The 72,089-nt window shown below is 37.7% G+C and overlaps 1 protein-coding gene across 2 annotated transcripts; it reads left to right on the plus strand.

The window, feature by feature from the left end:
* Window positions 1-22,298: 22,298 nt before the first annotated feature.
* Window positions 22,299-39,175, plus strand: LOC116463094 (F-box only protein 30). 2 transcript variants are annotated; one of them, XM_032146059.2, is made up of 3 exons: window positions 22,299-22,491; window positions 30,666-32,715; window positions 37,062-39,175. In XM_032146059.2, exons 2-3 carry the CDS (start codon window positions 30,682-30,684, stop codon window positions 37,263-37,265), a joined length of 2,238 nt encoding a protein of 745 aa, XP_032001950.1. In that variant the 5' UTR covers window positions 22,299-22,491; window positions 30,666-30,681; the 3' UTR covers window positions 37,266-39,175. The 2 variants fall into 2 exon arrangements, with proteins under 2 accessions (XP_032001950.1, XP_058290460.1); XM_058434477.1 differs by lacking the exon at window positions 22,299-22,491 and adding an exon at window positions 29,132-29,224.
* The last annotated feature ends 32,914 nt before the right edge of the window (window positions 39,176-72,089 follow it).

The raw sequence follows: 72,089 nt of genomic DNA on the forward strand, positions 1-72,089 counted from the left end.
TTTCCCTAACAATGTTGGGAGGTACATATTACTGTTCTTCTAGAAGTTTCCTAGGGGAACTGTGAGAGATTGAGGATCTTGGTCATGTAAAGCTGAGACATGAATCTGGGTCTTCATGGTCTAAAGTCACATTCCTTCCATTCTACTCATCCAGGCATGTAGATTTCTATTGATTTGGTATGGAGATAGAGTAAAACAATGTGGAAAATGCTAGTTATCATGTTCCTGTATCTCCAAAAACCACTATCCAAGTCCAATTTTTGACACAATCAAGAGAGCAAAAAACTTGAGTTTGAGTTAACTGAAAAATGCTTGCAATATTAGTATTTTCCCAAACAAAATTCAGATGTTTTATATACCATATCATTAAGAGGAAAAACTGGTTTTCTTTCAAATGAAAATTAGAGCCAGATACAGACTTTCCAAGTTGGCGAGTAAATTATATCCTTGCACAAAAGTAGACCAGGGCTGATGAGCATTAGGGCCAAAACTTTTCACAATAAAGCTTGAAAGCAGCATCTATCATTAAGGACTCCTGCTTGAAAGTGATAGAAACCCAATTTGAACCCATATTGAAAAAGATGAATTTGTTATCTCCCAAAATCTAAAGAAGTAGTGAATATCCAAACCATGTGAAAGAAAGCACTGAGTTGGGTCTCAGGAACTGAATGTGTCAGGAACTTGAACGATGCCAGGTTTCTCTTTCATGTACTTTCTCTCTCTCACTTCCATTCTTTCTCTCTCTCTTCCCCACCTCCCCTCTGTGCCAACTTTGTCTCACACTGAGTCAGTCTTTCTCTTTGTGGCAGGAAATATGATCACTGACAGTTCCTAAGTTTTACACCTCAATTCCATCACAGGACAAGATTGCCTAACACACACCACACCAACTCCCCAACAAACAACAAAAACAACCCAATGAATGCCCCTGATTTGAATGGCTTGGTTTAGTTACCCATCCTTAGAGTCCTCAACATTTCTAGGAGGCAGAGTTGCAGTGGAAGGAGGAGAAGTTTCCAGAAGAATGAGTTGCTTTTTTTTCAGAAGGAGGCAGGGGTGGTTAGTAGACAAATAATAAATATTCTTTCCAAGATTGTCTTGTCTCAGTGGCTTTTAAAAGTGCAACTAACAACTGTCAGATTCTTCTATACAATAGAATATATTTTGTTTAATTGATGGATTAAACTTTTTATTTATCAATACTTTATCCTATTTCAAAAGAGATTTAAGATCTTTAAGGGGCAACATAACATATAGCAATAAGCTACAAATAAAATATGCCAATAAATAATAAACTACAAATTCTATGAGAATAAATAAGGAAAAACAAACATGGGGGCAAAAACTAGAAGTGGAAATGAGTTAAATGAAAGATGCAATCATACTGTCATTTTGAGCTACAAATTTTGATCTATGACAGTGAATCGGAAAAGGGAAATCTGATTGGTGACCCAATTCATAATATCCATAAAATAAAAACAAATCCATTTCTCAAGATAAGCCTGGCTTATCTTCCTCACATTAGCACCAGAAAAGAAATGTTGAGGTAGTTTATAGAGAGTGAGATATGTAATAACATGAGTTCCATAGGAGGCTGCAAAGAGAAATTATCAGTGCAAGTCCAGAGCATCACACCAAATAGAATTCAGGAACAACAATTCACTAGGGGGCCAAAAAATATATTCTGGAGTTACATGTTTCAGCTTTTAAGAGATTTAATTCAATGAAAGATTTTATTCATGCATTCAATCAACAATTTTTGTGGGGTACCTACTACTTGACAAAGTGAGAAAAAAGATGAAATAATAGGTAAAATGTGTATTTTCCCAAAGGCATCCATGGACATTGTTTCCCACGGTTGAGTTTTTAACAGATACTTGAGTGACAAGGAATTCAAGAGTATATTCTCTAGGAAGTAGCTAGCAATTCTTCTATGTTACCAATTAAGCACACAATTATATAGCTTCCTGCAGGGAAGAGCTGGTGTTGCAATAAATAACTTGTGAAAAATAAAATCACTTAAAGACATTTTCGGAAGCCATCCCCCTTCCTCTTGCAGATGAGTGAGGGAATTTCAATAGGCAGAACCAAGATCATCCTTAGAAAAATAAATTGTCATAATGTCCCAGATTTCATTTCGGGAGAGACAAGAAATAATGTAACCAATTTCCTGTTAAACATCCTACACTGTGATTGTATCATGCATGCATATAAAAGTACTTATGAAAAATCTATGGTGCCTGTAGAATAGTTCTTTTTTGAGCAGCCTGTATCCGGATGGGCCTGCCTGAATAAGGTAGCCATGAAAGAATTATTCCAGAGAACTTACCATGTTGCTAATGTTAAATAATTTATTCATCACAGTGGGGTTATAAAGCATCAACTGGACACCAAATGACAGTTTGGGTTGGCGTATCATTGGTAATCATCAGGGAACATTATTATACATTATATTTCATTATATAATATTAAGTAATAATTATAATTACTATTAAATAGTACTATACATTATTATTATTTTACTGTCACTAGTTAGTAGATTAAGCTATTAGCCACCTGTCATTCCTATAAGAATGTGTCCTTTACTGTTTGCTATGGCAAGAAAACATGCATTTTATCAATACAATCATTGTGACAATTTACTAATTGCAATTAGGAGTGGAAATTAATCTATCAGCTCCTACCCACTCTATGTTTCCAAGTAGCTTTGTGATAAAGTCTCTGAATCCACATTGAAAGCCTGCTATTTATATTGAAATCATAAAGCTTGGCCCATGCATCCTTATTAAATCAATAGATTACAATAGATCAGAAATGATGCAAAAATTCAGAACTTGTTTCTAACATCTTTTTTTGTCATTTATGTGAAAGAGAATATAGCGGTGAAACAGTAAACCAGTTTTACCTCGTACTTTCTTATTCCTCATAAAGGAATAGTCATAGCCTGGCAAATAGTAATTACTCAGTAAATGTGTGTTGAATGAACTACACTGAGCAGATCACTCTTAAATAGGAAGTCAAAGGATTTTAGTCTTGTAAATGGATAAACTACATTTTGAGCCAATGCTGAAGAAATAGAGGTGAGTTAATAAAGATTATTTTGGCCAGGTGCGGTGACTCACACCTGTAATCCCAGCACTTTGGAAGGCCAAGGTGGGGAGATCAGTTGAGGCTAGGAGTTCGAGACCAGCCTGGCCAACTGGAGAAACCCCGTCTCTGCTGAAAAATACAAAAATTAGCCGGGTGTGGTGGCACACGCCTGTAGTCCCAGCTACTCCGGAGGCTGAGGCAGGAGAATTGCTCGAAGCCAGGTGGTGGAGGTTGCACTGAGCTGAGGTCATGCCACTGCACTCCAGCCTGGGCTACAGCGTGAGACTCCATCTCAAAAAAAACAAAAAAAAAAAAACAAAAAACGATGATTTTTGACTTTGAATTGAGAGTGTCCTTGAGGATCTGTGTCAATACAAGTTGATTAACCAGAGCGCTAAGAATGACTGGTTTCATTTAGAAATGATTCTAACATAAGTTTCCAATGAAAACTTGACTCTGAAAATTAAATCTAAAAAGCCAAGTAATGTAGGTAACTAAGGGTTACTCTTTTAGCTTTAAAATGGTTTGGCTGTGTTTTCTGTTTTAACCATTTTAAATAGTAATTTTAATAAATATGCATGCTTCTATTTTTTTAAACAGAATTCATTGGACAAGTCAACTTTTTCTGATGTGCTACAGAATGTTATTATAAACATCAGTTGCAGCACTGCCCTCAGGACTGATAGAAATGTGTAGTCACAAGACAGATGTGTGGCTTTTTAAGAAGATTTTCTGTTTAAATTTTTCTACCTTCTCCTCTTCCCCCAGATTCTCAGGCAATTCTTTCTTTTTGCTTTTAGTATATGTGCTTATTTCAATCCTATTATCATATTTCAATTTGTGGCCTCTACTCTGTGGTAGGTTAAGATACTAAAAAGCCAAACTCAAAACTACTGTGTGCAAAAAATTCTCATATTTTTAAGAGAATTTAGGTTTTAAATGGTTAAATGGAATCCCTCTATGAAAAAAAAGTATGCATTTTGTTTCAGAGTATTTTTACATATTTTGATTGTTCTTTGTATATCTATTTTAGTCCTTTTTGGCTTCTGGGATATTGGCTGCTTTCCTGATTAGGCAAATTTTAAAGACAATTAAGTTCTGTAGAAATGAAGTACTAATATATACATAAGACTAGTCAAATAACTGGTTAACCAATAAATATATATTTCATGAGATTCTACTACTTTCTCAGTGTTGAATAGAGGTCATATGTGTGGTAGGGAAGGTATTTTCCTTCCATTTCAAAGAGCAGGAAAACATTCATTTCAGTAATAGTGTAAGCCTTCTGAAATGGTGATAGGGAGTTGAAGAATCAGGCTAAATAACAATTTAAAAATATTTCATAAAATAGCTGTTTTAAAATATCTATAAAACAAACATGAGATCATTTATCACAGGAGGTGATAATTGGGTATTTATGTATGTTATTATTTATTTAATCCCCATCTCTCCAACTACACTGTAAACACTATGCAGGTAGGGACAATGTCAGTTTTACTAACCACTTTGACTTTTAGTGTTTTAAGAGATAACAGGTACTCAATGAAAATTTTCAAATGATTCAATGACATATAATTGATAAGGAGATAATATTTTCTGACGTAAAGAACGTGGGATCCAGGTTTATAAAATTCCCTTTCTTCTGGCTGCATGTGACTTCAGAAAAGTTATTTATTGTCTCAGAACTGCAGTAACTTCATGGGAAAAACTGAGATAAGAGTAAAGTCTATTAAATAAATTGTTGGTAGGGCCAATCAAAATACTATATGAAGAGTATTTCTTACACTATAAGATGTTATAGCAGTTTTTTGTCAAATTATAGTAAGAGATGAATAAAATTCTCAAGAAGAAACAGAATTTGATTACAGCTGTTGTTGCTTGACAGAAATATATAAATAGCCATAATCCTTAATGGCTGCTAATGTTCCCAAAAGTCATCAGACACATGAGCTTCCTGGCTGAAGTATACCTATGCGGTATTCTTACTACAAAATTGAATTTCATTCTTATCAAGCCTTTGGATCTAACTCTCAGTTTTCAGGAAATATGGGAGTGGTGGGAATCAGTAAACTTCAGACTAAGAGAAATTCTACTAGACAAATGACCTGGTTTCTTTAATGAATAAATTTCAAGGGATTAAAAAAGAGAGAGAGTGAGAAAGATGGAAGAAGAAGGGTTAAGGAGACTTAAGAGATACATCAACTAATTGCAGTGTGTGGCCCACGACTTGGTTGTGTCAACAAATACATTTTTAGGTATTATAAAAGAGAAAGGGAGAACCTAGAGATTAAAATGGATTTCATCGAAATGAAAACATTTATTCTTAAAAGACATTGTTAAGGGAATGAAAATACAAGCCACAGACAAAGTAAATATTTGTAAAACACACCTACTAGTGGGCTTTTGTCCAGGCTATATGAAGAATTTTCAAAAGAATATTAAGAAAAACTGCTCCATTTAAAAAATGAGCAATAAGCTAGGCATAGTGGATCATGCATCTAATTCCAGCACTTTGAAAGGCCAAAGCAGGAAAATTCTTTGAGGCCAGGAGTTTGAGACCAGCCTGGGCAACATAGTGAGACCCCATCTCTACATAAACTAAAAGTATTAGCTAAGAATGGTGGAGCACATCTAGCTACTCAGGGGGCTGAGGTTGGAAAATCACTTGAGCTCAGGAGTTCAAGTTTGCCGTGAGCTATGATCATGCCACTGCACTCCAGGCTGGGTGACAGAGCAGGACTCCATCTCTTTACAAAGAAAGTGGGAGAGGGGCAAGTAAACCAAACAGACACTTGACCAAGGTACAGATATAAATGGCAAATAAGCACATAAAAAGATGCTCAATATCATCACTTATTAGAAAAATGTGTTACAACCACAACAAGTTTCTACTTTATATCTGTTACAATGGTTAGAGTTTAATAATACTGGTGAGGATGCACAGCAAATGGAACTCTCACACTTCTGGTGAGAATGAAGATGGAACATTAGCAGTTTCCTATAAAGTTAAACATGTACTTACCATGGGACCCAGCAATCATATTCTTAGATATTTCCCTAAATGAATTAAAAACTTATATTCATATAAAAGCCTATACATTAATGTTTAGAGAGCTTTTAGTCATAATTGCAAAAAACTGAAAACCACCCAAAAGTCTTTCAACAGGTAGATGATGAGGCAAACTGTGTTATATCCACATAGCAGAATACTACTCAGCAATAAAAGGGAGAAATACAGTGACATAGGTGAATCATGAACACAATATACTAAGTGAAAGAAGCCAGACTCAAAAGGCTATATGGTGTGATTCCATTTGTATGACATTTGGGAAAAGGCAAACCTATAGAGACAAAAAAAAATGCTTAGTCCCTGCCAGGGCCTGAGGGTAGGGAGAAGAACTGACAACCAAGGGACACAAGAAAAGTTTTTGGAATGATAGAAATATTGTATATCTTGGTTGAGATGGTGATTACAAGACTATGTTTGTCGACACTTACAATCGTATACTTAAAAGGATGAATAGTGCTGTATATAAATTATAGCTCCATTTCAAAAAAAAATTTTAGAAGACAAATCAACCAATTACAATTGGTTGTACATTGATTTAATTTTGTTTCTCATTTTAAAATCTTAAAAAAATTTTACAAGACAATTGGAAGTTTTTGAACACTGACCTGTTTTATGATAATAATCAATTATTATTTTCAAGGTGTTGTGATAGTATTACTGGTATATTTACATAACTAGTTTATACCTTCTAGAGATACATAAGGAAATGATATAATGCCTGGAATTGGCTTCTATATAATCTAGATGGGCAGAGCAAGGAATGCTGATGAAGCAAGATTATCCATGAGGTTATAATTATTGAAGCTGGGTAATGGTACAGGAGTGCTTAGCATGCACTCTCTCTACTTTTAAATGTGTTTGAAATTTTATCTAATGAAACATTTTCTAATGTGCAATGATTTTGTAAAAACAGAACTCAATTCTATAAAAAAATACAGAAAGAAGGAATTTATGTTAGAGGAGCCAAGGCAAACATGGAAACTCACAGCATAAAAGTTGCTTTTTCTGTTCCCAGGAGGGTTGGAGCATAACTGCTGATTTCTTAATTGAAAATTCATCATGTCTGGCATCAGTTCATACTTCCAGACACTTGCTCTACCACTAAGCTACTTCTATCTTGATAATTAATGAATCAAGTCCTTATCTCCTGAGCCATTATTAACACATATTGATCACAAAATCTTAAACTAACCTGAAATATTTAAGTTTGGTACAAACTTTGGTACAAACAGTAGACCTCTGTAAGTTTCTGTCATTTGTTGCTGCCTATTATTAAAACTGTTTATTGCCTTTTGGTTTTAGATTTTACTCTTCTATTTAGTATGACTTTCTACTGCATGAATTTTATTTCATCTAATCTTGCTTCAAACTCTTGAAAATATAAATGTATTCAGAGGGGAAGATAGTAGACACATATGTAAGATCTTATTACAGAGTATTTAATAATTATATGCTACATGGTGCTACTGCAATGGTAACTTTCATTAATTAAAAAAATACTCCAAATGTATCTTGTCCTCAGTATTTTAACATTCCTCTGTTCTTATTCCCAAGAGAGTCCAGGAGGATAAGAGGCCGAGCAAGTGAGCCAGGGCCATGAGGCACAGGGTCACAACTAAACCAGTGGACCAATGCCAGCATGGCTCGGGCCAGAGCAGGAGGCAGCCAACAGCAGCAACGCCAGAGAGAGCTGGGAAGAGATCACAGTGGTGCAGCCAGAGGCAAACAGGTTGGGAGAGGTCAAAGCAGAGCGTGGCCTCTCAAGTTCACAGGACAGAAGTATTGGCCCTGCTGCCCCCTGTGACAGTGCATTCTTCAAGTGGTTGTATCTCAGGGACTGACTCCAATTGCATTGCTTTTTTTCTCCCCCAGTGCACCTGAATGACAGTAAATTCCTTAGTTCTTGGCTCTTCAGCAGCCCATTCTGAGTCTAATGTTGATATTAATATCAATCAAGTATTTAATGCATCTGGGCAAATTTAGAACCAGTATCAGGAAACAACTTGGACTGACTGACTTCTGTGAGAGATATCAATTTTTTAAATTTTTTAATTGACACGTTGTTATTGTACATATGTACGGATGCAATTTCATGTTTTGATACATATCTATGCTGTTTAATAATCAAATCAGGATAGTTAGTATATCCATCACCTCATGCATGTATCATTTCCTTGAGGTGAGAACATTCAAAGTCCTCTTTTCTAGCAATTTTGTGATTATATAATACCTTATTGTTAACCATAGTCACCTTCCTATGCAAGAGAACACCAGAATGTATTCCTCCTATCTAATTGCAACTTTGTGTCCTTGATTAAGCTCTCTCCATCTTCCTCATCCCCTCTTCCTTCCCCATTCTCTGGTAAACACTATTCTACTCTCTACTTCTATGATACTGACTTTTAAAAAAATTCCACATGTGAGTAAGATCATGTGTGTATTCGTCCATTCTTATGCTCCTAATAAAGGCTTACCTGAGATTGGGTAATTTATAAAGGAAAGAGGTTTAATTAACTCACAGTTTGGCATGGCCGGGGAGGCTTCAGGAAACTTACAATCATGGCAGAAGGGGAAGCAAACACGTCCTTCTTCACATGGTGACAGCAAGGAGAAGGCTGAGCAAAAGAGGGAAAAGCCTCTTACAAAATCATCGAATCTGGTGAGAACTCCCTCACTGTCATGAGAACAGCAGCATGGGGTAACCACCCCTATGATTCAATTACCTCTCACCAGGTCCCTCCCATGACACCTGGGAATTATGGGAATTACAATTCAAGATGAGATTTTGGTGGGGGCACAGCCAAATCATATCAATGTGGTATTTGTCTTTCTGTGTCTGGCTTATTTAACTTAACATAATGTCCTCCAGGTTCATCCATGTGGTCACAAATGACAAGATTTCTTTTTTTTAATCATAGAATGGTATCCACATTTTCCTTTTGTCTGTCTGTCTGTCTTTCTTTCTTTCTTTTTTTTTTTTTTTTAGATGGAGTTTCACTCCTGTTGCCCAGGCTAGAGTGCAATAGCACAATCTCGGCTAACCACAACCTCTGCCTCCCGGGTTCAAGCGATTCTCCTGCCTCAGCCTCCTGAGGAGCTGGGATTACAGGCATAAGCCACCGTGCCCAGCTAATTTTATATTCTTAGTAGAGATGGGGTTTCTTCATGTTGGTCACATTGGTCTCGAACTCCCGACCTCAGGTGATCCACCAGCCTCAGCTTCCTAAAGTGCTGGGATTACAGGCATGAGCCACCGTGCCTGGCCCACATTTTCTTTATCCATTCACTGTTTAACACTTAGATTGATTCCATATCTTGGCTATTGTAAAAAGTGCTACAATAAACATGAAAGTGGAGACATCTCTTTGACATACTGATTTAATTTCCTGTGGATATATACCTAGTAGTGGGATTGTTGGACCATATGGTAATTCTATTTTTAATTTTTTTAAGGAATCTTCATACTGTCCTTTCTCCAATGTATATACTCTTGGCACCTTTGTTTTCCATAATGGCTGTACTAATTTACAATCTCACTAACAGTGTGTAAATGTCTCTTTTTCTCCACATACCTGCCTACAGTTGTTTCCTTTCATCTTTTTGATAATAGCTATTCTAACTGGAGTGACGTGATATCTCACTGTGGTTTTCATTTGCATTTCTCTGATGATAAGGGTATCTTTTCATATACCTGTTGGGCATTTGTATGTCTTTTTTTTTTGAGAAATGTCTGCTCAGGTGTTTTTCTCATTTTTAAGTTAGGTAATTTATTTCTTTGCTGTTGAGTTTTTCAAACTCCTTATATATTCTGAATATTAACCCTTGCCAGATAGTTTGCAAATATTTTCTCCCATCATGTAGGTTGTCCCTTCACTCTGCTTATAGATCCCTTTGCTGTACAAAAGCTTTTTAGTTTTATATAATCTCATTTGTTTCTTTTTTTGTCACTTGTACTTTTGAGGTTTTATTTTAAAAATCCTTGCCCAACCCCAGGTCAGGAAATGTTTCCCCTATGTTTTCTTCTACTAGTTTCATAGTTTCAAGCCTTTAATTTAAGTCTTTAATCCATTTTAACTGAGGTTTGTATATGGTGAGAGGTAGGAATCTAGTCTCATTTTTCTGCATGTGGGAGATGTGATTTTTAAATTTTTTAAAAATTTTTAGGTAGGAATCTAGTCTCATTTTTCTCAATTTTCCTCCACACCATTCATTGAAGAGATTGTCCTTTCTCCAGTGTGGATTATTGGCACCTTTGTTGAAAATCAGTTGGCTGTTGGCTGTAGGTTTGTTAATTTATTTCTGAGCTTTCTATTCTGTTCCATTGGTCAATGTTTCTGTTTTTATGCTATTTTGGTTACATTAGCTTTGTAGCATATTTTGAAGTCAGGTAATGTGAGGTCTAAGCCTTCCTTCTTTTTTATCATAATTGCTTTAGCTATTTAGGGTCTTTGTGGTTCATATAAATTTCAGGATTGTTTTTCTAATTCTGTGAAAAATATCATTGATATTTAATAGGCATTGCATTAAACCTGTAGATCACTTTGGGTATTATGGCCATTTTCAGAATATTAATTCTTCCAATCCATAAACATAGGTTATCTTCCCATTTATTTGTGTCCTTCTCAATTTCTTTCATCAATGTTTTGTAGTTTTTCAGTGTAGAGATCTTTCACTTTCTTAAGTTTATTCCTAAGTGTATTAGTCTGCTCTTGCATTGCTATAAAGAAATACTTGAGACTGGGTAATTTATAAAGAAAAGAGGATTCACTGTCTCATGGCTCTGCAGACTGTACAGGAAGCATGGCGGCTTCTGCTTTTGTGGAGGCCTCAGAGAGCTTCCAAGAATGGTGGAAGACAAAGAGGGAGCAGGCCTCTTACATAGCAGGAGCAGGACCGAGAGAGAGGGAGGAGGTGCTACACATTTTTAAACAACCAAATGTCTTGAGCATGCACTCACTATTGTAACACAGTACCCAGCGGAATATCCAGGCCCCATATCCAACATTGGGGATTACAATTGAACATGAGATTTGGGTGGGGACACAGATCCAAACCATATCACTATCTTACTTTTCTTGCAGCTCTTGTAAATGGAATTTTTTTCTTGGAATTTTTATAAAAATTTTTTAAAACCTTAAATATCATATTTCCAAACATGATCTTAAAGACTTTTTTCCTGTGTTAAAAAATAGTAAGTAATGTCTGTTTCTCATATGATTTATAGTAGAACCCTATTATAGTGTGGTTGATTACTTAAATGGATTTATGTATAAAATGAGACAAAGCCATTGTTCCCTAAATTAAAAATACAAAAAAAATCAAAATAGAGATGGCTTCTGGAGGTGCCTTTCAATCTAAGATTAGAAACTATCTTTCTAATCCACCTCAATCTGAACACCACTGTAAACATGTGAAGAAAGTATTTTGCTTTGTTTCCCCTTCTAGGCTCTACTTGTCCTCATAGTTACCATAGATGTCTCTCCCATTTCACTAAACTCTTGTCCTTGGCTCACAAACCCCAGATGTCTGTAGGGTAGATTCAGGACCTAGTTCCTAATCTCGTCACCACCAAAGTCTCCTTTAAATATCTATCCTTGTTCTTCTTCTCTTCATTCACACACAGTCTCATTAGTTTAAACAATTTTGTTTCCACTTTGAGATGCCATAATTTTACTTACAAGGAAGGAAATTTGATCTTTAATCAGCCTATATGTGATGTGTAGCAACAATACAGAAATAAGCCATACATGGCTACTTTATTTGGATTTGCAAGTTGTGGACTGCACAACTCCAGAAGGATAGCCATCTAAACGTTCTGAAAATGGAAGCATCGGGACCGTATGGCATTTTGCTGTTTTTAATGCAAGGTGCTACATCACAGTGGTATGGGTGCCAAACAGTAAGTCTGCTAAGTCCCAGCTATTCTGACACGGCCAATGATTAACACCCTGGCTTCAGACAGGCACTTGCTGTCTGCATTTATCAAATAAAATCAAAGAATTAGTAATCTGTAAGATCTTTTTGCTAGGTTTTTTGGTTTTTTTTTGTTGTTTTTGTTTTTGTTTTTTGTGAACTGTGAGACTTTGGGTATCTTGCTTAAATGCTTGTTGTCCCTATTTCTTGAGATAACTTGAGTAATTCACAAGATTGATATGAACTTACAACAACTGGCTATAAAAAATGGTTTGAAATCATTTTAAATGCATTATACAAATATAGGGGGGCACTTCACCTAAAATTAGCTTTGTTCAGTTTTACTTATCAAAATGGACTCACAACTTTTGGGGGGAAGAACTTGCCTCTGCTAGTGAAAATAGCAAAGCAAAAGAACTGTATCGAAGCCAGGACTTCAAGGCCTAAGGCAGGAGCAGAAGGTAGAAAGTAGAAATATTTTTCCCGACCTGTTGTGTAATCTAGTTTCAGCCCTTCTGGCTCCCGGCACCTGCTCTTACTGAAAAAAAATCTGGCTGAGGCTGGAAGTTATTGTGAATATTCACAGCTTTCCTTATGCAATAGGACCCTATAAGCAGTAAAAAGGACTTTCTTGGCTGGGCGCTGTGGCTCATGCCTGTAATCCAGCATTTCAGGAGGCCTAGGTGGGCAGATCACTTGAGGTCAGGAGTTTGAGATCAGCCTAGGCGGGCAGATCACTTGAGGTCAGGAGTTTGAGACCAGCCTGGCCAACATGGCGAAATCCGTCTTTATTAAAAATACAAAAATTAGCCAGGTGTGGTGGCGCACACTTGTAATCTCAGCTATTAAGGAGGCTGAGACAAGAGAATTGCTTGAACCTGAAAGGCAGAGGAAGTTGCAGTGAGCCGAAATCACTGCACTCCAGCCTGGGTGACAGATCCCTCTTCTCAGTAGATTATTTATCATCCACTTCCCTGCTGTCCCCACTCTGTCCCAGATCTGAAGATCCATATATTTTCAGACTTCTTAGGTAAACTCAAGGAAGCTTTCATGTTGCTGTTCTTATTATGCCAAGTCAGGATCTTCTAAACCATGAGCTTGCACAATTAGATCATGTGCATTTACTCTGATGTACTTTGCATCATCTAGCTCTGTAAAGTACAATTTGCCTTCTGTTTCTTTCTGAAGTCTTTTCCCCCCTACTTCACAAACATTTATGTTCTTTTACAAACATTAAAAGCATTTAACCAAATGTGGGAAGCAAGTGAAGTTATCTTAGTACTGAGGCATTAGACTGTTCTATTTCTCTGAAGAATGTTATTGTGTGACCTCACTAGGGAGGGAAATAAATAGAAGCATATGTTGTTGATAATATTTCTCTGCATAAGATAAACTGAGAAGTGGGTGAGCAGAATCAGGGCGTGCAAGCTAATACAGCTCTGGAATGTCTGAAAGAGACTTGGGGACAAATTGAACACCCAGAGAAGATGACAAGATATTTGGGTTGTGGTGACATAGGCTTTAATGTATGATTCATGTGGGCTTGCTTTACATCTTTCCATTTCAGGTTGGAAATGAAATTAAGCATCTTATAAGTGAACTGCAAGTCAATGTAGAGTTAATCTAGTGTTTGTTTGAGTGTTTGTTCTCAATATCTTGTTAATTAAATCACATTATGTGGGAGTCAGTGGTCCTAGGCTCCAGTTCTGGCTCAGAAATTGATTTTATTGCCCTTTCTATTTATGAAATATGAGTGATATGAAAAGCCATAATGCCTCAGGGGGCATCAAATGCCAATTATGCTGGCTCCAGGATATCTATAAAAAGGATATTAAGGGTAAATACTTTGGTTCTTCCTTTCATCCAGAAACCCAGTGAAACTTCTACATGGATAAAAATTTGCTCCAGGGTGTCAAGGCAAATTGAGGATGATGATGTCAGAGTTGCAACCTGTGTAATTTTGATATGTCACATATTACTACGTAATTCCTATTTAAAAAAAGAAACAGACACAGATACAGAAGCAGAGAAAAAAGAAATAGAGAAACAGACAGGGCTATTGAGTGGAAGACTTTGCTTCTCAAGACTTCGCAACAAATAGGAAGTACACATACAGGGCTAGACTTTGCAGGCCTCCATCTGCCCTTTTAATTCTTTCACCATCTTGAGGCCACTGAAATCTCCTATTCCCATGCCTCAGATCCTCTTCTGCTACCAACTGTCCATTATTTTAAATGAAATACTGCTCATTCCAGGGTTGCTTTTAATAGGTGATTCCACAAGACCTCATAAATTACCAAAGGAACAAATTGATAACATTGTGCTCCACCTAGATGACTTGTCTTTCAATACCCACCACTGGAGAGACCTCATATTTCCGAACTTTGAGGAAGAGGAAAAGAAAACATACCTTTCCTAGAGTTTTGTTTTCCTTCAAAAGCAGTCAGTCTAGAGATGAATCAGGGGGCCATTTGCCAGGTACTAGCTTCAGCTTTGTAAGCTGATATGAATGGAGAGCAAGCTTACCTTTAACCCTTTGCATATTGGAAAAGCAAATTAGAAACTGAGTTTCCTTTTAGGTCTTACCATTCCTTCATCGATGCTCTGGAAGACATCCAATTCTTCTTTTGGTGGAAAAACTCCCCCAAATCTACATTTTTTACTTTCAAGGTTTATGCGATAGAGTCTTTCTTACTGCAACAACTTGATCTACATTGAGTGATATTAATATAAACCCATAATTATTGATTTGCATATATACATTTCTTTCTCTTGTCCCAGTCCCATCTTTAATACCCTAAATACATCCTGAATCACTTTGTATAACTAACGATAAATAAAAGCAATGCTAGTTACTTTATTTATTCAGGAAATACTGTGTCTTAGAAAGACAAATTAGTTTAGCTTGCTTGTCACTTTAGGTATTTCAGTGGAGTGGAAAATAATCCACTGACCTTGAAGACCATGTTGCTTCTGTTCCCTAAAATGTCTCAAAGTAGCTGTGTGCAGGTAAGTTTCTATCCCAATGTAATAATACATTTTCTTTCCTTTATTGTCAAAATGTAAGGTCAGAGAAAGGTCTATGAAAAGTGTGCTGCCATCCCAAAATATGAAGCAACAATTTACAATTATTGGTGTAACACAAATGTCATTTAACCAACATTTATTTGAGTATATCATATTCCCCTAGGCTCTGAGAATACAGGAATAAACTAGATAGACAACAGACCCTGTCCCTTTGCCTGCTGGGATTATCAGCCTTGCTTAACTACAAGGCTTAACAGAGGTTTCAGATGCAATTTTTTTTTTTTTTTTTGAGATGGAGTCCTGCTTTGTCACTCAGGCTGGAGTGCAGTGGCACAATCTCGGCTGACTGCAACCTCTGTCTCCTGGGTTCAAGCGATTCTCCTGCCTTAGCCTTCTGTGTAGCTGGGATTACAGGTGTGTGCCACTTACCCCGGCTAATTTTGTATTTTTAGTAGAGATGTTGGCCAGGCTGGTCTTGAACTCCTAACCTCAAGTGGTCCACCCACCTCCGCCTCCCAAAGTGCTGGATTCAGGTGTGAGCCACCGCACCTGGCTTCAGCTACAAATCTTAATGAGTAGACTCAATATCTCTCAGAATCCATTGCACAGGATGACTCAGTTGTTTGAGTTTCCCCAGAGATTTTGTTAGAAGTGCTCAAGACTAAATCCACTTATGATCTTGTGCTTGGGTCTCCTTTTCACTGCTCAGTCCATCGAGGGCAAGGCCAACCAGCCACCCGGATAAGGGCACAGCTCCCCTGGCTTCTGTAGCGCCCCTGCAGCTCTATCAGTCTCTGCAGCAAAATTGCCCCATGGTGGAACACAAGTGGGAAAGAATTTTCCTCTGCCTAAAATAATGTCACAATTCGTCACTTGAGCTTGAAGCTGCACAAAGACAGCCCCTTTTGCTTCTGCCTACTACCCTTCTTTGCTAAGATACTTGACTACCTCTAGGATCTGGCTGAGGAAAAGACACCTAACATTATTGAGTGCTCACATGTGCCAGGCACTGTTCTAAGTACTTTAAAGATATTAATTCATTCAACTCTCAAAACAGCACATGTTGGGGCAGGGGAGAACACTATTCTTTCCTATTTTAGAGATGAGAAAAGTAGGATCTGATGTACTAGTTATCTATCACCATACAACAAATGATCAAACACTTAATGGCTTAAACAACTTCACATTTTCTATGAATCAGGGTATGGCTTAGTGGGGGCCTCTGTTTTAAGGTTTCTCACAAAGCTGCAATTCAAGGTGTTGGCCAAGGCGAGGGTCTCATTTGAAGGCTTGATAGAGAAAGGATCTGCTTCCGTATTCATGTAGGTGGTTGTTGGCAGGATTCAGTTCCTTTGGGATATTGAATTGATGGCCTGGATTCCTAACTGATGGTTGACAGTGAACATCCTCAGTTCCATGCCATGTGGGCCTCCCCAACATGACAACTTGTTTCATAAAAGCCAGCAAGAGGGAGAGTCTGCTAGTATGACAAAAGTCAGAATCTTTCGTAGACATGAAAGTGATATCCTAACACCTTTGACATATTTAATTGGTTAAAAAGCAAGTTATAGCTCTTGTCTTCATTCAAGAGATTATGTGTGAATAGTAGGAGACCTGGATCTTTGGGGGCCATCTGAGAGTCTTTCTCCCAGACAGAAAGCTTAAATAATTTACCAAGAATTAGGAGTCAGCATTTAAGCATAGGAAATCTACCTCCAGAGGAAAATGAGACTCAAATGGTTTGGAAATCAGGCTAGGCACAGAAATAAATATGAATTTCTGTTTTATCACCTTTTGGATGAGTCACTAAAACAAGGGTGATAAAGATGTAGGCTTTTTTGTGGTAGTTTTTTTCCCCATGCAGGGTTTTTAAAAAATTTGAAAACCACATTATATGGTTTCACATAGTTATATGAATTTCCAGGAGCTTTAAAAATAATCAGAAAATATGTTGCCACCATTTCTTCCATTCACATGTGGCACCAGCTATTAGACTAGAGCTAAGTAACAACTCAGTAACAATGTGCTTGTCTGATCCCAACAACCTCTTTTGAGCCCTCTTCTTGTTACTAGCATGGCATTTATATGAATTGCTACAAATGCAATTGAATAGAGAATATAGTAGACCTGAGAACTAAATAGTGAGCCCATTTATGGGGTAAATTAAAAGTGGCTTCTCCCAGATATTTAATCTATACCAAATTTCTTCAAATAATGAGAAAGGTATACATAGATATTAAACATTATCTAAAAACGTACTATCAAAAAGTGCTGTTCGCTTAGCAAAATCACATATGTATTTGTAGAGAACTGATCTAAAAGGATATCTCTTAGATGTCCTGAGAGAAGGCTACCTAATCATCTGCTTAACCACAGACTAGTACCCATAAGTGCTAGCTTCCCGAAATGCAAATACCACACCTTTGAGGTACAACCTTTCAGGGACTGGGATTTTTCATTTGTTTCTTTATTTGTTTAATGAGCATATATTCTGTATGCTAGACACTATATTAAGACATCTAATTGTAATAACTCAAACTGTGAAACACTGAAATGCACATGATAATTTCAACGATGTCTTCTAGCAAGTCTGTGGTGTACAGGAACAAAACCTTGGTCTTCTGCTTTTCTAATATTCCAGGCTGCCTTGGTTCAAATTCTCTTGATAATGTATATAAAATTGCAAGGTTGACTTTGGGTTATGAATATTACCCTTGGCAGGCTGCTTCCAAATTATCATATAATTGTATGTTAGTTATCATATTCCTCATACTTCAAATGAACTTATATAGGAAATATAATTATAGCTACTAGATTCTAGGCTCTGGGAATTAGGTGATTCAAACCGGCTCTTTCTCTCTTGTAATCCCGTAGGAGCATATCTTAAAAGAGGAATGGTATTTCCCACCACAGTCCCAGCTGGTAATTCTGATTGTCCCATGATTTCACAGCTGCAAATCAGCCCCCACCCAATCACACTTGTCTCTGGCAATGATCCTTTCCTTAATTAGAACATGACTTAGACTTTAGTCCTAACTTATCTGTTGCCTTGGCCCTGGGCTACCTGAGTACAGGCTGGTTTAGTTGGAAAAGAAAACCTACTTGAACATAGGTCTGTTTGCCCTAACATTGAACAAAGGGAAGAGCCATTTGTCTGGTTGCTGAATTTACTTTATTTAGCAACTGAATTTATTTTCTTTGACAACTTCTGTCTCTTACAGTCTAGTCTTGTGTCTAGGCTTTGTATTTGTGGTGTCATTTTTATAGTTCTTATTCCTTCCTCAACTTGGGTATGGCCTCTAGAAAAAGCCACTAGGTCTTGTCCAAGCCTGTATGTGACAGCATTTGTGGTGTGATGTGAGGAGCAGGCAAGGCTTTCCTCTAAGGCAGCAGGTAGGTCAAACCTAATATTGCCCTTTACTCCTTTTTTAAAAAAATCTTACATCTCCAGGGTCCCCGTCACTTCCCTTGAGTGGCTGAGTCATACAGATAAGAGCTTTCCTCTAGAAGTCTATGTCAAAATACATGTATATTAGAGAGGAGGGCATATTTAAAGAAACTTGTGATTTCTGGCATTCTTTCTGCTCACCTTACACTTTGATACATTCTCTTGGAAAGGCACCAATAGAAGGTAAATAGAAGATACACAGAAAATGAGGATGGGGTGAAATGACAGGAAAGGTAAACATTTTATTTTTCAAATGACAAATATTCATTAAGCATCTACAATGTACATGGTACTATAGTAGATAGTTGGGGAAGATATTAAAGTGATGCAAAATCTGCTTCCATGAATTTGGGAGATAATCTGTGAGCCAATATCTATATGTGAATCCATATGTTTCACATATAGATTTGTGAAAAAGGTAACAGTGCCATTTGGTACATGTAAAAGTGCTCAAAACAGATAGTATTTGCTGCAGAGTCCTCTCACAGAGGACATGGTATTAGAGCTGTATAGTTAAGAAGGAGGAATCTCAGATTTATTATTATACTGTATAATCACTGGTGGCTTGGAATTGGACTGTGCATAGTGTTTGGTAGAGAAAAGAAGGAAACAAATCAGGCTACAATGAAAGATTTACTTTGAGCAACTGAAGACAGGAGTTGAGACTGTATCTCATGGGCTCTAGATAGCCATGTGCTATAGTCTGAATGGTTTTGTCCCCTTCTCAAAAATTCATGTTGAAACTTAACCCCAATGCAACAGTGTTGGAAAGTATGGCCTTTGGGAGGCGACTGAGTTTTAAGAGCTCTGCCCTAATGAATGGGATTAGGTGCCCCTATAAGAGGGCTGGGCAAAGGGAATTTGACTTTTGTCCCTTCAACTTCTGCTATGAGGACAGAGCTGTCCTCCTCTCCAGAGGAAGAGGTGTTCAAGGTGCTATCTTCGAAGCACAGATGGGACGTTTATCAGACAACCAAATCTGCCCGTGCCTTGATCTTGAACTTCCCAGCCTCCAGAATTGTGAGAAAATAAATTTTTCTTCTTTATAATTATAGTTTCTTGTAATTTATAATTACCCAGTCTGTAATATTTTGTTATAGCAGCATAAACAGACTGTGGCAGTTAATACTGAGTGTCAACTTGATTGGCTTGAAGGATGTAAAGTATTGATCATAGGTGTGTCTGTGAGGGTGTTGCCAAAGGAGATTAACATTTGAGTCAGTGGGCTGGGAAGGGCAGACCTACCCTTAATCTAGGTGGGCACCATCTAATCAGCTGCCAGTGCAGTTAGGATATAAAGCAGACAGAAAAACGTGAAAAGGCTAGACTGGCCTAGCCTCCCAGCCTACATCTTTCTCCTACGCTGGATGCTTCCTGCCCTTGAACATCAGACTCCAAGTTCTTCAGTTTTGGAACTCAAACTGGCTCTCCTTGCTCCTCAGCTTGCAGATGGCCTATTGTGGGACCTTGTGATCGTGTGAGTTAATACTTAATAAACTCCCTTTTATATGTATCTATCCCATTAGTTCTTTCCCTCTAGAGAACCCTAATACACATACAAAGACATTATCCCAGCTAGGTGAATATAAAAATAACAAGATAAAATGGGTGTCTTAGGAAGAATTGTGTTGATAGGGGATTTGAGATAGGAGACACTGCAGGAGAAAGGACTGATTAGGCAACAGCAGACATCCAAATTTGTTTAAGACAGTAATGTTAAAAAAAAAAAAAAAAAAAAAAACTTCAGCCAAATTAACTTTAAAGGAGTTTGAGCAACGAACAATTCACCAGTCAGGCAGCCTCCTGAGCCAGAGTAGGCTCTGAGACTCCAGCGCAGCCACATGGTGGAAGATGATTTACGGACAGAAGAAGGAAAGTGACATACAGAAAACAGAACTGAGGTACAGAAACAGCTGGACTGGTTACAGGTTGGGGTCTGCCATATTTGAACAAGGTTCGAAAAACTGGCTACATTTGATTGGCCAAACTCAGAGATTGACAGAGGTGTGGGCTATGGTCTGTTTACTCCTCCACTTACTATAGTTCACGGTGTACACAGAAACCTTTAGGCTGAACGTAAAATATGTAAGGAGGCTGCTTTAGGCTAAACTTGATTTAACAGTAACTAGGGATGAAGGTGAAAGAAAAAAAGGATTTTACATAATTGTCTGGACATGGAAAATTATTGAGATGAAGGGACAAAGAAGACAATGAGGTTTCCAGCCTGAATGACTCAACTTCAGGCGGGTGAGGGTGACCTAGTGTCAGCTAGGTGACTTAGTAAAAGGTAAAGCCCCAGATCTCAATAAGTATAATTAGAGATTCACAGAATTTTAAAGCTGGAAAGGGCTCTAGTGACAATCTATTTTAGATCCTTTATAAGAGGACAACTAAAGCAAAAGAAAGGTCTGTGACTCAATCCAGGACAGTGAGCATTGAGCGGGGCTATAGGTAGCAGCACCTACATCTTCTCCCACTGGGCCATCCTGCCTGTTTCCCCATCCTGACCATGTAGGTCTCTGGACAGTGGCTCTCAAGGTCTGAACCGAGGACCAGAGCCTGTCTGCAGCCAAATTAGGCAAAATAAGGGGAATAGATAATTTTTCAAAAAGTTAATCATTTAAGGAATCAACCTTTACTCTGTAATCTAAGTTCCTAACACAGTTTTTGTTTTGTTTTGTTTAATTTACGAATCTGAAAAACCCACAGGTCTGAGAGTCATTTCTCTGTAGGATAGCAAGTTATGTGTGAGCTCTCTTTCCCAAAGCACAAGAGCAGAGGGTAAAGTTGCAACCACAAAAAGGATGACAACAGTGTTTTCCGGGCTCTGCCCCCATCCCCACTGCCAGGATTACAGCCATCTTCCCTTTGTTGTAATTCTCTTGCGACAGGGGTGGGCAGGAGTCCCCGACAGAGGGGTGGGGGCAGGTGAGCGGCTCCCACCACGCAGAGCTCGGAATCACTGTCTCTCGGCCGTAGACCAAGGCTTGGTGGTGGCAGCGGGGGCGTGGACATCCATCCATTCTTTGATACAGCCCTGTGGGATTTCTTTACTCCCCAGTCATATGTAAGGTACACTGCAAAAGCGGCTTCAAGCCCCCTCCCCAGCTAATTACCTTCGCGGAATGACGCCTCAGTCCCTCACAGAAGCAGACCCTGATGGGCTGTCCCTTCCGGGCTCCAGAGAGGCTCCGCCGCCCGCCGGGATCCAGGGCTGAGCTCTCCCGGGGGTTGGAAAAACCCGACAGAGGATAACGGGTCACAGCACCGTCCTGGCACTAAGTCTCGGGACTTGGGCACGCTGAGTTAGCCGGCGGGAAGGCCTGTGGCGGCAATCACCAAAGGTCGAGCAAGGGCTGACCCATTTCCTCCAAAAATGAGCTAAAGGGAAAGCAGTGCCCCGGAGTCAAGGGATCGGGGCTGCTGCTCCTTCGGCTAGCGGCGCGAACAAGTCATGCTACTTGGGCCTGTTTCCTCAAGTGTAAAATGAGGGGTCTAGGATTCCCTCTAGGAATGTACGATTCTAAAATCGAACAGGGTTTGGTAGCACCGCCGGGGCGGAGCCTCACGGGGCGCCGCGGGAATCCAACGACAGGACTCTCCACAGTGGGAGATCTCTTCAGACCCTACTCTAGCCACGTCGCTGCGGGGTCAGAGGGCGGCGTGCGCGTCCACGCCGGGCATGCGTGCGCGTCCCCGCCCAGCTGTCGGCCGAAGCCTGGCCGGGTGGGCGGGGCGCAGCGGGGCGGGGCGCGAGGAGGGCGGCTGCCTCTGGAGTAGGCCGGGAGAAGAGAAAAGGCGGCGGCCCGGCTGGGGAAGAGGGGCGGAGGAGGCGGTTCGGACGGCTGTGTGGGGCACAGAGCGTCGCCGGGACAGAGCGGAGCAGCTGGGCACGGCGTCCAGGGCATCTAGGGCCTGGGCCGCGGTTCGGCCGCGCCGGCCGGTGAGTGTCTGGAGGCCCGCAGGGGAGGCCGGCGCCGTCCGCGCTGCGGCGGGGACGAAGGCGGCGGCCGGGCAGTTTGAGGCCCGCGGCCGGGACCGAGGCGCTGGCGCTGGTGGCCGTGGGGTTGACGGACGCGGCCTGGAGCCGAGGAAAGGCGGCCGACCCCGGTCCGTGCGCGTCCCGGGTCGGCCGTCCGGGCGCGCTGAGAGGGCGTCCGCGGCGCTGGTGTCCTCGCCGGGCCGCATGCCGGGCCAGCCGTTGAGGTCAGCAAATGGCGACTCAAGCCCCGAGGGCACCGACCTCCGTGACCCCCCCAGTTTGTGTGTCTGTGTATTGGGAAGGGACGAAGGAGGAGTTAAACTTAAGGAACCCTAAGCTCGTTCCGTCTGGCTTTTAGAAACTTGGGTTTTTTGGGGACAAATGGGTTAAAGTAAGACTGGGGAGGCATCATCCACTGTCTGCACGGGATGAGCAAAGTTGGTAACTTTGCCATTCATGGAAGTGAGAGGATCTTAGCCTTAGCCTCGGTCCTTATTAAAGGAAAACTTCCTTATTTTGCAGACCCGAGGTTATTTGTGGTGTTCCAAGATCTGCGCCTTAGAACTCCTTTGCTTGGAAGGGGTTTATAGAGCGCGTGCTGAATTCAAAGTAATCTGCCAGTATGTTTTTAACGGGTATATTTGGGAGTAAAGAGGCAAAGAGGCAGAACAGTATGTGTTTACCAAGGTCCTAGTACTCCATTTCCCTCTCCCTTTCTCTTGTTTTTCTGTTTGAGCCCTGTCGTAAGTCCCAGATAAAAGATGCTTGGGAACGAATTGACCTTTTATTCCATGATTACTTCGTTGACTCTGATCCAAGATGAAGTTATTTATGGGCATTCTGATATCGGTGTAGATTAATTTAAAACTCTTTTAATACAAAATCCCAAACTTTTTAAATTTTAATTTCCATTTGCTAAGTTTCAATACTGTTTGTTCTTTAGAGACCTATGGAAATTATATTAACAGGTTTTGCATTCGCTCATACTAAGGTTTTCCAAAGCAGTCCAATTGTTGACATGGCAAAAGGAAAAGAGCAGCATAAAATAAACCTTTAGGATTTTTCAGAGGGTTAGATTTCAATATGCGGTTTCCGCTGAATCACTCTTCTTCATGCTTAGTCACTGTTTCTCATCACAAAAGTTTAATTGGGGATAACATGGTGTTTTGCTAACTTTTTAAATTGCCAATTTGTTTTTACCTAGCACTTTAATACCTTGACGTAACTTTTTTTTTTTTTTTTTGAATTCTGGAAATGGTGGAGTTTCGTGAATGCTGTAAGATAACTGAAGTTTCGAATATAGTCAAACTTTAATGTATACCAAGTGTACTAGGTATTTAATTTCAATCCAGTATTTCTCCCGGTCTAGCACTGGAAGACTTCTTCTAAAAAGTGTCCTAATAATATCATTAAAAAGCAGTATTATATAAGTAATGCTAACGTGTATAGAGAGGTACTTTAAGGTCACCAAAATAGGCACTGGTTAATGCTCACTGTTTGATATAACATGTTTCTAAGATGTGAATATTTTAAAGGATAAGCCCTATGCTATTCTGTATGATTTTGGATAAATATTTTAATTCAGTTCCTAAGACTGCTTATTTGATAAAAGGAGTTAGTACATATTATGGAATGTCATTGTATTTGTAGAATTTTTTGACATAAAACAATTGAGTCAAAGGCTGTATAAAATATATATTAAATTCAAATTCAGTGTGATGAAATAGAGGAGATTGGCCTTAGGCAAGTTGCTTCTATATTTTAGGTAGCTAGATGTTAGATACAGACAAGCGGATCAGTCAAAACCCAGTCTGTGAAAATCTTCTTTTTTTTAAAGAATGGGTAATGTTATTAATAGGTAGTTCCTCATAGGATTGCATTTAATTAATGATCTCATAAGAATAATTACACGTACAATTTTTGTGTATGTAAGTGTGGCTGTTGTGCAAATCGAAGTACACCTGGTTTCTGAGAACTACATGTTTATATCCTATTGGACACATAATTGTAAACAATCTTTATAAAGTTCTAGATTGTTTCCAGAGTAACGTAGTTGCCTCAAGGTCACTAAGCTGAGACTCCTTGGAAGCCCATTCCCTCATGTCATGTTACCTGTTTTAATAAACTGAGTTCTACCATTTGGGTGGATTATTTATCTGAGTATCTCAAATAGGTTCTAGTCCGAGTATTAAATATTTATTAATACTATTTCAATTTCCCATGTAAGTCTATGATTTCATTTACTTATTTAGTGGAGAACATTGCAATTAGTTAGATTTCGCTTTAGAATAAGCTACTCATGACCATGACTCTATTTAGAAATGAAAGATACATGTTTTAATATATCTGGAACAATAAAACGTGAAAAAAGTCCATATAATTAGGTCATCCATTTTATAAATAAAAAGAACGAAAGTTTAATAAAAGAATGTACATATTGTAATCCATTTAGCCATTTGGGACTGAAAGCTAGTGCTTTGAGTTGGGAATTTAAGGATAATATCTTTTTGATTTTGTCTAACCACCGCCCCCCAACCCCAACTCTTTTTAAACAGTAAGATAAGATGCCTAACTAGGGTATAGATTTATTAGGATTTTTAAAGCTGAGTGCACCTGATAAACAGATCAGTCAGCAGAGGTACCGTGCACTAATACCTCTAGACTTTACGAGGGATGAGATTTGCACTGGAAGAGCTTATAACTGATTGCCAAATTTGAAATTTCATTTGTGGACTTAACTTGTAGTAATAGTTAATTAATTGAACAAATCTGTCTATAGTTTTATATCAGGCTTACATTGGAACAGTATATTACTGTTTTACGTATATTTTATCTAATACCATGTTAATTGTAATACTAAGCTGTAGGCTGATAGCACTTCCTATTTTGAACTTATTTTTCTCACTCTCTACCCTATTCGGGCACCTTTGCATGTGCAGACCTTAATCCCTTCCTTTCTTTTTGAACCCAGTGCTTCTATATTCATTTTTTTTTTCCAGTAATTGATCTGCAGGGTTGATTAGGGAATTAAAATAGTGGAAAAATATAAGGTAAATGCTTCCTCCTGTGTTTCTCATATTATTATTATTTAAGATTTTAAAACAATGGAAGGTTGAAACTAACTTTCTTTGGTTTGCTTTTTTTGATAGATGATTTGTCCTACTCCATATATAATACCTGGAACATATTACTTACGTGCTCAACATGTGTTTGAGCACCATTGACTTTTTATGGCCAGTACAGTGAAGTAATTTTGATTCAGTTTGATTGATGCCAGATCTGTAAGGTATTTTTATGTGGAATATGTAGTTTTCCGTGAAATGAAGAATCTCATTTGTCCATTTCATTATTATATTATAATTCATCGTGTATTTAACACAAATGAGTCTCTAATTGAGGCAGAATTTTGAATGTAGGGAACATAAGAATGAATGAGACAGAGATGATTCTGACTTTCATGGAGCTTATAGCTTTCCTGTGGAAATAGATATTAAACAGAATGATGACTGACTTAGAGTTGTCACTAGTATTACCAAGGAAAAAGACTGTGTGTAATGAGTACACACAATATGGGATCCGTACCTTGTCTTGGTACCTTGTCTTTGGCGTATGTGGAAAAGTAACAGGTAAGCCAAGACTTAGGGTTGAGGCAGCAGGGGCGTGTGGGGAGGAAAAGGGATGTGTGTCTGTGTCTGTGTGTTAGAGGTAGAGGCAGACATTAGGAACAGCCTTGAGGCAGCAGGTTATTTTGAATACATTAGATGACTCTTATATTTTAAAATCATGCTAATTTGTACTTCTTTGTATTTACTTACCTCCTTATGTATTTTAATGAATTTTTTAAAAGTGCTTTTTTGAGGGCAATATATTTATGCCTTTAATGACAAGATCTCATTTCATTATACCGGAAAATGCCATGTCTTAGAACTATTTTGATGAATTGCTTGTCAGTTACAGAGTATGAGTTGGCAAAGAACTTCTCTTAGAGAAAATTGAAAGAATTGAAAACATTTGATGATTTACTGATATTTTCTGGTCCAGCGAAACTTTTCCAACAATTTAAATTCAAGTGTAAATTATTAGAGATGTTAGTTGTTTTCTACTGTGCCTACTGTGTCACTGTTAACTGATAAATAAGAGGTTGATGTTTTTAAACCTGTTTTACAAGATTTACACGCAATTGCAAAATACTTTAAAAAGGCATGTTTAATTTGATAGTAGTGGTCTTGATTAGGAAGAGGATGAATCTAGGAGAGTTTTAAATTCTGAAGCTGAGGATTCTATTCCCAGAGTACTCTGAGTATTGACTACTATATTTTCTTAACTTTTTTCTTAATATAGTTAATAGGAAAATGGAATTGAAATTCACTCCTTGTTTGTATGACTATTTTAAGAATTGTTAAATTTAGTAATATATTGTTGTTCCATACACTTATACTGAGCATTATCTATGTAAATTATTCTTCAAATAATTTAAAACATATATTCAAAGCAGAGTAAAATGCTATTATAATTGGAAGGGACCAAAAGACTTTCTTGACCACAGGAGTGATTAAGTGTTGGGATAAACTACAAGCAAAGTTGTGTAATCTCCATTCTTCACATAACATCTTAACATTGGATCATCAGTTACAGAAGTGCTGCCTTATTTTTTTAAACTTTTATAAGTAAACATACCTGTTATTGTCCATGGATGTTGATCAGATGTGGAGCTAGAACATACAGTCCTAGCTCTGCCACTTACTAGGTAGATGACCTTGGACAGATCACTTACTCTTTGTGAACCTCAGTTTCCTCCAGGTTGTTATAAAGATGTGTAAAGAAGGATAAAATAGGTACATAATTAACTGTTCTCTCTTCCTTCTAAGTCTACTTCAGAAAATAATAAATGTTATGAACTTGTCGCTATGGATGCTTTTTTTAAACCTTATTCCAAGGGGGATGGATAGTGTAAAAGAGACTATTTATTTGAAGCTTGACTACTTTTCCTTCTACCTTTGAAAATTATTGCTGTTTTTGCTTTTAACTCAGACCCTGTTTCAAGCAGTTGCTATTTTAAGCACTTTTGAATTAAGTGATGTTTTTAAGATATGTTTTGCCTGGTGGTGTCATGTGATGGTGTGTACAGTAACATAAAGTGTCCCTAAAAGTTCTGAGAGCACTGGTTACTTCTGGTGAAACTGCTTATATTTTTAGGTTTCTCCCTTAGTAACAGTCAAGCTTGTAACCTTCAGCATGTGAGATCAACTCAGTCTAGTTCCTGCAGAATAAGAAAGCTACAGCTGTTTTCGCAATCTAATCACTCAGTAAGATTTGTCGTAATTCTTAATAAAGTTTCTCTTTAAATGTCTGGTTAATTTACAAATGTTTGTCATTAGTCTTTTATTTCTATATGACTTTTAGTATGTCTAGTTATATAGTTCTATACTTACATCTAAAATTTATGAAGATAAACATTTAAAAGTATTCAACTCATAATTTGTAATTTTTACCACAATTAAAAAATATAGGTTTGGTGTTGAATGTGTACCTTGTCTTTTCTTTGACATCATTGAACATAATAACAACTTGGAACTTTTCTACTGAATCAAGAAAAGCTCTGTTGATGATGATTCAGGTACACTTTTGTTATTCTAGTTTGAGAAAACTCATACCTCAACTGGAGAAAAAGATAATAGCAATTGAGGAGTGATTAATTAGTTACCTGGAGCCGAGATAGATTTTGTGGAAAAATATGTCAGAGAGTTAACAATCTCTTATGCACTGAGGTGAAGAAAACAGGTTAAGAATCACCTTCCTATCCAGAAAATTCTTGTCTACTACTATGTAATTTAATTTTGGAAATGTTGAACCGAGTTGCCCATGCCATATACAAGTAGAAATAGATCATAAGTAATCCATTGTAGAGAGTGAAGAGGAGTTTGAAAGAGGAATCTGGGCAGGATGTATCGATGGATTTTCAGCTCATGTGTGGTAATTGAAACTTTTGGAGAAAATGAGAGCACCCAGGGAGAATGTACAGAATAAGCAAAAAATGACACAAGCCCTGAAGAAATGCAATTTTTAAGTAATTATTATTGAGTAATAAGAAGACTAAGGGTAGGAGAAAGACTGGAGTGACATCATGAAAAGTAAGAGGATGTAATAGTCCCAAAATAAGGGATTAGTCATCATCACGATACAATGGCCAAGGAAGATAGGGTCTGGAAAAATATGCTCTCCAGATTTAGTATTGAGGTTCTCAGCAGAGCCGTTTTAATAGGGGTAGTAAAAATAGGGCTAGAATAGAGAGTTAAAGAACATATAGGAGATTGGAAGTTTTTTGGTGGTTTTCAGTTTTTCTTTAGAAAGCTTGACCGGATAAGAAAAAAAAATGGTGGCAAAGGGGGGATATTATATTATTATTTCAGTTATTATTATTATTTTTTGAGACAGAGTCTCACTCTGTCACCCAGGCTGGAATGCAGGGTTGCACAATCATGGCTTACTGCAGCCTCAATCTCCTGGGCTCATTTGAGCCTCCTGCCTTGGCCTCCCAAGTAGTTGGGACTACAGGTGCATGTCACTATGCCTGGCTAATTTTTTTGTTTTTGTTTTGTAGAGACAGGGTCTTGCTATGTTGTCCAGGCTGGTCTTGAACTACAGGCCTCAAATGACCCTCCTATCTTGGCCTCCCAAAGTGCTGGGATTACAGGTTTGAGCCTCCATGACTATTATTTTAGTGTTTAAAGGTTAAATAATCTTTTAAAGTTTTTATTGCTAATAGGAAACACGCCAGTAAAGAAGTTGATTATACTAAAAATACATTGAATAGGCTCAATAATTATAATTAAGTCAATATATTATGGTTAGACTTCTATTTTTCATATAAAACTTTTCTTTATAAAAGTTATGATGGAAATTTTAAAGCAGGGAAGACCATTAGACATCTGTAATCCGTTCATGTTGTTTTATACAACTATTTCTCTGCTTAAAATTCTCAGTGACTTCCAGCTGTAAAAGTGTGAACTCTTTGGAGCAGCATAAAGCACTCATCATGATTTGCCTTATTCCTTTCTGGCCTCATCTCTTACAGATACCTTGCATTTTTCCCTGTGATCCAACAATGCTAGTGAACTTGAGGTTTTGCTAATTCATGCTTTTCTGTATTTGCATATGCTATTACTTCTGCATTGAATGCCTCTCTTACCAGTTTACTGTCCCGTACTTAAGACTTCTGTCTCAAGACTACTGTGATTTATCCTCTAATCCCTACTCATATTGATTATTATCTTCTCTATTGGTGCCATTTTACATCTGTCAAATTGACCACATAAAAACGAGATACACTTTTTACTGTCTTTGACATCCTGCTGTAGCTTTTTGAGAGGAGGCACTGTGACTTGCTAATCTTTATATTGCCACACCAAACACAGTGCATGGTCCATGATAGTTAAACAATAAATAGGCGTTTAATGAATGAATGTGGCCCTCAAAAGTAACTGATTTGCCCACAGCCACAGAGCTTAAGCTAGAACTTTTATTTTCTGGATAAATTCCTTGATGTTCTAATTAAGACTTATTTAATTTGTTGCAGAATTTATTGAGGCATATATAGAAGGAGGGATCAATAGATAAAATCTTAAATGAATTCATTTAGAAGGAATAAAAAGAAAACTTCTAAGAAAGTTTTAAATATATTCATGAAATTCATATTCTTCTTTTAGTAATACGAGATCTCTGAAATGTGGGGTACAATCAAAATCAGTTTAGTTGAAATTAGAAAGGTAAAAGTGAAAATACCCTGAAATCTAAAATACACATTAACTTGTTTTTAACATTATATAATACACAGTATTAGAATTTAAATAGTATATTTTGAAACTTTTGCCCTTTTAGGCATATTGTTATATAGTATATAAAAATGAGCCCTTATGACATTCTACAGTATTGAATTGTTACTAGAATATAAGTGCTTACATCCTTTCAAGACATTGATTATATGTAAAATTAACTGGTTAAGTATGTTTATTTTATATATGTCATCCTAAAATAAACCAAGATATTAGATACATTAGCGATTTAATTATTAAACAATTTTGAAAAATCAACAATTTTTTGGCTAATTTCTTATCTTTTTCCATTTCATCAACCAGAGCTGGACTGGCCATTATGGAGGAGGAGCTGCAGCATTCCCATTGTGTGAATTGTGTCAGTAGACGGTGCATGACCAGGCCAGAGCCAGGGATTTCCTGTGATTTGATTGGTTGTCCATTGGTTTGTGGTGCAGTTTTCCATTTTTGTAAAGCTGATGAGCATCGACTTTTATGTCCATTTGAACGAGTGCCTTGCTTAAATAGTGACTTTGGATGTCCATTTACCATGGCCCGAAATAAAGTTGCTGAACATCTAGAAATGTGTCCTGCAAGTGTGGTGTGCTGTACTATGGAATGGAATCGATGGCCAGTTAGTTATGCAGACCGGAAATCATATGAAAATCTAAGCAGAGATGTCGATGAAGTGGCACAATTGGATATGGCCTTGGCTCTTCAAGACCAAAGAATGCTCTTAGAATCCCTCAAAGTAGCCACCATGATGTCAAAAGCAACTGATAAAGTATCCAAACCTAGAGAACAAATCTCAGTTAAATCAAGTGTCCCAGAAATACCGCATACTAATGGTTTGGTGTCTGTTAATGAAGAATCTTATGGTGCACTTTATCAAGCTACTGTAGAAACAACCAGAAGTTTGGCTGCTGCTTTGGATATCCTGAATACTGCTACAAGAGACATTGGCATGTTAAATACAAGTGTCCCAAATGACATGGATGAACAGCAAAATGTGAGAGAAAGCTTAGAGGATCAAAACTTGAAAGACCAAGATCATCTTTATGAGGAGGAGATAGGAGCAGTAGGTGGAATTGACTACAATGACACAAATCAGAATGCCCAGTCTGAACAAAATGGTTCAAGTGATTTATTATGTGACTTGAATACAAATTCTTATGACACTTCTGCTCTTTGTAATGGCTTTCCTTTGGAAAATATATGTACCCAGGGCATAGACCAGAATCAGAATTTACATGGTGATTCAAAACAAAGTAATTTAGCAAATGGAGACTGTGTGGCATCATCAGATGGCACTTCAAAACCTTCCAGCTCACTTGTGGTGGCAGCACAACTTAGGGAAATAATACCGTCCAGTGCTTTGCCTAATGGCACAGTTCAGCATATCCTCATGCCAGATGATGAGGATGAAGGTGAATTGTGTTGGAAAAAAGTAGACTTAGGGGACCTGAAGAATGTGGATGTCTTATCTTTCAGTCATGCTCCTTCATTCACTTTTCTTTCTAATTCATGTTGGTCTAAACCAAAGGAAGATAAAGCAGTAGATACATCAGATTTGGAAGTTGCAGAAGATCCCATGGGCCTCCAAGGAATAGATCTGATCACAGCAGCATTGCTTTTTTGTCTAGGAGATTCTCCAGGAGGGAGGGGTATATCTGATAGCCGCATGGCTGATATTTATCATATTGACGTTGGGACTCAGACTTTTTCACTTCCATCTGCAATATTAGCTACAAGTACAATGGTTGGGGAGATAGCTTCAGCTTCAGCTTGTGATCATGCCAATCCACAGCTTTCAAATCCAAGTCCATTTCAGACACTTGGGCTGGATTTAGTATTGGAATGTGTCGCTAGGTACCAACCCAAGCAGCGTTCAATGTTTACCTTTGTGTGTGGACAGTTATTTAGAAGGAAAGAATTTTCTTCCCATTTTAAGAATGTGCATGGTGACATTCATGCTGGACTCAATGGCTGGATGGAACAGAGGTGCCCTTTAGCTTACTATGGTTGTACCTATTCTCAGCGTAGATTTTGTCCATCAATACAAGGAGCGAAGATTATACATGACCGCCATTTGAGGTCATTTGGAGTTCAGCCATGTGTATCTACAGTATTAGTGGAGCCTGCTAGAAACTGTGTGTTGGGATTGCATAATGACCATCTAAGTAGTCTTCCTTTTGAGGTCCTGCAGCATATTGCAGGCTTTCTCGATGGCTTCAGCTTGTGCCAGCTCTCATGTGTATCCAAGTTAATGAGGGATGTGTGTGGCAGCCTGCTTCAGTCTCGTGGCATGGTCATACTGCAGTGGGGGAAAAGGAAGTATCCAGAAGGAAATTCATCATGGCAGATAAAAGAAAAGGTTAGTGTAATCTTTACAACCTCTTCTTTGACATAAAGAGGCCTTTAATAATACTGCTGAATTAATACAATTAATATCTTATTGAGAAATTGACCATTCCCTAAAACTTACTAAATCAGTGTGATGACAGACTTTTTCTTAATGGTAATTAATAATGAACTAGGATAGTTAAAATTGTTTGCCATAATTATAGGTTTACTACTGATTTCCTAGAACTAGATTATAATCTAATGTGGCAGAGACCACTTATGTTTCTCAGTTTTTCTATAACAACTCTGTTTGGGTCCATGTTGCCATCTTCTAATTTGGACTCCATCTGAAAAATGTGCACCATAAGATAATGGAGGAAGCAAGAACAGGGTTTGTTTCCTGCTTGTAATTGTCTCTCCATTCTATGGCAATTTTGTTCCTACGATTTGGTTGTTTTGGGTATAACCTAAATAGCAAGAGACGAGAATAAGTTACAACTACTACTATGGTCATATATTAAAGTGACCAGAGGAGTATATGATATGGGGAATAAGGAACATAAATGGATGAATGAGGAAATGCTTTAGGCCGCTGTGAGAACAGAGTAGGGCAGTAGGATTTGATATTTTGAGTGGGGACTCTGGGTTTAGTAGAGTCCAAAGGAGTGATGCATACTGTGTTGGAAACTAAGCTGGAGATTTAGGCAGACCTAAGCAAATCCAAGCTACACCATTTTCCTTCTGTGATACCCTACTTTTGCTCAGCTTCTATTTGGCACTACTCAGTAGGAACTGGAAGGCCTTACAGATATCTTTGATTGAAGGTGTTTTTTTTTATTTTTGAACACTTATAATATGAAACTTTTACATTTTCTAAAGTGGAAACAATTGTGATAAACTTTACATTTAGCTGCACAGCATTCAAACTCTGGTTACTTTATTCGTAGCACCTTTATGTTTTCTTTCATTCATTGCACTGATTTTTCAGAATACTACATCCACTTGGTTTCCCTGAGGCCTTGACCAATAAATGATCACACAAATTGTTTCATGATTTTTTTTTCCAAAGGGAATTTCTGATGGCAGAAAGTTTCTACTGCTTGTGTTTGTGTGTATTTTTGTTTTCCATATGATTTTGTATCTTCTCTTTGGGATGAGACAGTCTTAATATGGCCTCTTTTTATCTTTGCCTACTAGTATTGACATATGGAGTGAAATTTTTTGGGGGGATTCTATAATCATTCCTGCAGAAAATCTCACCTACTCTTCAAATTTAACTCGCCATCATTTGTATATTAGTCACACATCTGTATCCTAGCCATTTGCTCCACTGAACTCCCAACCACTATATACAAGCATCTACTGGACGTTACCACTTGATTACCCTACAGCTTTCTCAAACTCAACATATCCAACCTACTCCAGTCCTCCCCCTCTTCGTCTGAGAAAGTGGCACCATCATCACCAAGTTTCCTAAACCAGGAATTTAGGAGTTGGCTGCTTTTTCTCCCCTCTTTATTTTTATTCAGATAATCATGAAGTCCTGAAACCTCTCAGGTTTGCTTTTCTGTTTCCACTGCCATTTCCCAAGTTCAGTCCCAACTTTAGTTGTCTCCTGGACTACAACAACAGCTTCCTTCTAACTGGGTTCCTACTTCCATTTGGGCCCTTCTCCAATATATTCTCTACACAAGAGCTAATGTGATGTATATTTTCTTAAATATAATTCTTACACTGTCACTACAGTGCTTAAAAACTTCCTTAATATTTGTTCATCACCCCTGGATAGAGCCCAGCTCCTTAATAAAACATTTGAGACTTTTCATAATCTCATCTTTATCTTTTCACTTTCCTCCTGTCATTTTATACTGTAACCGCATTGATTTACTTACAGTTCCCTGATGTTTTTTCTTGCGTTAAGTCTTTAAAATATGCCATCCCTAATTCTCACACTTGAGCATCTGCAATATGCTACTCAGTGTGCATTAGTACTTGTATTAACTTATATAATCCACTGTTCCCATTTTACAGACAAAGAAACAGAGGTTAAGTAAGCTGGCCAACTAACTGACTTAGGAAGCCGGTTTCTCAATCTTGTGATCTTCATCTTTCTTGCTATGTCCTGCTTACTCTTCAGGTTTTACCTCCTGAAGATAGCTTCTTGGGACCCATAACCTGACAAGTTGTTGCACTGCTCTGTGTTCCTGTGGTAATACACCTCTACTAAAGCACTCACTGAGCTGTTTTGAAATTGATTGATGAGGCCGGGCGCGGTGGCTCACGCTTGTAATCCCAGCACTTTGGGAGGCCGAGGCGGGCGGATCACGAGGTCAGGAGATCGAGACCACGGTGAAACCCCGTCTCTACTAAAAAATACAAAAAAAATTAGCCGGGCGTGGTGGCGGGCGCCTGTAGTCCCAGCTACTCGGAGAGGCTGAGGCAGGAGAATGGCGTGAACCCGGGAGGCGGAGCTTGCAGTGAGCCGAGATTGCGCCACTGCACTCCAGCCTGGGTGACAGAGCAAGACTCCGTCTCAAAAAAAAAAAAAAGAAATTGATTGATGAATTGTCAGTTTCAGTCACTAGACTGTAAATTCTTTGAGAAGTGGGACTCTCAGGGAACCAAAATACTGCTTTGCATAGCACCTACTATGTAGTAGGCACTGAGTAAATACTTGATGCATACTTGAATGAAAGATGGATCCATTACTAAGAAACCTTGTCATCAGCAGGTGGGAGTCATACATTTTCTTTTGCCTGCTTTTCCTGAGTTTGTTTCACCAGACTCTCAGTTGTATGGAAGTAGAGAGACTGCCTGTTTCCATTGAATCTTTCAGCTAATTCACCTGCCAAGCTTAAAGAAAAGTCCTAATTCCTTTTGTAGCTTTGTGAGCATGGGGAATGGTAAGGGAGGCTAGTGACATCTCTACTATCACTAGGCCTTCACTGACTCCTGGGAAATTACTCCATAAAGGGTAATTGATCATAATCCTAAGGAGTATAGGGGGTACCCTTGTGCTGAACAATGGGGACTTTCTATTGCTAGTTGACAAATAATTGTTTTCCCACAAAATTTGAAGACATCTAGCCACCCTGAGAAGACATTACCATGCTTTCCTGAGAAGCAATAAATGCTGAGGGTTTTTCTTAAATCTGCCCCTTTCTAAAGCAGGGGTGTCCAGTCTCTTGGCTTCCCTGGGCCACATTGGTAGAAACAGAATTGTCTTGGGCCACACATAAAATACACTAACGATAGCTGAGCTAAAAAAACAAAACAAACAAAACACACACACACATACAATCTCATAACGTTTTAAGAAAGTTGACAAATTTGTGTTGGACTGCATTCAAAGCCGTCCTGGGCCACATGCTGCCCACGGGCCCCAGGTTAGACAAGCTTGTTCTAAAGCATCTGCTGTTCAACGTGTGTAAATTGTTCCCTAATTAGACATTTGCCTGTTGATAAACTTAGCAGGCATGGCTAGGCCTGTCCTGCCCCATTCATGCTTGTTATCTAGGTCTGTCCTGCTCTGCATTCATGCTTGTTACTTACGTTCAGGTAGCTTTATGTTTCATTTGTAAAGATGAGGGGCATGGGGCACAGTCTTTGCTGGACTAATAATTTGACAGTACTTCAGGGCCTAGAGCTGTTGGGTGGACAAAAGGGGAAGTAGCTAATATTTTTACCTACAGAAATGAATAGGGATGGCAGGTGAGTATTTTGCCTAGAAACGTGTTTTACAATGATATGGACTAAAATAGGATCCACTTTACAAATATTATTTTTATATAAAATTCCAGAGCCATTTTGAACAAATTGAAGTACTTGAATATCACTAAGTACCTTTAGTACTTGTGCACAGTGGAAAAATAAGCTTGCCTTGGCACACAATATTCTAGGGTATTTTTTAGTACTGATATTATAAACAGGAATGGGAGAGAAAAACTTGGAGAAGAAAAATAACACTTGCATTGTCAGTATCTCCACAGTGTGATTAGTTCTAGATAGCCAATTGGAGAATATGAAAGAATAGTGTGTAGTATACAATATTTTAGGAAATTGCTCTGAATTTGTGCAGTTTTGATTTTTTAAAAATCATTTAGTAAGGCAGATTGGGTGTGATTTTTAATACTGAGTTTTGTCTTTTATTGTTTTTAAATTTATTGAAGTCATAATGTCATAGAAGTGATTTACCTTATAAATATTTGACAGATATATTTGTATCCAAAAGGATTTACCAATTTTTAATTTTATTGCTATTTGAAACTTTATATTGGATGCTTCTATAATGGCAGAAATGTATGCAGTAGGAGCAAAAAGTGTGTTTGATTCTCTACAAATTGACTTGTTTAAATCTAAAGTAGAATTTTCTTGTAGGTATGGCGATTTAGTACTGCATTTTGTTCTGTTAATGAATGGAAATTTGCTGACATCCTAAGCATGGCAGACCACTTGAAGAAATGCAGTTACAATGTTGTCGAGAAACGGGAGGAAGCAATCCCTTTGCCGTGTATGTGTGTGACACGAGAACTCACTAAAGAAGGACGTTCACTACGCTCAGTTTTAAAACCTGTACTTTAAAAGTTGTAATTTTACTTGCACATATATGCAAGCACCTAGTATAATTTCTTTGTAATATGTGAAACTTTTATTAATGTATTAAATATTACAACTAGCTAAATTTATTGTCACTGTGTATATAATGTTTTGAAGTGACATCTATTTTTATAAAGTACTGTTTAGTTGGAAAAAGTTGCCTTAATGTTTGAAATGTGTGAAATTCTTGGAACTTGCTGGACAGGGTGATTTAATTTTTAGCTACATAATTTTAAGAATTAGTATTTTCAGTGGTGTGCATATTTTGGTTCTTAAATTTTTGCTTCTTAAACTAAAAAAATCCTGACCAATTTATTTGTTGTTTTCTGTGGGTTGCAACCCATGCAATCAAAAAGCAAAACTTTGATTCAGATTTTTTACAGCATAGGTTTTTCATATAAAAATATTCTGAATTTAAGCACTGCCATAAAATCATTATAGTGTTTTTGTTTTTTAGTGCTTCCCTATACAATTATTAATGCACAAATGATCTCTAATATATACTTACATACGTAAAATCATAAAGTTTGGTAATGCAGTTTATCATGTTTTAAAAATAATACACAAAGATGTTTTTATCTCATATGCTTACAACTCAACACACAGAGTGACCATGTGCAGCTTTCTTTTTTGTTAGATGCCACATCCAAAGACTGATCGCAATGTACTATATGTCAGGACAAAGCAAAAACAAACAAACAAAAAGCAAGCCTGTGAATATAATTTAATTTGAAACAGCTCCTGGTATTACATATTTGCTAGTTATCTAATGTTTTAAAAGAAAATATACCTCATTTTAAGTTTGAATTGGGCGTATTGTATAAATTTCAAATATTCAGAATGCAAAGGGCTTGACTATTAAATGTTTGCCTTTTGATGTTTATAAACATTACAACTATGTTGTTTTAAGACATTTAAAAACGTGAAATTTGTTATCTTTGTAAAATGACAATAATGTAGAAACCTGTCTTGGTTGACAATCTCTTTGAAACATTTCCAAGTTAATTTCCCATAGGCTTCACCACCAAGAAAGTAAGAATTGCATCTTTGCATAATAATCAAGGTATAATGGAAAAATATACCTATTCTTGAAGTAGTTTATTATAGTTTTCAAATTGATTTATACCATTATTAACCTGATGTGGTCTGCTTAAAAAATGAATATATCAGTATTTAGAAACAAAGGTGGGGATATATACTTAAATAATTTGTCTTAAGTAAATTAGCATTTGGTAGTCTGAAATGGTGACAGATTACTTGTTAAAATTGTGAAAACTCTGTTGTGTCCTCCCTTCCTACATTTGTCCCTGAGAGTACTCCACGATTACTAGGTTCTTGATTCCCTTATATGGCAATCAGGCAGAGGCGTTCCTTGGGCATTAGAGAGTTCTGAAGCTTAAGATTTGTTTTGGTTGGATCAAGTCCTTAGTACAGTTGAAAAATAGAGCATTAAAGACTAATCAATTGTTTTGCCTCACCAGTCATTTTAAATAGTAGAATACTTATTTCTCAGTGCTTAAAATTTCTTTTTCAACTGTGAGATTGAATAAACAGTTTCTATTTCTGTGAAAAAAAACAGAAAAAAGATATTAAATACCATAAAATATAACTCTGCCTTTTAAAGTTTTGCTGAAGAATGTGTCTGTGGTTAGGATAGCACAAGCATTAACTTTTGTTTTATAGTTATGCTTTTTAAAATTCATTGTTTTTAAATTTAGACTTCTTATTTCCACACTGGATTATGAGATATTTAACAATTTTTCCACCTTATATTTCTTTTACACATTTTGCTGTTCTCTTTTTTGTTATTGTTATGCCACCCATACCATTTTGTTAAAATGTTTTCTTTGTGAAACATTTGTTCAAGTTCTAATAAAATTAATGTTTTCCCTTAACATGGCTCAATAACTTAAAAACATTCATTTAAATAAAATTTTAATACTTAAAAAGTTTGACAAATTCCAACACAATCATATTGTTTCTGTAATGTGGATTTTCTGCATGTTATGGTAGTTGTTATCATCATTGCTCACCCATGTTTTACTAGTGAACCTTAATTTTTTTAAAATCTGAGACACTCATTAGTTAGCTTTCTCTGATCCTTCAGTGTCTCGAAAGTAATACCACCTAAGTGCACTGAAAGGTGGAAGAGTTTCTAGCATGGTTATAGCTCTAAAAGTTGTCATGGAAACCATCTGTCTCTCCTCCTAAGTATGAAAAGGTTTTTATGTTGGCCTAATAGATTGTACTTTGAGAAGTCATCATTGATTCCTTAGTCTTTGCTAAATAGCAAGGTAAAAGGCAGGCATCGGGATGGAGGGAAGTATTTGAATTCACTTTTGTCCTCTGCCTCCTTCCCCAATACTGCCTGTTAGCTTAATCTTTCTCCCTCTCCCTTTCCCTTCTTCTCCCTCTCTCTCTTTTTTCTGGATTTTGAGACTCACAGATCTTACAGCAGTGGTTCCTAAAGTGTGTTCCTTGGACCAGCAGGAACATCAACACCTAGGAATTTGTTAGAAATGCAGATTATTAGGCTTCTCTCCAGACTTAGTGAATCAGGAACTCTGGGGTGGGACCCAGCAATCTGTTTTAACAAGATCTCCAGGTGATTCTAATGCACAGTAAAGTATTAGAACTTAGAGGGAATCCTGGGTCATGCCAGCTGCCCTCTGGTGCATTACTGGAGTGGATATATGTGTGTACCTGTGTGTGTTTGTATAAATATATGTGTAATCCAAAAGTCAGAGTAATGGTAATTAATGGTTAAACTATATATGTTGTCTCAATTTTACAGCCATATGACAAAATACACTGGGTACTGTAGTTGTTGGACTTGTATTCTTTAAATTAGTATTTACTAGTATTTAAAATTTTACTAGTGTTTCTTCTGTTCAAGGTAAATTGCAGTGCAAATTTTAGTTCATTAGCAGTAACATTTAGCCTAGTCATCTCATTCTCTTGTTTAGTGGTTGTAGAGTTGTGAACATATTCAAATTGTAGGGTAATCACAGAGTAGAAGTAGACAAATACTGGATTAAATCCTACAAAAAATATTTTTAGGGATCTTTTCAACCCTATCAATAAGATGTTATGAAAGATTGGATCTCTTGTTTATCAGTAGTATAGAATCTTTTTTGATCTTTGACTCTGTGCTGCCTATCTCATCAATATTGTTGCTATTAATATCTGTCCTTTAACATTGGATGTTGGGATCTTAGTAATGTTGCTGATAATAGGATTTTCAGCGAAACTTCCATATCCCTTGAAGATATGGTAGTTTATATTACTATATTGATAACAGTTTTACCTGTGGAGATTTGACTAGTTTTAGGTGTTTGGAAGCAAAACAGATTTCTTCATGTTTTGCATCCCAACCTGAAAAGACATGGGGTTTATTAATTTTAAAATTTCCTAAGGAAAAGTTATTCAAATATTTTAAAATGTGTTTGTTTCATGCATGACATGCCACATTGGTGATGTGATTGGAGCTTACAGAGTTGGTTGTTTAGAAGTGCAGTAGAAAGAAAGCAATTGGCCCTCATTCTCTGGACAGACTTTTGATAGAAAGAATTTCTCTGATAGGTGTTTGACTGGTTATCTAAATGTTGCTGTTAAGTAGTCTTACTTAAGATGCTCATAAGGTCTAGAAAGCAGAGAATATTAGTTATACCTTTATCAACTCATCAGTGACTTGTTTCATGGTGTTTAAGATAATTTAATAATGGGGTTTGACAGGATTTATCTGATTTCCAAAAAAGCAAAGTTCGAATTCAGAAAAGATCAACTCTGATGAAGTCCTTTCTAAATAAGGGAAAAGGAAAGATGGTTTGCTTTTGAAGTCATCTTTTACATAATTATTTCCCTTTATTTAAAAGATTAAAGTGAGATCAAGAGATAAAACCTTTCAAATTTGAATTTTATGGATGAGAAAATAGGTACTCAAAATTTAGGTAGTGATTAGTGTACTGGGATATTTGAGAGAGAATTATGTCCTTACATGGATCACTTTTTCACTTTACGAATGCAGGAAGAAAAGAGATGTTTAGATGTAAGGAAATTTGGAAAATGTTGCCTAGGATATTTGATTCCTACTGCTTTGGAAAGCATTTTGGAGCAATACCAAAAGGAAACTAACCAAGTGTGGTATGTTGCTCTGAAAATCTTTGCGAAACTAGGGCCTCTTGCTGAATTTTACAAGTAGGTTATTGCATCTATGATTAAACTTTTTGAAATAAATTGCTTATACATGTTTATTTGACATATATAATCTTCATAATTGGCCAGTACACCTTGAGATGTATTAATGGCGATACATCTTGAGGTGCTTGGTTACCTTAGCACATTTCAAAACTGGCATTTTGTATTCAGATTGTTTTATATTTCAGTGTATTATGCGGAGAGTGACTTTTCATTAATAAGCTACAAAGAAATGGGTTATAAGGAATATTCATGAACATGCTCTATAGAAATATAATAAAAATTCATGATGCAAAGTCCTTTTTTAAAAATAATTTTCAATCTTTTTGATAAGCTGGATGGAAGCGTCTGTCTTTTACTATGAAGAAAACATTTTTGAAGTGAACTGACAACATAAGGCAAATACTGGGTAAAAAGTTAAGCATCTCCAAAATAATTTTATTAACCCATTTGCATGCAAATATTAGGGAATGGTTCTTCAATATGTAGCTAGTTCTTGTGGTGGTTAATAGTTCTTCGTGTATTTGAAAGTAACAAAACTGCATTTGTGTTGAACTCTTAAGACCAATTAATCAGGTCAAATTGCTCTTAAGATCAATAAATTAGGTCAATTTCTCCTAACAAAGGCAAATTCATCAGATTTAATTTCTACCCTTTTCTAATATAAATTTTTAGAAATTTTGTTTCTCAGTTGTGAGGCAAATAGGTTGATATATTTGTTTATTCTTTGACAGAGAAACTGACTAGAGTTAGATAGCTTTTTAATACCCTTTCCAGTCAAAAAGTAACATTGTTATATTAGTATTAAGTAGTAGTTTTAAAGTCTGATGACATAAGAACAGTAACAATTTGTTAATATTCAAAAGATTGAAATTGAAAAAAAGGGGTCCTGCACTCTGCTGTCCTAGAATATTTTTTTCTGTTGAAATCTTCTTTTCCATATTGTCATTATTGCTTCTTTAGCCCATGACTCCAGTTTTCTGGTGAGGTGACCCTGAATTTAATCATTTTGGTCAGTAGTTCTAGATTTAAGTAACTTATCATGCTTGTTTTAAAGTCTCTCTCAGCTCACCCATGAAGAAACAAATTTTTTTTCATTTTTTTCTTCAAAAATCAGCAAGTATTGCTGAATCTAACTGAAGTATCAGCATTCAGGTTTAACCGCGTTATTTGATTGAAAGAAATCAAACCATGGAAATAATGGGCACTGTATCTGCTCAAGAGGAAAATTACCCAATGAATAATTATGTCAACTGGATGTCTTTTATGTCAATTGATGACTTTTTAAAAAATCTGTATTTTAAATAAAATACGGAGAGAACAGTATTGGTCCCTACAACATTCCAATAGCTTTGTCATGACAGCCATGACATATGAAATAACTTACTCTGAATGGCTAATAATTTAGTGGACATGAACTCTAAAGATTTTTATTTGCACTTAAAATGTTAAAGTAGTGTTGTTCATTTGATCAATGTTTGAATACTACTCAGTATTGAAAACTTTAACTGCATTCTGAAAGGTCATTGCACCGATTCACTTACTGAAGATGTCATTTAGCTTCCTTTTCTCATGATTTATATAAATGTTGTTACCTTAAATGCAGAAAGATGTGATATTCTTTGGAGGATAAAAAACCTAAGTGAATGAAGCTAGACACAAAATGCTACATATTATATGATTTCATTTATATGAAATATTCAGAATAGGTAAATTCATAGAAATAAATCAGATTCATGGTTGCTGGGGGAAGGGGAGTGACTGCTTCATGAGTATGGGGTTTTCTTTTGGATTGATGAAAATATTGTAGAACAAGATAGTGGGGATAGTTGCACAATATTGTGAATGTGCCAAAATGCCACTGAATTGTATACTTTAAAATGGTGTATTTGATGTGTATTTTATTACAATTAAAAAGAAAAGAATTTGGTATTTGCAATCATTACCAAAGCCAAAAACTAGTGGTCTCAATGTTTGTGAAATGCCCAAACCGTGGTTTAGAATTAATTTATAGCATTAGTATCATGACAAATCTATTCAGCTTAAAGTTCTAGTAAAATTTGTGAATCCCATCATAGAAGTACTCCTGACGGCAGCAGAAATAAAGCTGTAATTCATCAAAATTTCCTTATATTTAATACTTCTGTGACTGAGTGATTGACTTCTGTGTCAATGTTTATTTTTTCTTTTGAAATTTATTATGATTCCTTGTGGCACATCCCAATCATGCTTTTTAAAGATGTGTTTTCAAAATCATGCTTTGAAAAAAATTTGTATAATTTTCAAGGTGATTTTTTTTATAGTTTTATACTTTGTTTCTTTTAAAGAACAAATGCAACTTGTATTAGAGTGACTTAATAAATTGTACTGATGTGTACATTTTTATGCTTTTGTATTGTCTTGTGGGGAAAAAACTATTTGAATCTTAAGATTGGTAGGAACTCTAATGATCATTTAGTTTCTCATTTTATATTTGGAGAAGTTGAAGCTGACGTTATCAGTGTGTCATTCATTCAACAAGCATTTACTGAACACTCATGCCAGGTAATGTGTAGGCTTGATTCTGGAAGGTTATTTCATGCTTGAAAGTTTCACAGGTAATTTCTTTTCTTTCTTTTTTCTTTCATCATCTAGTAACTATGCCAGACACATGGACAAACGGATAAGTTTCAGAGGAGGGGAGGCTTTAGGCATAGAATCACTTTAAGTGGTTCTTCTCATAATTCTTCTCCAAACATCTTAAAGAGATGTTCTTCAGCACAGTAAAGCACACATGATCATAAGTAGTCTGCTACTCAAGGAATGTGTCACTACTTTCATGACTTTGGGAAGGGAGTATTTTTGAATCAACTTAAACCAATTACTTTCCATTGTTCTAAGAGGCCAGTTTCATACCATTGGTTCAAATCAATCTTTAAAAAAAAGTTAAATTGCTTTGCAGATAACAGTGCCTCTCATATAGTTGGGGGTATATATGTGAATTAAAGGGTGTGTGTGCTTCAAGTTGAACAACAGTAAGTATAATTAAATGAACTTAACAGAATGAGGTTGATAAGGTAATAAACATAGACAAGTAGCAGTACAGTAGCTTTACTTACACACTGCAAGAGTCCAAAATCAAAGAAAATGAGAAGGTAATAGTTGTGATAATTCATACACTAACACATGTGTTATGATTTTTTACCTTATTTCTTCTTAATATTTTGATACTTCTACAACAGTTAGGACTTCTCACCAAATAGGTTATTTGACCTGAATTTCCTTAATCATCCACCTTCTCTTATTCCATCACTTTGCACTCTACATTTCTGCTGCATTGTATTACCATTTCCCAAACACTTCATATCCTTCAATGTCCGTGAGCCTTTACAAATGCTATTTCTTTTGCCTAGAATGTTCTCCCCTAACTTCCTTGTTCATTGGTGAAGATCCAATTCTGATCTCATCTGCTTTTTACCTAGACCATCTCCAACAGATAATCATCTTTTATCTATGTTCCCAGTTTGGATTTAATTTGTTTTAAAGTCATATCGTTTTACAGTATAATCACACTGCACTGCCATTATCTATTTGCTGGTATCTATATACTATAATTATGGGGTCATCTAGGTAGAAACCATATCTTATGTGGCTTTGCATCTCTATTCCTAGCTGAGGGCCTTACAAACAGAAGGTGATATGGTTTGGCTGTGTTCCCACCAAATCTCATCTTGAATTTTAATTCTACAGTTCCTACGTGTGAGAGGGACCTGCTGGGAGGTAATTGAATCATGGGGGCAGGTCTTTCCCATGCTATTCTCGTGATAGTGAATAAGTCTCATGAGATCTGATGGTTTTAAAAACGGGTTTCCCTGCATGGGGTCCTCTCTGCCTGCTGCCATCCATGTAAGACGTGACTTGCTTCTCCTTGCTTTCCACCATGATTGTGAGGCTTGCCCATCAACATAGAACTGTAACTCCATCAAACCTATTTTTCTTCCCAGTCTCAGATATATCTTTATCAGTAGCAAGAAAATGGACTAATACAGTAAATTGGTACCAGTAGAGTGAGACGCTGCTGAAAAGATACCCAAAAATGTGTAAACGACTTTGGAACTGGGTAGCAGGCAGAAGTTTGAACAGTTTGGAGGGCTCAGAAGAAGACAGGAAAATGTGGGAAAGTTTGGAACTTCCTAGAAACTTGAAGAATGGCTGTGACCAAAATGCTGATAATGATATGGACAATGAAATCCAGGCTGAGGTGGTCTCAGATGGAGATGAGGAACTTGTTGGGAATTGGAGCTAAAGTGACTCTTGTTATGTTTTAGCAAAGAGACTGGTGGCATTTTGCCCCTGCCCTAAAGATTTGTGGAACTTTGAACTTGAGAGAGATGATTTAGGGTATCTGGTGGAAGAAATTTCTAAGCAGCAAAGCATTCAAGATGTGACTTGCGTGCTGTTAAAGGCATTCAGTTTTATAAGGGAAGCAGAGCATAAAAGTTTGGAAAATTTGCAGCCTGATAATGTGACAGAAAAGAAAATCCTATTTTCTGAGGAGAAATTCAAGCTGGCTGCAAAAATTTGGATAAGTAATGAGGAGCTGAATATTAATCCCCAAGACAATGGGGAAAATGTCTCCAGGGCATGTCAGAGGTCTTGACAGCAGCCCCTCCCATCATAGGCCTGGAGGCCTAGAAGGAAAAAAATGGTTTCATGGGCTGGGCCCAAGGCCCCCTTGCTCTGTGCAGCCTAAGGACTTGGTGCCCTGTGTCCCAGCCACTCCAGCCATGGCTAAAAGGGGCCAAGGTACAGTTTGAGCCATTGCTTCAGAGAGTGTAAGCCCCGAGGCTTGGCAGCTTCCACATGGTGTTGAGCCTGCAGGTGCACAGAAGTCGAGGATTGAGGTTTGGAACCTCTGCCTAGATTTCAGAGGATGTACGGAAATGCCTGGATATGCCCAGGCAGAAGAAGTTTGCTGCAGGGACAGAGGCCTCATGGAGAACCTCTGCCAGGGCAGTGCAGAAGGGAAATGTGGGGTCAGAGCCCCCACACAGAGTCCCTACTGAAGCACTGCCTAGTGGAGCTGTGAGAAGAGGGTCACCGTCCTCCAGACCTCAGAATGGTGGATCCACTGACAGCTTGCAGTGTGCACCTGGAAAAGCTGTAAACAATGCCAGCCCATGAAAGCAGCCAGGAGAGGGGCTATACCCTGCAAAGCCACACGGGTGGAGCTGCCCAAGACCATGGGAACCCACTTCTTGCATCGGCATGACCTGGATGTGAGACATGGAGTCAAAGGAGATCATTTTGGAACTTGACTGCCCCAATAATTTTGGACTTGCATGGGGCCTTTAGCCCTTTGTTTTGGTCAGTTTCTCCTATTTGCAATGAGTGTATTTATCCAATGTCTGTGCCCCCATTTCATCTAGAAAGTAATTAACTTGCTTTTGATTTTACTGGTTCATAGATGGAAGGGACTTGCCTTGTCTCAGATGAGGCTTTGGACTTCGGCCTTTTGAGTTAATGCTGAAATGAGTTAAGACTTTGTGGGATGGTTGGGAAGGCATGATTGGTTTTGAAATATGAGGACATGAGATTTGGGAGAGACCAGGAGTGGAATGATATGGATTCGCTGTGTCCTCACTCAAATCTCATCTTTAATTGTAACTCCCACAATTCCCACATGTTGTGGGAGGGACCCAGTGGGAGGTAACTGAATCATGAGGGTGGGTCTTTCCCATGCTATTCTTGTGATAGTGAATATGTCTCATGAGATCTGGTGCTTTTAAAAATGGGAGTTTCCCCATACAAGTTCTCTCTCTTTTCCTGTTGCCATCCATGTAAGATATGACTTGTCCTCCTTGCCTTCTGTCATGATTGTGAGGTTTCCCCAGCCACGTGGAACTGTAAGTCCATTAAACCTATTTTTCTTCCCAGTCTCGGGTATGTCTTTATCAGCAGCATGAAAATGGACTAATACAGAAGGCATTCAGTAGAGGTTTGTTAATCTAATAATGAAAAATGATTGAATAATTTAGTGTCGTGTCAGTTAGCTTTTGCTGCATAACGTGAAATCCTAAAAGTTTGTTGTTTAAGCAACAATATAATTAGCTCATGATTGGTTGGCTCAGCATTTCTGGTTGGCCTGACTTGGCTGTTGTCTTCCTAATTGGCTCACGTCCATGGTCAGCTGATGGGTCAGCTGGAGGTTAGATGATCTAAGATCACCTTACACATCTGGCAGTTGGCAGGCTGTTGGCCAGGGTTATGGGGATGATTACACCATGTGTCTCTCATCATCCATCAGGCTAGCCCAGGCTTATTTACAGGGCAGTAACAAGAATAGCAAGAGTGTAAGCCCCTATGTTCAACCCCTTTCCAAGCCACTGCTCATCACATTTATTAATGTCCCATTTTCCAAAGCAGTCAAATGGCCAAACCCAGATTCATGGGGTGGAGAAACAGGCTCTATACCCTTTGATGGAAGGAGCAGCAAAGTCACAGTGCAAATGAGTATGTGTATAGGAATAAGAAGAATCACACCTATTTAAGTCTACCATAAATGTTGAAGAAATTTTCACTTAATCTACCTGAATATTAAAAACTAGAGCCAATTCAAAATCAGAACTGTCTTTTGCCTCTTTTTTTCAAACTGTAAAGCTAGTGTTTTAGTCAGGGTTATCCAGAACGATAGAACTGACAGGAGATTATCTATCTATCTATGTATCTATCTATGTATCTATGTATCTATCTATCTATCTATCACCTATCTATCTATCTATCTAACTAGAGAAATTGACTCACTCAATTGTGGAAGTTGAGAAGTCCCGTGATAGGCCATCTGCAAGCTGGAGAGCCAGGAGATCCAGCAGCCTGGAGGACCAGGATATCCAGTAGCCTGGATCATATTTGAAGACTTCACAACCAAAGAAGGGAAGATGATGGTGTAATTCTCAGTATGAGGTTTAAGGCCTGAGAACCCAGGGGGTTGCTAGTGTGAGTGCAGGAGTCCCAAAGCCAGAGAACTTGGAGATCTGATATCCAAGGGCAGAAGATAAAGGGTGCCCAAGCTCCAGAAGACAGACAGCAAGAATTCACCCTTCCTACATGTTTTTGTTTTATCCAAGACCCCAGCTGATCAGATGGTGCCTACCCACATTGATGGCAGATCATCCCCACTCAGTTCAACGACTAAAATGCCTATCTCCACTGGAAACACCCTCATGGACATATATAGGCCAGTCCAGTCATTCTAATTGAGTGCTAAAACACCTGGGTTTGTTTTCCTTTCAGCAGAAGAGGGATGGGCTTAGTGCCTACTGAAGCACTGAAGATATGTAATGCTATACCACCTACCTGGCTATCTCTTAATCCAGTCAAGTTGACACCCAAAATCAACCATCACAAGTTCATCCCTTGTCAACTTAGCACCCGTACACATCTCTTTATCATACTTAATCTCTAAATAACAATACAGCTATCTTGTGCATAATCAAAAACTCACGAATCCTTTCCCCAGAAGAGGAGGTAAAGTTCTTGAATGATGTTTACTCCTTTTCTGATATCCTATAACTAAAATTCTGTGATGTAAAATTAACAGTACTTATACTAATACAAGCTCAATACATATTATGTTACATGACAAAGGATAAGAAATCAATGAAAACAAAGATATTTGCTTCATATATGTGTATATACACAAAAACCTATTCTTAACAAAATAGAGATTGTACAGCCCTTGTTTCTGTAACCGGCCACATGGTTGTAGCTGATATTTATAACTACCTTGTTCTACTACCCATTGTGTATTCCCTTTGCCTGCAGTAAGCACCTTAGCTGGTTATTGTTCTTTACCTGATGGAGTAACCCAAACCTCTATTCTCTATTAAATGTAAAACCCCAAACCATAAAACCTCTAGAAGAAAACCTAGGCAATACCATTCAGGACATAGGCATGGGCAAAGACTTCACAATGAAAACACCAAAAGAAATTGCAACAAAAGCCAAAATTGACAAATTAGATCTAACTAAACTAAAGAGCTCCTGCACAGCAAAAGAAACAAATCAGACTGAACAGGCAACCCACAGAATGGGAGGAAATTTTTGCAATCTACCCATCTGACAAAGGTCTAATATCCAGAATCTATGAGGAACTTAAACAAATTTCCAAGAAAAAAACGAACAACCCCATCAAAAAGTGGGTAAAGGATATGAAAAGGTACATCTCAAAAAAAAAAATTTATGAGGCCAACAATCATATGAAAAAAAAGCTCATCACTAATCATTAGAGCAATGGCAATTGAAGCCACAATAAGATACCATCTCACACCAGTCAGAATGGCAATTATTAAAAAGTCAAGAAACAATAGATGCTGGTGAGTCTGTGGAGAGACAGGAACGCTTTTACACTGTTGGTGGGAATGTAAATTAGTTCAACCATTGTGGAAGACAGTGTGGTGATTCCTCAAGGATCTAGAACTGGAAATACCATTTGACCCAGCAATCCCATTACTGGGTGTATACCCAAAGGAATATAAATCATTCTACTGTAAAGACACAGGCACACGTATGTTTATTGCAGCACTATTTACAATAGCAAAGACATGGAATCAATCCAAATCCCCATCGATGATAGACTGGATAAAGAAAATGTAGTACATATACACCATGGAATACTATGCAGCCATAAAAAGGAATGAGATCATGTCCTTTGCAGGGACATGAATGAAGCTGGATGCCATCATCCTCAGCAAACTAACAGAGGAATAGAAAACCAGACATTGCATGTTCCCACTCATAAGTGGGAGTTGAACAATGAGAACACATGGACACAGGGAGGGGGACAACACACCAGGGCCAGTTGGGGGATAGGGAACAAGGGGAGGGAGAGCATTAGGACAAATAGCTAATGGATGCGGTGCTTAAAACCTAGATGGAGTGTTGATAGCTGCAGCAAACCACCATGACACACGTGTACCTAGGTAACAAACCTACATGTTCTGCACTTGTATCTTAGAACTTAAAGTAGAATTTAAAAGATTTTTAAAAAGAAAGGTACAGAACTCCAGATTAATATACAACAATCAATTGTATTTTTATATATAAAAATTGGGAAGTTAAGATTCCATTTATAATAGCACAAATAAAAAATGTGAAGGAATACATTTAATGAAAGATGTGTAAGTCTTCCAAGTGGAAAACTATACAACATAGCAGAAAAATTAAAGGGAACCTAAATAACTTATCACTAATGTAATTTATCACTACATTTTGAAAATGATAAAGAAAATACTTGAGGCAGAAGGAAAATAATATAAAATGAAAATTTGGATCTGCACTAAAGAATGAAGAGCAGCAGAAATGGTAAATGTGTGAGTAAATATTAATTTTTTTATTTTAAAAAGGTATTTAAAGATAACACGCTGCTTAAAATAAAATAATGTCTTGTAAGCTATGTATACAAAGAAATTTATATATGTAAAAGTAAAATGTATAACAAAAACACAAAGCTTGTATAGAGAATCTAAGCATACTTTTTATAAGATTCTTACAGTTAAGTTAGTGATATAATATTACTTGAATGTAATATGTTAGTGATATTACTTGAATGTAATATGTTAGTGATACAATATTATTTCAATGTAGATGGTATTAAATTCAATGTCACACAGAATTCTAAGGTGGCCTTGCTAAAATTCTTGGCCTGGGGAATACACAAACCTTTTGTCAGTTACTCAAATAAACACTGATCTAGATACTCTTGTGAAGTGTAAATATAATTAGGATCCCAAACCAAAATCAACTGACCTTAAGATAGGGTGATTATCCAGGTGCACCTGAACTAACCACACAAGGCTTTTAAATGCACAGATTTCTCTGGCTGGTTACCAAAGAGGAAATTATGGAGATGTATTCTGGTTGGCCAGAAAGAAAGCAAACATCCATGTTATGAACTGATGGCCTCCAAATGTTGAGAGAGGTCCCTGGCTGACAGCTAACAGGAGAACTGGGACCTCCACACTAAAATGATAAGAAAGTAAATCCTGCCAGTGAGCTTAGAAGAGGACCCAGAGCTCTAGATTAGTACTAGAGCCCCAACTGACATCTTCATCTCAGCCTGGTGAAATCCTGGGATAAGAATTCAGCCACATTGTGCCTGGACTTTTATATTCCTGAAACTATGAGATAATAAACTTGATTGTTCTAAGTCACCAAGGTTGTGGTCATTTGTTATGCAATAATAGAAAACGAATGCAATTTTAAAACTTTAGCAACCCTCCCCCCCTCCACAAAAAAAGAAAAGAAAAAATAGGTATAGCCAACAACAGAGATAAAATGGAATCATAAATTATACTAAATTCAAAAGGAGGCATAAAAATAAGAAAGAATAGATAGGGCAAATAATAAATAGCATGATGGTAGATTTGGATATAAGTTCAACCATTCTAATAATTACAGTAAAATTCAGTGGCCAAAATATCCCAATAAAAAAACAAGATATTCAGATTAGATAAAAAAGCAAAAACAAACTACATACTGCCTAAAAGAAGCCCACTTTAAATATGAAGATATAAGTAGGTCAAAAGTAAAAGTGTGTAAAACATATATTACATTACAACTAATAAAAACAAAGCTGAAGTAGTTATACAAATAAAAAACAGATTTCAAAGCAATAAATATTACCAGTGATAATGAGTGATAACAGGGTCAAGTCATCAAAATTCGTGAAGCTAATGACAGTTTCAAAACACATGAAGCAAAGCAGAATTTGAAAGAGAAATGCAAAAATCTGTAATTACAGTGAGAGATTTCAATACCACTCTTAATAATTGACAGGACAATGAGACAGAAAATCAGTAAGTGTGTAGAAGACGTGAGCAACCCTGTCAACCAACTTGACCCAAATGTCACTTATACACAACAGAAGAATAGACATTTTTTTTTTTACGTACACACAGAACATTGACCAAAATAGACACTATTCTGTGCCTTAAAAACAAGTCTTAATGAGCTTAAAAGTATTCAAATCGGAGTATGTTTTCTGGCCAGAATTAGGAATCAATAACAGAAAGAAGTCTGGAAAATATAAAAATATGGTAAGCTAAATATCATACTTATACATAACCTGTTGTCAAAGAAGAAATCAAAATAAAAATTAGAAAATATATTAAGGTCAGGCACAGTGGCTCACACCTGTAAGTCCAGCACTTCGGGAGGCCAAGGCCGGCGGATCACGAGGTCAGGAGATTGAGACCATCCTGGCCAACACAGTGAAATCCCGTCTCTACTAAAATACAAAAAAAAAAAAAAAATTAGCTGGGCGTGGTGGCGGGCGCCTGTAGTCCCAGCTACTGGGGAGGCTGAGGCAGGAGAATGGCGTGAACCTGGGAGGCAGAGCTTGCAGTGAGCCGAGTTCGCACCACTGCACTCCAGCCTGGGCGACAGAGCAAGAATCCGTCTTTAAAAAAAAGAATACATTAAAATGAATAAAATTGAAAACACAACATGTCAAAATATAAAGATAAGGCTGTGCTTTAAAAAATTATCGTACTAAATTCCTATGTGAGAAAATAAAAGAAATATCAGAAATTAATGACCTAAGTGTTTGTTGTTTTATTTTTTTAGAGACAGGGTCTTGCTGTGTGTGCCCAGGCTGGTCTCAAATTCCTGGGCTCAAGTGATCTGCCCACCTTGACCTCCCAAAATGCTGGGATTATTGGCATGAGCCACTGCACCTGGCCATAAAGACCTCAGCTTTGAATTTCAGAAATGTGTGAAAGAAAAAATAAATACAAAGAAAGCAGAAGAATGGAATGATAAGATTAGAAAACAATAAAATAAAAAAAGAAAAATAGTGAAAATTAATGAAATTGAAAGCTGGCTCTTTGGAAAAAAATAAATAGAATGGACAAACCTCTAGCCAGACTGATCTGGGAAAAATAGATAACATAAATTAGCAATATCAAGAATGAGAGAAGGGAATCTCCCTGCAGATGCTAAACATTAAAGGGAAAATTAGGGGATAATATGAACAACTTCATGCCAACAAAATTGATAATTTAGATAAAACAGAAAAAGTATTTGAAACATAAACTACCAAAGCTTATTTAGAAGAAATAGCTATCCTGAATAGCCCTATGTATTTTACAGAAATTAGATTTCCCACATAGAAAATTTCAGGCCCAGGTGGCTTCATTGGGGAATTCTACCAAACCTTTAAGGAAGAAATGATGCCAGTTCTGTCCAAACTCTTCCAGAAAAATGGAAAAGTAGAAAACAATTCCCAACTCATTTTATGAAGCAACATTAAAATCAAGAAAGAGCACCACAGGAACAGAAAACTACAGATCAGTACCCTTCATGAATATAGATGCAAAAATTCTCAGCAAAATTTTGGCAAATCAAATCTAACAATATATTAAAAGTAGATTACACCATGACTCTGGGGGCTTTATCCCAGCAATGCAAGCTTAGTTTAATTTTTGAAAATCAATAAATGTAATTCACCATATTAACAGGCAAAAGAGAAAAACCATATGACAATTTCGTCGGGATGAGAGAAAATAATTTATAAGAATAGTGAAAATATAAATATTAGTACAAATGAAGTGCCATTTTCCTTGTCCTTCAGAAAGTTTTTGTTGTTGTTTTTGTTTTTGAGACAGAGTCTCGCTCTGTCACCCAGGCTGGAGTGCAGTGGTGCATTTTCAGCTCACCACAATCTCCGCCTCTGGGGTTCAAGTGATTCTCTTGCCTCAGCCTCCCGAGTAGCTGGGACTACAGGTGCATGCCACCATGCCCAGCTAATTTTTATATTTTTAGTAGAGACGGGGTTTTTCCATGTTGGCCAGGCTGATCCTGAACTCCTGACCTCAAGTGATCTGCCTGCCTTGACCCCCCAAAGTGCTGGGATTAGTAGGCATGAGCCACTGCGCCCAGCCACCTCTAGAAATTTTGATCCTATTTATGCTCTTGTCTTAAATTTCTTGACTTCATGACTTCATATTTTTCTAATTTTCTTATTTTAATTTCTGGTTATTTTGTTGACTTCCTTTTCCTGACCCTTCTTTTCCCACTTATGGCTATCCATGTCTAAGCTTATTACTTTGTACTCTTTTCCAGTATTGATGCTGTTTAACAGGAATACATCTCAATCTATAGTTCTATGTGTATATATATATCAAAATGCCTATTGGATATTTACACATAAATGTTATTATTTCAAACTGCAATGAACAGCCAACATCTTAATAATCTTTTCCTTAAAAGTAACTGTATACATACTATATAACCCAACAACTCTTCTCCTTGGTATTTCTTCAACAGAAATAAAAACGTGTCCACAGAAAGACTATACAAATGTATAGCAGCTTTGTTCTTGATAGCTCCAAACCAAAAACAACTCAAATGTACATCAGTAAGTAAATGAATAAACAAATTATGCTATAACCATACAATAAAATACTACTCAGCAATACAATAGAATTGACTACTATACACAAACAATATCTCCAAATATTAAGCTGAGAAAAAGAATCCAGATGGAAATGAGTACACACTCCTTATTTCATTTATATGAAACTCTAGAACAAGAAGAAACTTGTAGTGATAGAAAGAAGATCACTATATTTTTCTGGGGCCAGGAGTGAGTAGATGTGGATTGACTATGAAGCCTCTTTCTCAGCTTCTGGTGATTTTCTGCCAGTCTTTGCTTTTCCTTGGCTGTGGCTGTATCATCCTTATCTTTGCTTTTATATTCACATGGTATTCTTCCTATGTGCATCTCTGTGTCCAAATTTCCAAAATTTCCCTTTTTATGGGGATACCAGTTATATTGGATTAGGAGTCCACCTACTCCAGCACGACTTGATCTTAAAATTAGATCTCTTTCCAAATAAGGTCACATTCTGGTACTGGGGGTTAGAACTTCAATATTTGACTTCTGGGGGGACACATATTAACCCATAATATGTCATTGGAACTCATGACCAAGAATTAGCAACTAATCTAGACACATTAGTAAGACACTTGCTTGTACATGAGCAAGAAAAAAAGTCCACAAAAATTAGCAGTTATCCTAGTGAAATTTCTAGGAATCCAGTTGTCTGGGACATGTCAAGATACCCCATTCGAGGCAAAGAAGAAGTTGCTATATCTACCCTCTCTTAAAGCTAAGGAATATTCACACCACCTAACAGGCCTCTTTGGATTTTGGAGGCAATATATATCTCTTTTGAGTATGTTATTCCAACCCAGTTATTGTAAGATCTCAAAAACTATCAATTTTGATTGGAGCCCAGAACAAGAGAAGGCTCTGCAACAGTACAGGCTGTTGTACAAGCTACTGTGCCAGCTGGGCCATATGATCCAGCAGATCTGAAGGTGCTTAAAGTGTTAGTAGTAGATAGGGATACTATATGGAGCCTTTGGCAGAGGGTAAACACAGTGCTCAGCTTCACAGTTCATCTCCTTCTTTCCAATGCTTATCTCTTTTTCTTGCCTTTATCTATTTAATAAGTTGTCCAGTTCAATACAGAATAAAAATGGCAAGACAAACATCCTTACCTTTCTCCTCATCTTAAAAGTCTTTATCACTTAATCATCAAATTTGATGTTAGCAGCAGGCTTTACACACTCCCTGTATAGCAAATTGAGGAATTTAACTTCTATTCCTAATTGCTGAGAGATTTTGTTTTTATCACAAATGGATGCTGAATCTTATCAAATGACTTTTCTGCATCTGGTAAGATGATTACATAATATTTCTACTTTTCTTTTGTTGCAGCGAATTACACTGATTGATCTCCAAATGTAACCTTGAACTTCTGCGATAAGGTCCACCTCATTATTTTGTATTGCCATTGTTATGTATTGTATGATTTGATTTGCTAATAATTTATGAAGGACTTTTTCAAAGTTTATGAAATATATTGGTCCATAATTTTCTTATTAAATTTTTTCAGGTTTTAGTACTGAGGTTATGCTGCCCTCATAAAAAGAATTGAAGGCCAGGCGCTGTGGCTCACGCTTGTAATCCCAGCACTTTGGGAGGCCGAGGGGGGCGGATCACGAGGTCAGGAGATCGAGACCGCAGTGAAACCTCGTCTCTACTAAAAAATACAAAAAAATTAGCCGGGCGTGGTGGCGGGCGCCTGTAGTCCCAGCTACTCGGAGAGGCTGAGGCAGGAGAATGGCATGAACCCGGGAGGCAGAGCTTGCAGTGAGCCGAGATTGCGCCACTGCACTCCAGCCTGGGCGACAGAGCGAGACTCCGTCTCAAGAAAAAAAAAAAAAAAGAATTGAAAAGCAGTGTTTCTTCCTTCTATATTTTCAAAAAGAGTTTTGTAGGTTGGTATTATTTATTTCTAATCTGTTTGATAGAATTTACCAGAGAGACTAATTGGGCTTAGAGTTTTATGTGAAGGGTTTGTAAAATTGGGAATCAATTTCTTTTGTAGATATAAAAAGATGTTTAGAATTCTGTGTTTTGAATCAGGTCCAGTATTTCATGTATTTCAATAAATCCATCAATTTTATCAAAGAAGTTAAATTTATTAAATTTGTATTTGTGCTGGGATAGCTGGCTACCCTTATGCAGAACAATGAAACTGGGCCCCTACCTTTCGCCATATAAAAAAATTAACTTGAGGTGGCTGGTAAGATGGCCAAATAGGAACAGCTCCAGTCTGCAGCAACCAGTGAAATCAATGCAGAAGGTGAGTGATTTCTGCATTTTCAACTGAAGTACCCAGCTCATTTCACTGGGGCTGGTTAAATAGTGGGTGTAGCCCATAGACAGCAAGCTGAAGCAGGGTGGGGCGTCTCCTCACCTGGGAATCACAAGGGGTTGGGGAACTCCCTCCCCTAGCCCTAGACTCACAATCATGTGGAAGGCAAAGGAGGAGAAAGTCATGTCTTACGTGGCAGCAGGCAAGAGAGCATGTGCAGGGAAACTACCCTTTATAAAACCATTAGATCTTGTGAGACATATTCACTATACTGAGAACAGCATGGGAAAGACCCACCCCCATGATTCAATTACCTCCCACTGGGTCCCTCCCGCAACATCTGGGAATTATGAGAGGTACAATTCAAGATGAGATTTGGGTGGGGACACAGCAAACCATGTCATTCTGCCCTGGCCCCTCTCATATCTCATGTCCTCACATTTCAAAACCAATCATGCCTTCCCAACAGTCCCCCAAAGTCTTAACTCATTTCAGCATGAAGTCAAAAGTCCACAGTCCAAAGTCTCATCTGAGAAAAGGCAAGTCCCTTCCCCCTATGAGCCTGTAAAACCAAAAGCAAGTTAGTTACTTCCTAAAAACAATGGGGGTACAGGCATTGGGTAAATATACCCATTCCAAATGAGAGAAACTGGCCAAAATGAAGGGCTATAGGCCCTGTACAAGCCCAAAATCCAATAGGGCAGTCATTAAACATTAAAGCTCCAAAATGATCTCCTTTGACTCCATGTCTCATATCCAGGTCATGCTGATGCAAGAGGTGGGCTCCCACAGCCTTGGGCAGCTCTGCCCCTGTGGCCTTGCAGGGTACAGTCCTTCTCTTGGTTGCTTTCACGGGCTGGCATTGAGTGTGTGCAGCTTTTCCAGGTGCATGGTGCAAGTTATCAGTGGATATACCATTCTGGGGTCTGAAGGATGGTGGCTTGCTTCTCACAGCTCCACTAGGTGGTGCCCCAGTGAGCACTCTGTTGGGAATCTGACCCCACGTTTCTCTTTTACACTGCCCTAGCAGAGGTTCTCCATGAGAGACCTGCTCCTGCAGCAAACTCCTGCCTGGGCATCCAGGTGTTTCCATATATCCTCTGAAATCTAGGCAGAGGTTCTCCAACCTCAATTCCTGATTTTGTACACCTGCAGGCCCAACACCACATGTAAGCTGCCAATGCTTTGGGCTTGCACCCTCTGAAGCAATGGCCTGAGTTGTACATTGGCCCCTTTTAATCATAGTGGGAGCTGAAGCAGCTGGGACACAGGGGACCATGTCCCAAAGCTTCATAGAACACTGGGGCCTTGGGCCAGGCCCATGAAACCAATTTTTCCTCCTAAGTCTCCAGGCCTGTTATGGGAGGGGCTGCCATGAAAGTCTCTGACATGGCCTGGAGACATTTTTCCCATTGTCTTGGTGATTAAATTTGGCTCCTTGTTACTTATGCAAACTTCAGCAGGCTTAAATTTCTCCCCAGGAAATGTTTGTTTCTTTTTTATTGCATCACCAGGCTGCACATTTTTCAAACTTTTCTGCTGTGCTTCCTCTTGATTGCTTTGGTGCTTAGAAATTTCTTCTGCCAGATGCCCTAAATCATCTCTCTCAAGTTCAAAGTTCCACAGATCTCTAGGGCAGGGGCAAGATGCCGCCAGTCTCTTTGCACAGCAAGAGTGACCTTTGTTCCAGTTACCAAGAAGTTCCTCATCTCCATCTGAGACCACCTGAGCCTGGACTTCATTTCGTCATATCCCTGTCAGAATTTTGGTCAAATCCATTCAACAAATCTCTAGGAAGTTCCAAACTTTCCCACATCTTCCTGTCTTCTGAACCCTCCAAGTCTCTAGGAAGTTGCAGACTTTCCCACATTTCCTATCTTCTTCTGAGCCCTCCAAACTGTTCCAACCTCGCCTGTTACTGAGTTCCAAAGTCACTTCCACATTTTTAAGTATCTTTACAGCAGTACCCCACTCTACTGGTACCAATTTACTGTATTAGTTCTCATGCTGTTAATAAAGACATATCTGAGACTGGGTAATTTATAAAGAAAAAGAGGTTTAATGGAATCACAGTTCCACATGGCTGGGAAGGCCTCACAATAATGGGGGAAGGCAAAGGAGGAGAAAGGCACACCTTACATGGTGGCAGCAAGACAGCATATGTGGGGGAACTACCCTTTATAAAACCATCAGATCTTGTGAGACTTATTCACTATCACGAGAGCAGCGCAGGAAAGTTCTGCCCCTGTGATTCAATTACCTCCCACTGGGTCCCTCCCACAATATGTGGGAATTATAGGAGCTACAATTCACGATGAGATTTTGGTGGGGACACAGCCAAACTATATCAATTCATATATGAAATGCTACTTGACAATAAAAAATGAATGAAGTACTGATACATGCCTCAAATTGGATAAACCTTAAAAACATCGGGCTATGTGAAAGAAGCCAGACACAAAAAAGGCCCTATATTGTGTTATTCCACTTATATAAAATGTCCAGAATAGGCAAATCTGTAGAGAAAATTGATTAGTAATTGATAAGGGTTGAAGTATAAGGGTATGTGGAGTGATTGCTCATGGGTATGGGGTTTCTTTTTGGAGTGGTAAAATACTGTGTGAGTGTATAAAAACTGGTGAATTGTATACTTTTTAAAAGATGAATGTTATAGTATAACTTATATCTCAATTTAAAATATCCAATATGTAAAGTTTACAGATTTTAATGTCATTAACCTAAACAGGGTTTTGGAATTTTCACCTGTGCTTTGTTTTGCCTGCTCTTAATTTGATCAATACTGTGTGTTATGAACAGAAGTGCTTAGAGCATTAATCTCATTTGTGTACTTCAGAGAAGATCCACCACTGATAATTTATTCATTTATATTTGCTGTCTTCTGAATTAGGCATTTATTCATGTTTAAAATTTAAAAATGAAACAAAATTGATTACAACTCATAAGCACTCTCAATAATTCACAATCCTGCAACAGTAAAAGGCGCAGCAGTGATAGTCCACTGTTAATGAGTGTGGCACAGAAAATAGACTTCTGATTATTTATTAATCTATTCTTGTTGACTTTAACATCCATTCCTTTATTTCCCACTCAACTAAACATTTCTGGAAAGCCAAATGAGTGGAAATGATGTTTGTAAAGGGATGAATTTGAAATAGTGGATTGATGTCAAACTTTGAATCTTTGACACTATTAGCAAATTAATTATAAGAAACACTGGAGCGGAGATCTTGAAGACAGTGCAGCCTCAAGTTACTGAAATATTTACTTCCTAAAATATCCTCCTAAAAATAGTGTTTCATATTGCATTATTGTATTGATATCATCACTCTCTACCATTATTCAGCTCTGCTACTCTTTTAATTCGTGTTTTCTTGGAGTTACAGACACTACTTTTGGGAAGTATACTGTATGCTGTAGGTACTCTGGGGATTAAAGAGTATGCAGAAACTTTTAACTCATTGTTTCCATTGAGTACTGTCAAAGTGCTGATAAGACAGGCTGCCAAAAGAGTATTTTCTAGACAAAACACTAAAGGGGATGCAGAGCTACTGAGCCACTCTATTCCCTGCCTAAAGCATCTCCACCCTTTCATTCTAAGCAGGTACCCTTGCTTCTAATACCACAAAAAGCAGGATATAGATGAATTGTTAGCTGCCTAGATGCTGAGACCAGACTACCTCTGTTGTTGCAACATCAAGTGACTCTACTATAAGGTAAGCAACCCAAGTACTGTGTTACTGTCATTATTTGTCTTTTAAAGATGATACAACTAAGTTAGCACCGCAGAAGGATGCGACCCCTTCACTGGAGGCTTCACCCTTCAGTGGAGGCTTCATGAGTAGGCAGCACCCTTTCCTTGCCCAGGCACTGCCAAGATATTATTCAGCTTTCCTCTGGCTTTCACTGTTGCTATAAGAAATCAGTAGTTTCCTTTGTAGGTTAACTGCTTTTTTTCCCCTCTGACTGCTTTTAGGTTAACCTTTTTGTCATTGGTGCTCTTCATTTTCTTTTCTTTTCTTTTCTTTTTGAGACAGAGTCTCATTCTGTCACCCAGGCTGGAGTGCAGTGGCATGATCTCGGCTCAGTGCAACCTTCGCCTCTTGGGTTAAAGTGATTCTCCTATCTCAGCCTCCCAAGTAGCTGGGCTTACAGGTGCCCACCACCATGCCTGGCTAATTTTTGTGTTTTTAGTAGAGACTGGGTTTCACTATGTTGGCCAGGCTGGTCTCGAACTCCTGACCTCAAGTGATCTGCCCACCTTGGCCTCCCAAAGTGCCAGGATTACAGGCCTGAGCCACAGTGTCTGGCCTTCAGTTTCATTATGATAGATCTTTGTATTGATTTCTTATTCACTGCGTTTAAGTTCATCATAATTCTAGAATCTGAAGGGTTACATCTCTCAACAAGATTTTCTCTTTTAAAAAAATTTTATTTTATTTTAAGTTCTTGGATACATGTGCAGGACGTGCAGGTTTGTTACACAGGCAAATGCATGCCATGGTGGTTCACTGCAACTATCAACCCATCACCTAGGTATTAAGCCCCGAATGCGTTAGCTATTTATCCTGATGCTCTCCCTCTGCCTTCCCTGTGATAGGTCCCAGTGTGTGTGTTGTTCCTCTCCCCGTGTCCATGTGTTCTCATTGCTCTCAACAAGGTTTTCTATAAATGGTATCCAAGAAACGTGAACAGTAACTAGAAGGGGATGTGAGGAACAGGAAGGTTTAGTTTTTTTAAGATTCGAGAAATAATAGCATACATGTTACTGATGGATCTGATCTAGTAAAGAAAAATTGGTGATGCAGTGGGGAAAGAGTTAGTGTAGTGAAGTCCTTGATTAGCTAAGAGAGGATGAGATTGTGTCGGGATGGAAGAATTAGCCTTAGAAAGAAAGACCAACAGTTACTGTAAGAGAGAGAAGACAGGGTGTATGAGTACAAGTATGTTTTGTTGGGCAGACTGGGTGGAGGTGAGCGTTTGCAGCTTGTTTTTAAATTATTTCTATGTCTTCAATAAAGATTTTGTCAAGTTGGCTCCTTCATGTGTTTCTATGCAGATTGATATGGAAGATCAATTTGTGTCAGAAATTTGCAGTAAGCTTAGAAAAAAATGCTGCTTATCTAGAGCAGTGATTCTCAGTAGGGTTGATATTATCCCCAGGGGACATCTAATATGTCTGGAGATATTTTGGTTGGCCCACCTGCCGGAGGACTGCTGGCATCTAGTGGGTAGAGGCCATAAATGTTGCCAAGCACCTGAACAGGCAAGCCCCACAAAACAGAAAACTGTGTAGCCCAAAATGTCAATAGTGTTGAGGTTGAGAAACCCTGATCTAGAGCAGTGGCGGGCAAATTTTTAGAAAGGAAGGTAGAAAACATTTTAGGATTGGAAGCCATTTGGTTTCTGTTGTATCTACTTTGCCATTGCAGTGTGAAAGCTGCCATAGACAAAATACTAGTAAGTGGTCCTAGCAGTATCCCAATAAGCTTTATTTATAAAAACAGGCAGGTGGCCCATGGGCAGAGTTTGATAACCTCTGATCTAGAGGACTCTTCTGCTTTTTCTGCAACCATCTAAGAAATAGAGGAAGAGTTTGGACTAATTATAGATGGTAGCCATCATTAAAACTTCTTCATTCTTGGTGAATAATGATGCTTTGATATGTTGGCTGTGCCCCTATTTGGTGCTTAGTGAATACTTTAAAATCCAGACTTAAAAAAGTCAGTAAGTCACTAGTTTTTAATTTCAAAATTAAATTTTCTTCTCTCATTTCCCTGCCCCTCCACCCCCTGAGGGGGTCTAATAGCCACTCTTCTTAGTCATATGCTTAAGATTGCTATTATACAAAAGATAATAAACATTGGCAAGGGTGTGGAGAAAAGGGAACTCTGTTGGTGGGGATGCAGATTGGTATAGCCATTATGGAAAACAGTATGGAGATTCCTAAAGAAATGAAAAATGGGACTCCCATACAATTCAGGAATCCCTCTTCTAGGTATGTATCCAAAGGAGCTGAAATTAGCACTTCATAAAGATATCTGCACTCCCAAGTTCAGTGCAGCATTATTCCCAACGCCAAGATATGGAAACAACCTAGTATCCATCAACAGGCAAATATATAAAGAAAATGTGATATATATGCAGTTAAATATTATTCAGCCTTAAAAATTTGCTATTTGCTACAATGTGTATGGACCTTGCGGACATTATGCTAAGTGAAATAAGCCAGATACAGAAAGAAAATATTGCATGATCTCACTTATAGTGGAATCCAAAATAAAACAGTCAAATACAGCCATGCATCACTTAACAATGGGGATATATTCTAAGAAACGCATTGTTAGGTGATTTCATTGTTGTGTGAACAGCATAGAATGTACCTACATAAACCAAGATGGTAAAGCCTACTACAGACTACACACCTACATGGCATAACGTATTGCTCCTAGGCTACCAACCTGTACAGCATGCTACTGTACTAATACTGTAGGCAATTGTAATATAATGATAAGTATTTGTGTATCTAAACATATCTAAACATAGAAAAGGTACAGTAAAAATATGGCATAATAGATTTTTTTAAATGGCATACCTGTATAGGGCACTTCCCATGAATGGGGCTTGCAGGACTCGGGGTTGCTCTGAATGAGTCTGTGAGTGAGTGGTGAGTGAATGTGAAAGTCTAGCACATTATTGTACACTATTGTAGACTTTATAAAACTGTACACTTACGCTACACCAAATTTATTAATTTTTCTTTCTAAAATAATAAACTAAGTTTACAGTATCTTGTTAACTATATAAATTTTTAATTTAAAAAAAACTTTTTTCACTCTTGTAATAACATCTTAAAACACAAACACATTATACAGCTCCACAAATTTTTCCTTGTATTCTTACTCTGAAAGCTTTTCTATTTTTTAAATGTTGCTTTTTTTTTTTCTATTTAAACTTTTTTGTTAAAAATGAAGACACAGACCCACCCATTAGCCTAGGCCTACACAGGGTCAGGATCATGAATATTACGGTCTTCCACCTCCGCATCTTGTCCCACTGGAAGGCCTTCAGGGACAATAATACTTGTGGAGCTGTCCTCTCCTGCGATGCCAACGCCTTCTTCTGGAACACCTCCTGAAAGACCTGGCTGAGGCTGTTTTATGGTTAACTTTTTTTTTAATACGTAGGAGTACATTTTAAACTAGCAATAAAAATATAACAATGCAGGCCGGGCTCGGTGGCTCACGCCTGTAATCCCAGCACTTTGGGAGGCCGAGGCGAGCGGATCACAAGGTCAGGAGATCGAGACCATCCTGGCTAACACGGTGAAACCCGTCTCTACTAAAAAATACAAAAAATTAGCTGGGCGTGGTGGTGGGCGCCTGTAGTCCCAGCTGCTTGGGAGGCCGAGGCAGGAGAATGGCGTGAACCCGGGAGGCGGAGCTTGCAGTGAACCGAGATAGCGCCACTGCACTGCGGCCTGAGAGAGCGAGACTCCGTCTCAAACAAACAAACAACAACAACAACAACAAATATATATATATATAATGCAGTAAACACATAACCAGTAACACTCATTTGTTATCATTATTATTATGTGTGGTACATCACTGAATGTACTGTGCTTTTACATGACTGGCAGCACAGTAAGTTTGTTTACACCAGCATCCCCACAAACACTTGAGTAATGTATTGTGACTGCTACAACATCACTAGACTGGAAATTTTCCAGCTCCATTATTATCTTATGGGACCACTGTTGTATAAGCGGTCTGTTGTTGACTAAAACATCATTATTGATGCTCCACTGCATACAGAGATAGAGAACAGTGGGGTGCGGGAGACGGGAGAAATAGGAAGAAATAGGTCAAAGGATACAAAGTAGCAGATATGTAGAGTGAGCAAGTCTAGACATCTACAGATGTGCAACATGAGAATTATAGCTAATAAAATTGTATTATATTAGAGATTTTGTTAAATAAGTAAATTTAACAAAAAAGGTTATAAAAGTAACTACATGAGGTGATCGATGTTAATCTACTTCACTATAGTAGTATTTTATTATTCCTTTAGTTCCCATAACATAATGTTGTAAACCTCAAATATACAAAATAAAATTTATTTGTTAAAAAACTGGCCCCCGCATCTCTATTGACATCATTTTGAACTGTTGTTTTGGTAACCTAGTATCATCCAGACTTGGCAGTATATTTTCTGTCTAGATTAATTTAATGTTATTTGAACTGTAGCATCTTTTATAATGCAGCGAACAACAGAATATTTTATAAAAATATAGAAGACCTTTGCAGTTAAATGATCTTGAGTTCCAGTATCAGCTCAGCCATTTATTAACTTGGAACTGAGAAGTAATTTATTTAACCATTCGAGCTTCATTATCTTAAATAGCAAATTTCTAATTCATAAAATTGTTAAGGGGATTTTATTAGATAATATAACCAAAGTTTGAAACTCAGTGACAACCACAAGGTAGCTTTTTAGTAATTAGTGGCTTTTAGCAATAGTATTATTATTACCAAACTACTTGAGAAAATCCAAATATTTCTGAGGCAATTAGACTTTTCCCCAAACATTTTGCATTTTAATCCAGACGTTTCACTTATTTAAACAATGAGATGCCTGATAGACTGTTCTGTAAAAACAAATACTAATCCTGTGGTATTTCTTTGTGCCTAAAATAGTTTTTGCATATTTCTACTTGTAGAAAAATGTCACACTTTCAATTTTCCAAGTACAAATTGTCAGACAAGTCCTATGTAAAAGAGAGCTGTTTTCTGAATCAGTAAATACAAGAGAAGTTGGGAAAATCTTCCCTATTTCACTTCTTTCTCATAGTTACTTAGCAACCAGCTAGTACCTTTGAAAAATCTCCTTTGAATACTAAATACTATTGAGATTTGTGTTTATTACTAAGTTGAGGATTAAATATGCAGTCACCATTTCCCTAAAGGACACAATTGAAACCTAGGTAAAATTACCTCATTGCCACGAAGAGACCAATATTTGGCCCTTCCTGTTTATGTGCTGTTACTTACGCATAATATAGTCATAAGAAAGTCCCTGAGACTGGGATTACAAATAGGAGTGTGTAATGCAGCCAACCACCCTTCTTTAATATTTACTATAAGTCAGTCCTCCATAGGCATTCCTTACTTGATTTGAGAACACACACAGTTAGTGTTATATGAATAAGGAGACAGTGCATTTTGGTTTGCCTGGGATGATCTAGTCTACCTCTGTGGTAAATCAGTTAAAACTGTTCATTATTTTAGCACTTCTTTTTATTCCCCAAACTGACCTGTTGTGGATAACAAATTACATGGTGACCCTAGATTTGAAAATTTGGAGGCACTCTGAAGGAAAGCAATTGAAATATGGTTAGAGGCATTGGGAATAGCCCCTATGAAGAAATGACAAAAGGAGCTGGCTTTATTTATTTGTTGAAAAAAAGAGAAAACTTAGGGAGATTATGCTCTTGAAGAAGCAAATATGGAAGGATACACTCTAAGAAGAATCAAAAGCTTCTGCCTCTTTCCTTCCCAGGGCTGAACACCATTACAATTCACACACTGAAGGTATGCTGTGTGGAAATTACATGCAACATCTTTGTTGGATGCCTACCCATCTTGCCTGTAAAAACACCATGGCTATTAGATATCACCACAGATATCTGCGAGAAAGAGTTCCTCGGCTATTATTCCGGCTTTGTTTTCTATATATTGGATCTTCCTTAAGAGAGATTTCTGCATGATCTCGAAGCAAGGAGGGGCTATCTAGCATGGGGGAGTGGAGGTCTTACATAGCACAGAGGGTTCAGGATCGTCTAAAGGTTCAAGATTTTCATGCACAGAAGACCAGATGTTTCTGTTTCAGGTCTCTGGGTCCCATTTCTTCTTTATGACGGCTCTGTATTTGGCATAGGAGAATTGCTGGGGCTGTGAATTTAGCATTATTTGAAATTTAAATACTTCCACAATTAGACCTTGCATCTGATTTTCAGCAGCCCTCCCTCTGGCTATGGCAAGGAGGGTAGGGTCTCTTTCATGCTAGAGCTACTATGTAAGTGTGGGAACCCAATCTTCCACAAGTGAGAGTCTGTAGATTTGATACTATACCACCAGGAATGGGATTCTTGTTGCTCTATGCCCAGGGAGTTATTCAATTTCCGAATCCCATCCTGAAGATTTGCTCTATAGAGCAATGTATGATATCAATTATTTTAGTTTGAATTATCCCAGAAGCAGATTTTGAAATCAGGATTTAAGTGCATATGGTTTATTTGGGGGATGAAGGCAACCCTAGTAGGAAGGCAAGGAAGATAACCAACTACCACTGTGGACAACTGGAGCTTAACCCCACTAGATAAACTCAGAGAGCCAGTGTGAAGCACTCCTCAGTTGTCCCAGCGGAGGGGAGGATGGAGCCAGAGTACATTTATACCAATTCCCATCTGTCATTGTTTAAGGATGCTGTATGGGTATTTGTCAGCACTTCCGGCCCAGTTGCACAACAAAATGTGCTTTAACAGCAAGTGAAAGCTCCTGGGCAAAGACCTTAGGCATTGAGAGCTGTGTGCATTGAAGTGCTAAAAGCAAGGGCTATGGGTGGGATGCTGACAGCCTCAGCCAAACAAAATCGTATTATAAATGTATATGTGGGAAATAAAACTATAAAGAGAATAAAGAAATGATTACCACAAGACGGATGTTTTAAATATTTTAAAATAGATATGAATTATTTAACTTGCTCTAATTATGGTTTGGATTTGCACAAGTAGTTTCTATCTGGCATCTCAAACTATTGAAGCACTGGCTGTATTTTAATGATTAATAAGATATATTGCCAAATTCCAATTTACTGAAGAACAACTTAGTTAAGAAATAAATCAATCTGACTTAAGCCCTTGTGTTATAAACATAGACTTCACTGCTTATTTTTATGGTCATGCTTCTGTTTAATTTAGCACATTTATTCCTGAATTCTGAAGATATCAGTCTTATAATCCATATTATTGACAGGTCTTTCCCTCCATTGTCACTGTAATCTTTACTATGAAGAGAAAAATTAATGAGCTGTATTTGCCAAGGTTTACCTGTGTGAACTAACTCTCCTCTCTCTTAATGCAAATATAATATTCTAGATACATGTTATGTTCTTGAAACCAACCAAACTATTAACAATGTTTGATGATAATGATGATGATAATCAATACTTGCCTAGTGTTTTTATTTGCCAGACACTGCTCTATGCACTTTCCCATATGATATATCATTTAATGTCCATATAAATCTGGTAAAGTAGGTTCATTTTTGTTCACATTTTGTAAGTGAAGAGACAGATCTGGAGAGTTTAAATAACTTGACCAAGATTACTTAGCCAGGGATAACAAACAATAGAAACACAGGTTGAATCAGCTTATCTCAAAAAAGGGACGATATAGATTAATGTAACCAAAGCACAGAAAGGTCAGGGGAAGTGTTGACCTTAGGAAAAAAAAAAATGATTCACATCCTTGAATACTGAGATGATTCTGTCTCTTGTATTTGCTTCTTTCAATATGTTACCTCCATTTTTTCAGCCAAGTTGTCCCCATGAGGCTGGAAAGTTGGCTGCAAGTAGTACTCAGTTTTGGTTGTAGTCTGATATTTTAAACACTTTTCTTCTCCAATTGAGGGAGGAATCTTATCGTGCCAGCTTAGGTTTTGTGCCCATTTCATTAATCAGGGGTCAAAAAACTAAAGTTCGCACCTATTTTTGTAATAAAGCTTTATTGTAACACAACCATGCTCATTCCCTGACATTTTGTATATGGTTGCATTCGTAGTAAAAAAGGCTGAGTTGAGTAGTTGCAACAGCAGCCATATAGTCTGCAACACCTAAAATACTTACTATCTGGCTCTTTACAGAAAAAGTTTGCTGACCCCTATCTTAGGTCAACAACTATGGCAACTTGGTCACAGCTCTTCATATTGTTCCCACTTCATTTGAGTCAAGTGCATGGTTGTTGATACATGGGTTGACATTTTGCCCTCCAAAATGTCTTCAAAAAGAGTACAGGGTGATTCAGCCTTCAATCTGAAAATGTTTTGTGTTTTTAGAAGCAATGAATCAGCAAAGTGTAAAATTTATATTATTGGAGCAAATATTTATCATTGGTGAAAAGACTATCATTCCATATTTTCTTACAAGCAGTATCCAAGTGATTTATTGGACCTGAGAAAGATTGCCACAAGTAGATGAAGCAGAATTGTTTTGTGACTAAGATATTTGAAATACATTTCATAAGGTTCTAGTTACCATTGAGAGTGATTACTCTGATAAACCTGGGCATAGTAAATTGAAAAACTTCTTGAAAATATTCATTGTTTTAGATGTCATTAGGAACATTTGTGATTCATGGGAGGAGGTCAAAATATCAACATTAACAGAATTTTGGAACAACGTGGTTACAACCCTCACAGGTGCCCTTAAAGAGCTCAAGACTTCAGTGGAGGAAACTACTGAAGATGTGGTGAAAATAACAAGAGAACTGGAATCAGAAGTGGAGCCTGCAAACATGACTGAATTGTTGTAATCTCATGATAAAACTTGAACAAATGTAGAGTTGGTTCTCTGGATGAGCAAAGAAAGTGGTTTTTTGAGATGGAGTCTACTCCTGGTGAGGATGCTATAAACATTGTTGAAATGACAACAAAGGATTTAAAATATCATATAAACATATTTAATAAAATAGTCGCAGAATTTGAGAGGATTGACTACAAGTTTGAAGGGAGTGCTATTGTGGGTAAAATGCTATCAAACAGCACTGCAGGTACAGAGAAATCTTTCATGAAAAGTGCAGCAATGTGGCAAATTTCATTGCCGCCTTGTTTTAAGAAATTGCCATGGCCATCCCAGCCTTCAATGACTATCAGCCTTATTTGTTAGCAGATCAACATCAAGGCAAGAACCTCCACTGGGGAAAAGATTATAACTGGCTGAGGCTCAGATGATTGTTATCAATTTTTAGCAATAAACCATTTTTAAATGAAGGCATGTACTTTTTTTAGACACAAAGCTATTGCCTGCTAAAGAGACTAAAATGTAGTATAAATATGACTTTTATATGCACTGGGAAACCAAAAAATTTGCACGACCTGCTTTGTTGTGATAGTCACTTTATTGTGGCTTTGGAACCAAACCCACAATATCTCTGAGGTATGCCAGTACACTCAATCTGGATCATAATTTAGCCATGACCGTGACCCCCTTTTTTAGTGCTTCCTTGTACGTAGCTCACTATCCATTTTTACATTTTTCTTTTTTATTTTAAAATAATTTTAAACTTGGAAAAAAGTTGGAGGAATTGCTCAAAAAACTTCTGAATGCTCTTTTCCCAGATCCTTTAACCAGCAATGTTTTGTGCATTTGCTATACAATTATGTTCTCTCTTTTAATATTTTTTTCTCTCTGTGATTATGTGTATGTATTGGATAAATTTATATTAAACATATATGTGTCCATAATATAATACTACATACATATTATGAATATACTTTATAAATATATGCTATATATAATATATATCCTAATATCACAAGTACATATTATATATTATAAGCATATCATATATACATATATTTTATGAATTTTAGGAAACTATTTGAGAATAGTTCACTAAAAATTTGTAATGTGTACGTATTAGGGTTCTCTAGAGGGAGAGGACTAATAGGAGATATATATATATATGAAAGGGAGTTTATTAAGGAGTATTGACTCACACGATCACAAAGTAGTCCCACAACAGGCTGTCAGCAAGCTGAGGAGCAAGGAAGCCAGTCTGAGCCCCAAAACCTCAAAAGTAGTGAAGTCAACAGTGCAGCCTTCAATCTGTGGCCAAAGGCCTGCGAGCCCCTGGCAAATGACTGGTGTTAGTCTAAGAGTCCACAAGCTGAAGAAGTTAGTGTCTGATGTTTGAGGGCAGAAAGCATCCAGCATCGGAGAAAGATGAAGGCCAGAAGACTCAGTTTACTCTTTCCATGTTCCAGTTTACTCTTTCCATGTTCCTCTGCCTGCTTTTATCCTAGCCACCCTGGCAGCTGATTAGATGGTGCCCACCCAGATTGAGGGTGGGTCTGCCTCTCCCAGTCCACTGACTCAAATGTTAATGTCTTTTGGCAATACCTTCACCGACACACCCAGGAACTACTTTGCATCCTTCAATCCAATCAAGTTGACATTCAATATTAACCATCACAGTGCATTTCCTAATAGAAAAAGGGCATTCTGTTATATGACTTTTGTGTAATCATCAAAATTAAGAAACTTAACATCGATACAATACTATTATCTAACCTGTAGTTCTTTTACATTTTTACTGGTAGGCCCAATATGGCATTTTTTTTTCTTCTGGCTCAGGATCCAATTTGGAATCATAAATCTTATTTAGGTGTCATGTCTTTTTTGTCTTCATCAAGCTGAGTCCCTCAGCCTTGGTTTGTCTCTTGTGGTATTGCCATTTCTAAAAAGCATAGATTTATTCATTATATCTCTCAATTTGGGTTTGACTGATGCTTTCTCATGAAAACATCAGAATATCCACACATTGGGTGGAAATACACAGAGTTCTCCTTACTTTATATTATATGATCCTGAAATCTTTTCCCAGAATATAGAGAGTGTCTGTAGAGTATCCAGTGTTCTCATAGGAAATGTGGAACTAGCATTCTGCCAATCAAGGATAATCTCACTGGATATGTTGGGTGAGCCAATTGCATGCTTATTCTGCAGGAATCTGATTGAGAGACATTCAAGACAAAGTTATGCATAGCAAGAGCAATAGAAGGTGAAAGAGAAAATAGCTGAGTCATACTCAAAGGCAGAACACCAG

This window comes from Hylobates moloch, unplaced genomic scaffold (assembly GCF_009828535.3).
Source record: "Hylobates moloch isolate HMO894 unplaced genomic scaffold, HMol_V3 SCAFFOLD_27, whole genome shotgun sequence".
NCBI lineage: Eukaryota > Metazoa > Chordata > Mammalia > Primates > Hylobatidae > Hylobates > Hylobates moloch.

Coding starts and splice junctions, on each gene's coding strand:
- LOC116463094 (XM_032146059.2), top strand. CDS start 30,682: ATGGAGGAGGAGCTGCAGCATTCCCATTGTGTGAATTGTGTCAGTAGA. Junction 32,716..37,061: donor CATGGCAGATAAAAGAAAAG/GTTAGTGTAATC, acceptor ATTTTCTTGTAG/GTATGGCGATTTAGTACTGC.